The sequence below is a fragment of the Rhinopithecus roxellana genome, chromosome 5, assembly GCF_007565055.1.
Source record: "Rhinopithecus roxellana isolate Shanxi Qingling chromosome 5, ASM756505v1, whole genome shotgun sequence".
NCBI lineage: Eukaryota > Metazoa > Chordata > Mammalia > Primates > Cercopithecidae > Rhinopithecus > Rhinopithecus roxellana.
Window position 1 is genome coordinate 79,861,773 of NC_044553.1, and position 71,318 is coordinate 79,933,090.

At 47.4% G+C, this 71,318-nt stretch overlaps 1 protein-coding gene across 2 annotated transcripts; it reads right to left on the bottom strand.

Annotated features, from left to right (window-relative positions):
- Positions 1-2,601: 2,601 nt before the first annotated feature.
- TBC1D21 (TBC1 domain family member 21) lies at positions 2,602-17,840 on the bottom strand. 2 transcript variants are annotated; one of them, XM_010383267.2, is made up of 11 exons: positions 17,615-17,840; positions 10,143-10,250; positions 9,902-10,005; positions 7,446-7,540; positions 6,800-6,910; positions 6,588-6,688; positions 5,512-5,608; positions 5,071-5,171; positions 3,939-4,055; positions 3,158-3,241; positions 2,605-2,747 (listed from the first exon to the last, which is right to left on the bottom strand). In XM_010383267.2, exons 1-11 carry the CDS (start codon positions 17,672-17,674, stop codon positions 2,715-2,717), a joined length of 1,011 nt encoding a protein of 336 aa, XP_010381569.1. In that variant the 5' UTR covers positions 17,675-17,840; the 3' UTR covers positions 2,605-2,714. The 2 variants fall into 2 exon arrangements, with proteins under 2 accessions (XP_010381570.1, XP_010381569.1); XM_010383268.2 differs by lacking the exon at positions 10,143-10,250 and having other exon boundaries at positions 2,602-2,747.
- Between the last annotated feature and the right edge of the window lie 53,478 nt (positions 17,841-71,318).

Sequence of the window (71,318 nt, forward strand, 5' to 3'; positions counted from 1 at the left end):
TGTTGGTGCCCAAAGTCCAGAGGGGATGCCAAGAAGGCATGGGGCTGGCATGTCAGTGCTGCCCAGGTGTGCACATACCTGGGCAGGTTGTGACAGCACCTGGGCTCGGCCACAACTTTGCTCCGAAATCAGAGTGGGCACCAGGAGTGGGGAGAGGCCAGGCAGTGGGAGCAGGCAGTTCCAAGTCTGTGGGGGTATGGGGGTTTCCAGGACCCCCAAGAGTGCAGAAATGCCTGGGTCCACAGCCATGGCAGGGTGGCTGCAGCTGTGCCTGGGAAGGTGGGGCTCCCACCCCTCCAACTAGGAAGGGGGCGGGGCTCCTGCCTGTTTCCGGCCCCCACTGGCTCCATGGAGCGTGCAGCCCTCACTGCGCCTCCCCCACTGCAGCTGGCATCATGGCAGTGGCTACTCCAGATGGGCCACCACTGCCATCATTAGAGCAGTCCAAATGGTCTAAGACAGTACTCAATAAATGCATGCTGAAATAAACTGGACTATCACAACACAAACTTAGGCTCTAGGATTTCAATGCTTCCTATGGTTCTGTCTCTGGAATGGACCCTTCTAGAGAAAAACAACACTGGGCTGTATAAATTATAAACTAAGTAAGTTCACTAAGTGAGCCAGAGAAGGGGAATAAATGAGTGAACTATACAGCCCAGTATTATTTTTTAGGACCTGCATAGCAGCACGGTGGGAAGATCCTAATCTACAGTCCACTAGGCTGGGAGTGCTGCAGATGAGTTGAGAGAAGCTCCACTCTTCCAAGATTGTTACTTTCATCACTCTATCAGCTGGAATTTATCTGAATCCAGATCACTTAGGTGTCAAGACTGAATCCACCTCATCCTTAAGACCTAACAGGTTTTCAAATATGTGCTCTAGTAGACAAGAGGCTCCTTGCAGATAACACAGGAAATGATGTGAGGTTCAAGGAGGGGGGCTTCAGAGGGGTTGTGCGGGGAGATGGATCTGGGATCTGCACCCAAACTTCATCCACTGGGCTTCTGGGAAGGACTATGTAATAATAGCGCTCAAGTGATTTTAAAAACAGGTTTGGCAGCAAGTGGTCTAGAAGGTGAGTTCTTAAATTTTTGTTTTAAAATAGATGTTTGGCATTGCGTGTAGGTCCCAACAAAAAATAATCGGCCATCTAAAGTCACCAGTCTAAAAGAAGCATTAGAAAATGTTCATTTGATGTTTCTATTGATTCTTCTCTTCCCAAGGCCAAAACTAGCTCAGCAAGATGTCTTTCACTCTGGTTCTCTGCCTCTCTGGCAAAATGCAAACACAGCTTCATCCTTGGAGAACTGTCTTTCATGCAGGAACCCTTATTTAAATAAACTGCCTTAGGAACATAAAAGCAAAGGAGAAGTGTAGTATATGAATTTACCCATGTGCCTTCCTGCCCAGCAAACACAAGCTCTTTAGCCATACAGAGAAGATGTTGCTGGGGGGACAGTCCCTCATTCTTCAGCATTCCTCCCTGACCTTCCAGCAAAGATATAGCCGCTAACAGACTCAGAGCCGGTCCTGGGTGGGAGACTGTCACCTGAGGGGAAGGAGACCAAGCACTCACTGGGGACATAATGGCTTTGGAGTGATGGTCACTAAGAGTGCCAGGATGGGAGCAGAGGGAGGGGCAGTTGGCTGAAGAGTGAGAGGGATGGTCATGCCTTACCTCTAAGGACCAGTTCACAGCAAAAACAAGGGATCCCTCCCGCCCGTGTGTAATGTCAGCCCTCCTGAAAACTTACAGTCACTGGGCAGGGCAGTGTGTATGTGTGTGCGTTTATGTGTGTGTGTGTGTGTGTTGCTGAGCAGCTCTGGGGGCACACAGTCAGCCCCAAACCTTCTGCAATTTCAGCCTCTCTGGCCCATCTACATGTCTTCCCTCAGAGGGGCCAGCCAGAGCATGGGGAAGGCTGGGCAGGGGCTCAGGGCTGTGGCATAGCCCAGGGGAGCAGGTGTGATGCACCTTTTCCTCACGGAGCAACTGACTGCCTGGCCAAGGACAGAGTGCATTCTCAAAAAAGATTGATCAAGGCTGGAAAATAAAATGTAGCTTGAGGACACATTTACAGGCTGATAAATGAAGGCACAACTATGAGGGAGGCTTTGAAACCAGGAAGGGAATTGCCTGCTGGTCAGATATTTCTCCCTTCCAGGCCAGCCCCTTCCACAGACTAGCAGGGAATCTCTGGAAAAAATGACTTCATTGTGCGACTGATATGGGGGGACTCAGGGGAGCAGTGGGGGTGGGGTCAGAGTCCCAGGACCAGCCTTCCTCTCAGGACCTGAGTCCAGATGAATTAATCTTTATTAAATGTGCTCAATTTTGTCTTCCACGGGGGTCTGGAAATCTCTCAGAGTTGGTTTTACTCTAACCATTTGTTTCCAGATGTGGATCCACCGCAGCCTTGGAAAACCCTCACCTAGGGAGGAGCGACTGACCCAGTCTGTTCCAGTAAGCACCCTCCCTAACCTCAGAACGTGTCTCTTAGCCAGCTAGCCTCTCTTCCTATCCTACGACCCTGTCTCAACCCTCACGTGCGTCCCAGCCCCTAAGGTCAAAGAAGACATAACACCCACCACAAACCATTGTTCCAGAGGACTGTTTATATTGCAGCTGTTTTATGTACTCCCTCACTCCGGTGCCCCTGATCTTCATCCTGCCCATCGAGGGCATCGGTCCACTGTGGGCTTTGGTGTCCTCAGAGGAAGAAATCCTTTAATGTCTGAGGAACCTAGGGAGGAGGCAGGTGGGAGGTACACAGACATTGGTCTGTCACTTTCATTCTTCAGTTCTTCTAAGCAGCGACATTCTCCTGAGCCCCTGGGTGCCCAGACCCACTGGGATGGACACAGGGAATGCGGGGGATGAAGGCCATGCTATCAAGTAGCACAGCCTGCTCAGGGAGGAAGGAGCTACATGTGCAAACAGAAAGAAGACCTTGAGGAGCAACATGCGTGGGTTGGTGGTACAGAACGCGGCACAGTCTGTGTCTCTGAAGTTGAATGTGCCTGCCATGGGCTGTGTTTGGGAGATCAGGGTAGGCTCCTTGGAGGAGAAGGAGAAGGAGGAGGAGGAGGAGGAGGAGAAGGAGGAGGAGGAGGAGAAGGAAGAGGAAGAGGACAAATCACTGGGGCAACTTACATCCTTCTGGATGAGCTCAGCATAAACCACGCAGGCAGCGGAAATCAGCTCATCAGCATCAAGGTCAATGAGGTTGTTGCAGGCCTGCACAGGAGTGTGGGAGCTGTTGCAGGTGGGGCTGGGGCAAATGTCTCCCTGCACTCTTGGGCACAGGCAGCTGCCTGCAGCACCCAGGGAAGAAGGATGCTGCTCACAGCAGTCGCTGGGGACCACCTGACCTCTCCCTAGCCTGCTTGGCTCAATGCCTAAAATTTGATATTTGGGGGCAATGGTAAATGTTAGCCTTCATGTTAGGCTCTAGGGAGTCCTGGGGTTCCACCAAGTGTCTTAGGGGCTTCGAAGGAGGACTTGGTTTATATTTGGGGTGCCACCTAAGATTTGTTTCTTCCAGCAAAGACTTTAGTAGCTTTTTTAAAATGGTGGAAAACCCTAGGTCCTTCTGCTTCAGGAATATCCCAGGGCCACGGGGTTGACTGCGAGATGGTAGAGCTTAATGGTTAGGGAGTGTTCAAGGCCTCCATTTCCTCATATGTTAACTAGGAGTGATGACGATGGTTATAGCCTCTCTGTGTCAGGCTTGTGGTGAGGCTTAAATGAGCTAGTCTATTAAAAGCCCTTAGTACAGTAATCCATACCTTAGCTCTCATTGCCCTTCCTGCCTGGGGGAAAAAGGTGGCACTGGTACCCAGCACCCCATGAGCCCCGGTCTTGCAGCTGGGGTGGGGTGGGGAGTCAGAACCTCCAGGAGCTGGGCTGGTGGCTTGCCCGAGGGTGCTCTCACCAGGAGGATGTCGTCCCCACCCATGCTTTCCTGCAGCACCTGCTCCCGCACCATCTGTAGCATGCTGTAGGCCACCAGCACCTGGAAGTTCCTGCAGGGCTTCCCCGTCAGCAGAACCTGTGGGTCAGGGCGTCTCAGTCTGGGCCCTGTGGCCTGAGACTGCAGATGCCCTGAGGATGGTGAGGTACCCACCAACCACATGCCCCGGGTCAGCCATTCCTGGGTCTTGCTGCTGACTTGCTCATTCATTCATTCCTTCCTTCATTCACTCACTCATCCATTCACTCAGGCATGTGCTCACAGGTACCCCTGGCTCTAGGCATTGTGCTGTCTCCTGGGGGATTCAGAGATCGAGGCTTCAGGGAATTCATTAGATAGAGGAAGGGGAGGGAGGCAATGAGGGGTGGGAGACACTAGGAAACTGTCGAATTTGAGTGGGGTTTTGGCAAGCGAGGGTTAATGGGAATTAAATGACCCAAGGGTGTCACCAAAGGCCTGGGTGTGGTCATGGACTTGGGCATGGAGACCAGCCAGCCAAGAGGGAGGGACAGGCAGGTGGGAATAGATCTGTGGGACCCTACATGTCAGGTGGATGATTGGGCTGGACTCTGCAGGCAGCAGCAGCCATGAGAGGGCAGTGATGGGTGGGCGTGGCATTCCTCAGGGGATTCATCTGCTGATGGCCCTGGGGATTGTGGTCACAGGACTACAGGTATCCTTGGGGACCCACCTTCTGTGAGAGAGTTTCACAGGAGCAGCACTCTGGGGAAGGGGAAGGCCGGGGCTGGGGGGACAGCTGGGGAAGTGGAAGTGTGGGGAGGCCACCTGGGCAGGGAAGCAGGGAAGTGGAGCTGCAGGCCCAGGCTCCCACCACACAGGCCAGAGGGCCCTCCTGTGTCAACTGCCCACAGAAGGCACAGCCAGTGAGGCCTTTGTGTTAAATGAACATATGGACAAAGTGATGCTCCAGCTTCCTCCAGCAAGATGGGATCAGGGTTGCTGACCCAACAAAACCCCAAAATACTGAACTCCATCCAAGCCAGAAGGAAAGGGGGACGCAAGGAAGACTTGCAGCTTCCACTCTGCCCGAGGGGTGGAGCCCAGCCTGATGATCCCCAGTTGGGCACCTCACCTCCCAGAGCCTCCAGACGTCATCAAAGGACTTGAAGGCACGCTGGAAGCAGAAGCAGAACCAGGGGAAGAGGGACTGCACAGCTCCTGCACCCTTCCCTTCTGTGGGGACAGAAGCCGAGGCTGTAGTCAGGGAAAACACACATGATGCAGCAAACACATGCAGATGAGGCCAAACTGTGGAGCCTGCAAAACACTTGGGAAATACAAAAAGCTTGCTGCCCCTTTTCCAGTTGCCCTGGGAGATGGTTTAGAGTCAACTTTCAACTGTCCAGACTCCAACCCCATCCAGATAACCCTCTTCCCAGGGCCTGGAGAGGCAATCAAATGACTCTGCTGCTCTCCAGCCCCCCATGATTAGGGACTGACAGTTGGGTCTCAGCCCCTCTCCCATGCCTACCCTGGGGGGTGGGTGAGGTGGCAGGAGGTGGGAACCACTCACTTAGGTGCTCAGCAAACATGGGGTCCAGGAAGGTGATCAGGGTGCTGAGCATGTCTAGGTTCTTGCCCACGCCAATGTTGATGACACAGCTGTGTTCCTGCACACAACGGTGGGAGACAGACCGAGTCCTCCTCGGCCTCAGGGCACTGTAAGAGTCAACTCTGCTTCCCCCAGCTTCACTTCTGGAGGCTCCGTGTGTCTATCTGTGTGCTGGGCCCCCATGTCTCTACGAGTCTGTGTGTGTGTGTGCACATATCTATGTCTGTGACTGTGATTTGTGTATGCAAGTTTGTCTGTATATGTTGTGCACCTCTGGGTGGCTGTGTAGAGTGTGTGTGTGTGTGTGTGTGTGTGTAGTAGAGATTCTCAACTGTGGCTCACAGTCTAGTGAGCCCAGTTGCCCAGTTCTTCTCTCACACAATAGTGTTGGGGCAGAGCCAACTGGGACAAGGGAAAGGCAGCAAGCACATTTGCAGGGATGGTGGGGTGGAGGGAGGGATGAGGGAGGGTTCTGGGCAGCCTCTCACAGATCATGAGGAAAGGCTTTCCAGGGAGGTGTTCCAGGGAGCTGCACCTTCAGAACCCCTCAACTTGGACTGTGAGGGAGTTCCTGGGGACTACTGAGTCTCCTGGTGTGCCTGGAATTCAGGTTATGTGAAGGGAACAGCCTTGAATAACTGGCTAAGGTTATTGGATTTTATTCTGGAGGCCACGGGGAGCCATTGAGGTAGGAGAGGTGAGGAGGGAGGAGAGCCGTGCTTGGGGAAGAAAATGCCAGGAGAGGGCACCATCCTTGGGCCTGGCAGATTCATGCTCTTTCAAGGTTTGTTGAGAGGTGGACCCAGAGCTTTGCTCCATTCCCCTTCTCCACTTCAATGCCTCCCCACCACCACTACTTTGAACCACTGGGTTTAGCATCACCCTCCCAGGCTCCTCTGAGACCCAGAAGACTGGAGGGAATGGTTGGGGTTGGAGGGAATGGCTGGGGCTGCCAATGCCTGCCCAGCCTCAAGAAGTTGTTTGGGGAGTAGTGGCGGGTGGAGAGGGGCGTCCCTGAGCTCAGGCCTTGCCCTCACCGTTTTCTGCAGGAAGAACTGGAAAAGCCAGAAGGTTTCGTGGTCGTGCTCCACCATCAGCTGGAAGAGCATCACCATCTCATGGAAGCCCTGCTGGTACTCTGTGGCAAAGAGGGGGTTGGGGAGGAGGGGCTGGGTGGGAGGGCCTGCACCCTTGGCTTAGGCTGGGCCAGGTCCCGGGAGGGCATTGACAAGGGGAGGCTGAGTCTCACCTGCCTGCGTGTTGCAGACGTAACTCAGGAGCAGGATCTTCTCTAGCCTCTTCTTGTCGATGAGGACGTTGCCCAGGGGGTCTTTGTCATAGAGTTTCTGAATGTCACGTGCTAGGTTGGAAGCAAGGGGCAAGTGGGTGGCACCAGATCACATCCAGCAGGTCTATGGGTGAGTTTCTTCCCCTACCCCAATGGGCAGGCCCTAGGACATTCTAGAGGGAGAGGGAGCTGTGAAAGGTACATCAGCCCCTGCCAGGCTCAGTTCTTCACCACACCCTGAGCTGTCTGTGTTTCTTCCCACCTCTAACCCTTTGATGAGGCCATACCCTCGGCCAGGAATGTCCTCCCCCACCCTTCCTCTCTGTCCAGTTCAAATCCAACCTCATTCAAAGCCAAAGAAAGGAGAGAGGAAGACCAGGCAGCAGGAACATCATGCACCCAGGGAAACATGGTATGGGGCATCTAGGGCCACACAGGAGAGACTGGTGGGGTGGATTAACCAAGGTTCAGCTGGCAAAACTCCAGGCACAAGTCAAAGCAACTCCCAGGATCCTGGAGTCATGCCTTCCTGGAAGTGACTGAGAAGGGGGCAGAGTTGGCTTCAAGCCCTCCCTCTGCCCAGCCCTTTCCACCCCACTTTGCTCACCAATGTTATTGCGAGTCTCTATGAAGTTCCGGTGCAGGTTTTCCAGAAGGGGCTGAATCTTCTCATACATTTGGCATAAGGCCTTGTAGTTCTTCCTGTGAGAACAGAACTGAGGCTGAACAAGGTGGCTTTCCCCTTCTGATAAGTGGAGAACGAATAGCTGCAGCTACCTGTGATGCTCTCCCTCATCTCAACCTGTGCCACCCTAACTGTCCTCCAACGTGCACCTGGAGTGCAGAATGGAGACGGTTTAACCTCCTGGGCTCTGTACTCCAAACGCTGCACCTGAATCCTGGCTCTACACCTTAATAACTGGGTGTCTGCCACTGGGGGCAAGCCTTGGGGACATCGTTTTCCATCTCTAAGCCTCAGTTTCCCCATCTGTAGAATGGGCATAATACTGGCACCTGTGCCTAAGAATTGGAAGTGCTGAGTGAGGTGGTGTTTTGTCCTCATTATTAGAATATGATTAGTTGGTATCGCTGGCTGCTTGGTGGCCTCCAAAAAAACATATCCATGTCCTGACCCCTAGGACCTGTGAATGTAACCATATGGGGAAAAGAGTCTTTGCAGATGTGATTAAGCTGAGAATCTCCAGATGAGATCCTTAAATTAAGACTTTCCAGGTGGACCCCAAATCCAATGACATGTGTTCTTATAACACACAGAGAGGAGAAGGCCTCACGACCACCGGGACAGGGAATGGAGTGAGGCACACCCCCCGAGGAACACTGGGAGCCACCAGAGGCTGGGAGGTAAGGAAGGGTTCTACCCTAGAGCCTTTGGAAGGAGCCAACACCTTGATTTTGGGCTTCCAGCTCCAGAACTGTGAGAGGACAGGTTTCTGTTGTCGGAAGTCACCCAGTGTGTGGTACTTGCTAAGGCAGCCTCAGGAAATCAACACAGGTGGGCTCTTGTCAGAGCTCCCGAGCCTCTCTGAGCTCCCCAGCCCGGCCCTCACACCCCTGTCCCACCCTCGGTCACTCTGACTGGCCCCCGTGTGAATCTTTTCCACATCCTGTCTGGATGCTCCCTTGGGGCTGGGCCTAGCTCCTGCTTCAGGCTCCCAGACCAGTGAGTCCACTTCAGGCTACACCGTGATGCAGCCACAATCCAAAGGAGTCCGTTCCTCTGATGGGAAGATATTCAGCAGTGAAGTCAGTCTGACTCAGTCAGTGTGTACGGAGACCTCCCATGGACAGGCAAGGTCAGGAGAGGGCCCAAGACAAAGGCAAACTGGCGGCAGCCTCTGCCCTTGTTTGTATTCAACCTGGGAGGGAAGACACAGGCTCCAGTCTCACTACTGTGGAACCAAGTGCCCAGGGTCATGGAAGTGCAAGTCAAGGGCCTCTGGCTTTAGGGAGGGAGCATTCCTGTCAAAATCATAAAAGCTACTCATTCCTCCCCTGTGCAAGGTGCCTTACCTGTATTATCTGATTCAGCCCCTACAACCACTCTGTGAAATAAACTGTAACCCGAATTTTATGAAGGAGGAGACTGAGACTTCAGCACTGAAGTTCTTGGGCAAGTTCACCCAGCGTGTAAATCAGAGTGCTGAAATTTGAACCCAGTTTCCAAATCCAAGACAGTCCAAGTTCAAAGCTAGTATATTGTCCACTGAACCAAAGTGCCTCATCCCTGGCTCCCTTGGGAGATCTGGGAGGGTTGCTTGGAGGAGGTGCACTGTGGGATATGGGCCTTGAAGGAAGGGTGGGCTTTTGATAGGCAGATGATAGAAATCCATTGTGGAGGGAGGAGAAAGGGTGAACCAAGGACAGAGGGGAGTGCAAATGCGGTCTGTGCTGGGGCAGGGGTGGGGCAGGAGCGGGCAAATGAGGAGTCAGTGAGGCTGTCAGTGTGGTTGGAATGTCAGGCTCTGGGATAGTGTGCCATGTGGAGATAGGATCCGGAAGGTTTTGGAAGAGATGTGCTATTTGAAACGTTACCAATTATACCACTGGGAGTGTTTCATCTAAGGACACAGGCTGCCCATACTGGGTTTTGTACCTTCCCCCTGGGCACTGGGAGGAAACACTGGACACAGGCGGGGAGTGGGGAGACTAGACCCAGGAGGCAGCTCAGCCATAGGGGACAGGGAGGAGGTGGAGTTGGGGTGGCACCCAGGGAAGCTGGTGGCAGACTGTGTTCAAAGGCTGCTTCAGAGGGGGAATGCATAGACCCTAGGAAAGGATGGGACTTGGGGGCCCAGGGGTGGGAGGAGTGGCTGGGACCAAGCCCATGCCTGGCAGTTAGTAGGCTGGTAAATGGAGCTCAGGGAGAGAAGGCATTGGCATGAACTGGCCGCACCTCCTGTGTGCTGTGCCTGGGTCAGGAGGCATGGGGTTCCTCTCGGAATGAGAAGTTGCATGGGGGCAGAAGACAGTCTGCAGGCTGGGGAGGCAGCACCTGCCACCTGCAGGCCCCCTCCCATCCCAACAGGGTCTGGAGTGTTCTACCTCCTCATGCTGTCCACCGTGAGCCGCTCATCCTGGGAACTCTGCCATGAGAAGTAGCCCGTGAGGAACTTCCAGGCTTCAGTCCTCACGAAGGGGTGCAGACCCTGGGGTGGGGGGTGGGAGGTAGGGGTCATGGGCTCTTCGATGCCTACCGAAAGGGCTTCATCCAACACCACACCTGCCCCCTGCCCATCCATGCTCCCAGTTCCAGGGCAAGGCCAAGGGTAGCTTGGGGACCCACCCTTTCCAGGATGTTAACACAAATGAAGTCCCGTGACTTGGCCAAGTGGCCGTTCTCATCAAAGAAGCTGTCCCATTCTGTCTTGTCAATAGGTGGTTTTCTCTTTACCTGGCAAAAGCAGCAACCAGTTCCACCTTATGTTAGGAGCCTTCAGCTTTTAAGTGTGATTTTAAATAATATGTTCTGGACTTTGCGATATGAATCAAAGCGCACAGCCTGACTTACTTCTGGAAATCTATCTTGAGGACATTACTGAAAATATATAGAAAAAATCCTGTATGCACAATAATTTTCATTGCACATTACTTACCAACATGAAAAATGCAAGCACTCCAAATGTTCTGCAATAAGGGGGTAGTTAAGTAAACTGTGGTTTATGTGCTCAATGGAATATTTTGAGGCATATAAATGTTGTTTACAAGGAATGAATAATAATCTGAAAAAATACAAATGTTAACAGAAAAAAGCAGAATACAGAATTGTGTATCTAGCATTTTCTCTATGTGCTATACTCTGTAGTACAACTATGGCATTCATAGTAATACCTCTCTATGTATTGTGTCTGTTATGTATTATAATAATACCCCGCATAAACTCTAATATATAATGCACTGACTACTATAAAGTTGTTAGAAAAAGACTGAAAAAATACAAAAAAGTCCCCCCCACAACTAAAAACAGCAGTGATTATCTTTGAGTGATAGGAAATAAGTACTTTTTATCCTTTTTCTTTTCTTTTTTGTTTTTTTTGAGACAGTCTCACTCTGTTGCCAGGCTGGAGTGCAGCAGTGTGGTCTCAGGTCACTGCAACCTCCACCTCCCGGGTTCAAGCAATTCTCCTGCCTCAGCTTCCTGAGTAGCTGGGACTACACACATGCACCACCACACCCAACTAATTTTTGTATTTTTAGTAGAGAGGGTGTTTCACCATGTTGGCCAGGCTGGTCTTGATCTCTTGGCCTCAGGTAATCCACCTACCTCAGCCTCCCGAAGTGCTGGGATTACAGGCATTAGCCGCCGCACCCGGCCTTTCTTGTATTTTTAAAATTTTCTATAATAATGTATACTGCTTTGATCATAGGAAAATATAAAATAAGCATTAATTAGACACAGTTATGAGCTCCACTTTACCTTTCCTGGAAATGTAAAATGGTTCATTATGAGGGATGGTTTCTGCTTTTGATAAGAGGGTGTGTGTGTATGTGTGTGTGTGTTGTATATATCTGTGTGCTATGTGTATGTGGACGTGTGTGTGCGTGTGTGTGTATGTGTCGGAGAGAGGTGAGTGCACTGTATGCAAAGTAATTCAAAATGCTTATAAAATAATAACTAGGGTCAGGTGCAGTGGCTCATGCTTATAATCCCAGTACTTTGGGAGGCCAAGGCAGGTGGATCACTTGAGGTCAGTTCAAGACCAGCCTGGGCAACATGGTGAAACCCTGCCTCTACTAAAAATACAAAAACTAGCCAGGCATGGTGGTGCATGCCTGTAATCCTAGCTACTCAGGAGGCTGAGGCAGGAGAATTAAGTGAACCCGATAGGCAGAGGTTGCAGTGAACTGAGATCATACCACTGCACTCCAGACTGGGCAACAGAGCACATAATAATAATAATGTCTCTAATAATAATAATAATAACAACAACAACGACAACAAAACAACTAGGAGTGAGGGTTCCTATTGGAATAAGAGAAGATTTCTTTCTTCCTGGGATATTCCCTTCTACTGGAGAGAAGAATATCTTGAAATGCCACATTACAGACGTAAAGATGTGCTGATGGACAGAGCTGAGGAGACAGGTAAATATACACACTGCCAACTTCCCATTAGTATACATCTGAATATGTGACTCAAAATTAAATTTGCATACAAATCACTTAAGGATCTTCTGCAGGTTCAAGTTCTGATTCAGAGGGTTTGGGGTGGGGCCCAAGATGATGCATTTCTAACAAGCTCCTGAGTAACAGGTGATGCTGCTGGTCCACAAACCACATGAGTAGTAAAGTATTAGAAGGTAAAACAGACCAGGCATGGTGGCTCACGCCTGTAATCCCAGCACTTTGGAAGGCCCAAGCAGGCAGATCACTTGAGGTCAGGAGTTCGAGACCTGTCTGGCCAACATGATAAAACTCCGTATCTACTAAAAAAAATACAAAAATTAGCCAGGTGTGGTGGTGGGGTGCCTGTAATCCCAGCTCCTCGGGAGGCTGAAGCAGAAGAATCACTTGAACCTGGGAGGCAGAGGTTGCAGTGAACCAAGATCGTGGCACTGTACTCCAGCCTGGGTGACAGAGCAAGGCTCCTTCTCAAATAAATAAATACATAAATAAATGAAGGCAAAGCAGCATTGTTAACTAAAAATAAGAGCCCACAGGCCCCAAATTGGGATAATTTCCACTAACTGTATGTTTGATGGAAATAGATTGAGAAACACATTTTTTAATAACTCGTGCATGCCCTGCCATCTGGACCAAAATAGGACATATGGGCCAAGAAGTTACAAATCTCGGTGTGGGTCTAACCCTGGGAAGCAGAGTCTGCCCTGATGTGTTCCCCACCTGCATAGACACTGCCACTCATCAGAGTGAGCTTTCTGCCCCTCTGACTGTCATCATGTTCTCCCAACCTACACTCATTCAGAAACTGCAACACTCAGCATGCAATGTGGCAGGAAGCAGAAGGGAACAGGCAAAGCTGGGCTGTGTCCCGGGATCCTTAACTATAAAAGGAAATGCTTTAACTTTAGAAATGCATTTCCATAAGGATTTTAGTCAATTTGTCCATTTCTATAATAAAGGCAGCTGTGATTCTGGTGGAGACTGCATTGAGTCTGTAAGCCAGTTTGGGAGAACTGATGACACTATTGAGTCCTCTGACCCATGAACACAGTATATTTCTCCGTTTATGTAGGTCTGTTAAAATTTCTCTCGGCAGTGTCTTATAGTTTTCAGTGTCTACGTCATTCATATATTTTGTCAAATTTATCCGTAAGTATTTTATATTTCAGATGCTACTATAAAAAGCATCATTTTAAAATTAAAATTTCTAATGGAACTACAATGTACTTTTATATATCGATCTTGTATTCCTGCAACCTAGTAAAACTCACTTATTAGTCCTAATGGTTTTCTTGTGGATTCCATGGGATTTTTGACATAGACCAGGGGTCAGCAAACTGTGATCCATGGGATTTTTGACATAGACCAGGGGTCAGCAAACTGTGATCCATGGGTCAAATGTGGCCTCCAATCTGTTTTTCTAAATAAAGTTTTATTAGGACACAGCCACACCCACTCATTCATTTTTGTCTGTGGCTGCATTCATGCTATGATGGCAGAGTTGAGTAGCTGCAACAGAGATTGCATGGACACAAAGCCAAAAATTCCATTGTGACCTTAGCAGAAAAAATTTGTCAACTTTGACATAGATGAGCATGTTCATCTGTGAATAAAGGCAGTTTAACTTCTTCCTTTCAAGTATGGATGCCTTTTATTTATTTTTTCGTGTTTTACTGCACTGGCTAGAATACAAGTGCAACGTTGAATAAAAGTGGTGAGAGAAGACATTCTTGCTTTGTTCCTAATCTTAGAGGAGTGGCATTCAGGCTTTCACAATTCAGTATAATGTGAACTCTAGGCTTCCTACAGACGCCTTTTATCAGGTTGAAGACAGTCCCTTCCCGTTCTAGCATGCTGAGAGTTTTTAATTAGCAATGGATGTTGGATTTTGTCAAATAGTGTTCTGTGTCTATTGAAATGGTCATATGGCTTTTCGTTTTTGAGTTTGTTAGGATGGCAAATTACACTGAATAATTTTGAATGGTAAATAAGCCTTGCATTCCTGGGATGAGCCCCACTTGGTGATGATGTGCTATGCTTTTTATACATTGTTGGATTCTATTTGCTAAAATTTTATTTAGAATTTTTGCATCCATGTTCACAAGAATCATTTGCCTGTGAGTTTCTTTTCTTGTAATATCTCTAATTTTGGTATCAGGGTAATGTTGGCCTCATAGAATGAGTAGGGATGTGTTTTTTTTGTTTGTTTGTTTTTGTTTTTAGTTTTCTGGAAGTGTTTGTATAGAATTGGTATCATTTCTATTTGAAATATTTGGTAGAACCAGTGAAGTCATCTGGGCTAAAGTTTTCTTTGTGGGAAAGTTTTTAACTACAGATTTCATTTCTTTATTAGATATTAGGATGGAGTCAAAAGAAATTGCTTTATTTTTGACTTTAAACATTAGGAATTTAAGGGAACAGGACATCTTCCTTCTAACTCACTTTAAAAAATAAAAGCAAGCAATACGGGAAACAATAAGGAATTAATAAAAGTATAAAGCATAAAAATGATAGAAATCCAAAGTAATTATGAAAATAAATGCATTACATTCTCTTATTAGCTGTAAACATTAAAAAGCAATTGATGATGTGCCAGACACTGTTCTAAGCACTTTATATATATCAACCCATTTAATCTTCACAAGTATCTATGAGGTGGTATAGTTCTTGCACTGTTTTACAGATCAGGGAACTGAAGCCAATGAGGGTTAATTAGCATATCTGAGATCGCACAGAAAGTATCAGAGCTGAAGTTTGAACCCAAAGCTGTTTGATGCAAAAGTCAGAGGCTTAACCCTAATGCCATGCTGGGGGTGGGAGGGGCAGTGGAAAGGAATTAAAAGGCAAGGATTTTCCACTCGAATTAAAAATATGTACCTTACGTAAGCTGTGAACAAAAGAAATACCTTAAAATCAAATATCCTACAATGATTAAAAAATAAACGATGAACAAAGGTATGAAAAAATGTCAAACACAATGGAGAGGTAATATTGAAATTAAAGTAATATGCACAGTGCACCATAACAAAACATACAGCATCAACACAACAAGGCAGAAATAATTAGAAACATCATAAGAAGACACCTGTTGAGTATTCAGAGACTTTGCATTTCTAAACCTCTACCTGCAACAATTGGCCATCTGTCTACTTTGCCATGGTTGAATTTGTTTATAAAAAGTCACTGCTTCTTCCTTCTAGGAAACTTCATTTGTCTACACCCACCAGTTCCCTGTATCTCTCCAAACCTCAGCAAACTATAGGCCACCCAAAAGACTATCTAAGACACTTGCTAGTAAGCCAAGGACCAGAACAAGAAGGCTGTTGACCTGTAGAAGGCCAAGGGGGAAATGTCACTTAGAAGCCCCCTGTCTACATGCACACCACTTACCTGCCTATGCTAGAAATCAGAGAATGTGTATCTAGGCTACTTTAACGTGATGGAGATTGTCAACACAGTGGCTTCTCAAATCAAGCCTTCATCTTCCCATATTCCTCTGTTCTTTGCTCAACCAACCTATTAACACCCTTTCCCATACACTGGATATAATGAGCTGGTAATCCAGGAGGGGAAGTATGCAGTTTGCGAGGGGCTGGCTACCTCCAGCTCTGCAGTGGTGCCTTTCCTAGTCTCCTGGGAAGCATAGTGCTAGATAGAGCAGCTGTGGAAATCTCTCACCTTCAGGGTGTGTCTAGGCAGGTTAAAGCTCTAGAGCAGCAAATCTGAGGAAGCCTTGGCCATTCTTCCCCTGGGGAAGGGACCAGAAGTGGGAGCCCCTAAGTGGCTCAGCCCCTCTAAAAGTTTCCTGCTGCTAGAGGCCTTGGCTTCAGGCATAAATCTCTCCCCACTGCATCATTGGGTTAGGGCTTTTCTCCCTTATTTTCAGTAAAATAAGAAAGCCTTTGGAGGACAAGAAAAACTTTTTATGAGGGTTTTGATGCCAAGTTTCTCTGAATACTCATAGCCACAGAGCCTCCAATAAAGCCCAGGGAAGGTCATTGACTTTGCTTAAGGTTCCTTCCCTTCCTTCCTTCCTTCCTTCCTTCCTTCCTCCCTCCCTCCCTTCCTTCCTTCCTTCCTTCCTTCCTTCCTTCCTTCCTTCCTTCCTTCCTTCCTTCCTTCCTTCTTCTTTCTTCATTATTCTTTCTTTCTTCTTTTTTTCTTTTGGTGGCATCTCGCTCTGTCACCCAGGCTGGAGTGCAGTGGCACAATCTCGGCTCACCGCAACCTCCACCTCCTTGGTTCAAGAGATTCTCCTGCCTCAGTCTCTTAAGTAACTGGGATTACAGGGCTCACCACCACGCCTGGCTAATTTTTTGTGTTTTTTAGTAGAGACAGGGTTTCACCATATTGGCCAGGCTGATCTTGCACTCATGACCTCAGGTGATCCGCCCGCTTTGGCCTCCCAAAGTGCTGGAATTACAGGCGTGAGCCACTGCGCCCGGAAAAGGTTCTCTTTTCTACTCCAGTTCACCTGAGGACAAGACACACTCCCAACCGTAACAGGGAGTCCCCACTTCAGCAATTATTACCAAACCAGGTGTGGAGGGTGTATCATCAGTACAGCACAGTGATGAAGAAAATGGTTTTAAACAGTGGTTCACAAAGCTAATTGTGCATCAGAGTCCCCTGGAGGGATGAGTTACAAAAAACACAGATCTTTGGGCTTCATCTCAAGTTTCTTGTTCAGAAGATCTGGGGCCCAAGAGTCTGCATTCTTTCCCAGTTGGTGCTAATGCGGCAGGTTTGGGTGCCACACTTTGAGAATACTGATTTTTGCACCCCACCTGTCTGGGTCTAAATACAAGTTAAGCCACTTACAAGCTGTGTGACTGTGGGCAAGTGACAAAGTCTCTGTGGCTCCATTTTCTCATTTATAAAAGGAAGACAACAGCATTATTCACCTCATAGAGTTGTGATGAGAATGAATGACTATAAATAAAGCATTTAGAACAGTCATCGTATATAATAAATGCTATGTGACAGTTTACTTTATTAGCCTTCTCTAAGCTCAGAGAAATGAGAAGGATATAAAGAAAATCTAAAGCAAGGCCTGGTGATAATTTGCAATAAAGCAATAACATTTAAAATTCAGGGACAGGGGTGTCCATTTTGCATTTTTATGTATCACTCTCTTAATCACTCTGATTAATGAGATTTGAGATTGGTTAAAGTTATTGTAATTAGTTATGATTTTGAAAAAATACTGTGTGGAAAATTTTTATGACTGAAGCCGACTTCTAATAAATAGCTGTATCTTGTAAACTGGGTTTAGAACCTACTAACAAAAGCATTACTGCCACCTGGTGGCCGTATACCAAAATTGTTGGCAAAAAGCGCTGATGAATATCGATCAGCATCTTCAGGGACGCACTTGCAAACCTACACAACTCAATAAAGGTAGAATAGTACATATGGGGAGAACGTTTTCCTGGCTTAGAAAGAAGGTGAAAGGGTGCTTGGATGTCTCAGTCCTGTTCTTGGGCTGATGGTAAGAGTAAGGTACAACCGCCCTTACTTCACCTTCTATGTTAGCTCAGGGTTCTAGCTTTTCCCACCCAGCAGGGGAAAATGGTCCCAGTGTCAACCAGAGGCTGGGGAGGGAGGCACTCAGAACTGATGAAGAACACGTACCAGGATGAAGGAGGCTGACTGTCTGGCAGAGAGGCTGTTTTCAGGAGAGAGAGTGGTCATGGCCTCTGCTGTCTTCCAAACAGCCACTGATCAGAACTCACTTGGAGCCCTAGTGATGCTTAATTAGCAGAGGAATGTGATCTTCCTTTTTGGAGATGGGTTGCATTCCCAGGAGGAATTGGCTGCTCCTGACCTCCCACACTGGAACAGAGCTGGCCAGCGGTGTGTCACAAGGCCCCCGGAACCCTCATCACAATGACCTGGAAGACAGGAGCACCCACCTTTAGAGATGAGACACAAGCAGGAGAGGAGAGATTAAAGCTGCTAGTTACGAAAAAAAAAAAGCAAAACTGCAGTACACGCAGTGGAGGTGGGATTCAGAGGACATGGGGATCAGTGTGGGCTATGCTGGTCAAGGAGGGCTTCCAGGGAGAGGTGGGCCATGAAGCCTTGCTCTCTATCTCTGACTCTTCCTCTGGACTCTCTTAGCTGGACTCCCTCCCTATTCCACCAGACCAGTGCCCAAAGTTGGAGAATAACTAGAAACCAGGCTTCAGATGTCTTGGGTACCCGTTACAAAGATTCAGAATCATTATGTTAGGGCTGGGGCCTGGGTAGCTTCTGGGGTGGAGATCAGTTTTACTGAGCTTTTTATCCAGAGCACTTAGGATCATGCCTGAGTAGCTGAGTTAATGATTTAATTGAATGGGAGAATAAATGAAGCTGTTTTAGACCTCATCTCACTTCCCTCTCTGTATGTATGACAGAGATTTGTGCATGTCCCTTATCACCTCCTACCCTGAGTTCCTTTAGGTCAGGGTCAATATCAGATTCTTCTGTGGTTCCCTCTCCCGATGCCAGTTCTGCCATCAGTTGGCACTTGGTATGTGCTCAATATTTGTTGCATGGATCCAAGGAGTTGGCTCTGCTTGTCTCCAGCATCACTGTTCTCCACCTTAAGCATTGCTTGCTCTTCTACTCAGGTCCCATCTGGCTCTAAAGCATCCTTAGTCATTAGAAGACGACAGTAATTAGACCAACCAAATTGGAATCAGGAACTGGGAGTTGGAATTTGGACTCTGACCTCAAATTTGGATGCTCCCTGCTTCTGAGCTACAGATTCCCCAGACATGAAATCAGAATACAGTCAACCTCTGGCTTTCACCTCCTTATTAACATAATGAATCACCATCCATATGGAAGTCTTCCGCGGACACAATTCATTGTCTCATTTACTGTTTCTGTTCTGCTTGCCTGTGGCACTGCAGAAGCCCTTTTAAATCAAAATGCCTTCTTATCAGCCTCTCTCCACTACCCACTACCCTAGCCCAACCTAGGAGAGAGTTAAGAGCCTCTTCCCTTTTATCTACTGCCCCTAGGTCTTCATGGAGTGGGAGGTGGGCAATGTTGAGTAGGGAAGGTGTGGAGTAAGGATGGGGCCCCTTGCACATTAGGGTGGCTTCATTCTAAGATCTGTAAGAAGTTTCCAAAGCAAATGTTTAGAGCAAGGGACATAGACATCATTTAGAATTATATATGTCTCTGTTCTTCCACATTTACCACATAGGCAACTGAGAATTCACTGCAATTTTTCCTCGAGAAGATGAGGATCAGGTTGGGAATTGGAAATATCTGAGGGCTAAATTCAACCTGGCTTCTAAAACGAACATGGTGAACATAGATCAACTACTGAACTTCTTTTAACCTCTGGCATCCTATCTGTGAATTGCAGGTGATAACCCTTCCCCAAATGAGCAAATACAGTTTAGTCATATTACAAAAGCCCCATAGCAACCACATGGAAGCTTAATATTTAAACAGAATTGGAGGACTGTGTGACGGAAGCAAAAAGGGGTTTTACTCCATCCCTCTTTCTTCTTTTTTCAGAGTCTGAAAGGGAATTACATGTGTCCATTTTTTTCCAGGGCTGAATGATCCTTACCATGTCCATTTATTTACATAATTGCCCAAGTGCCTTAGATTCCCATATACTGCTTTTCTGTTATGCATTTTCTCATCTCTGATGGGAATTCAGCTTTCTGCTTTAAACTTCTGTACATGGGGATTCTTCAGGGAAAATATCATTTTAGGTGTTTGCATTAAAGAAGTCCAAGGACGGAGAAAACCACTCAGTCCATTTTTCTCTGCGGAATCTGCCTGTCCAGTAGCTGATGTGGCTGTGGTGTGAGGAGGGAGAGGAGACTTGGAGGGGCCTGGGGAAGACCTCTCATCCCTGAGAAAGCTCATAGGCTTTGGTGCCAGAAAGACCTGGTTCAAATCCTGGCTCTGCTGCACACCAATGATATGACCTTGGTTGAGAAAGGCAGTCTCATGCATGTGGTCTTTTAACCTCTGCTCAGCCCCATACAAATGGCCTTGAGCCAAAAACACTTGCTTACCAAGAGATAAAGAGCTCTCATAGCTTGTGTTGGGCTTGTCGCCTTGTGTGGGGATATGTTTTTCCTGTTCCAGACTCAGTGTGTACTCTTCTGTTCTGCTTAAGCTTGTGCGTCATGTGGCAGGCACCTGGCCAACCCCACTGTTATATCTGTTCCAGGTGGGGAGGAAACAGGGTCCACCCCCTGCTGCGCAAGAGGGGTGCATGCAGACCATCACCTTATGTCTGCTGTAGGAAGAGACCCTTGGCCATGCGGGACTGAACCTGTGATTGCAGCTGATCTTGCTCTGTCTCCTCTGTGTGAGTAAAGTGTTGTTCCATCTAGTGCCTGCGTGAGTCGTGTCTTTCATGGCGACACCTCTAAACCATGGAGTGGGCTGGCATCCTGGTTCTGCTGCTCCTGTTGGCGGGCATTGTTGTGCTGTTTGCCATCCTCCACACATTGTGACTTCTCTACCCTGCCCGAGTCTCGGCATCTTCACATGTGCCATGAGGATGGTAATGCTGTACAGAACTGAAGGCTAACTGAAGCAGTGTACGTAAAGAGCCCAGCATGGCCCTGGAGTGCAGGAGGCACCCAATGCATGGTAGTTATTATTATCCTCAACATCACCAGTATTATTACTAATGCCTAGGACTTGTCCACAAAAATCACTAGGAAAATTTCCTTCTGTGAACTAGACTCACATCAAGATGCTGCCTGCTTCCATGAGGCTTGTAGTGACATCCATGTACAAGTTCAAAGACCCTCTGAGCCAATTTCCACTTCTCTGCATGTCTCTGGGAACCTAGGGGACAAGGATTACTATAAAAGCAGGTAAGGCCAGTATTAAAAACCAGGTTCACTCCAGTCCCCTTCACATCAGTGCAACAAGACACAACTCTGTAAAATGCCATGCAACTCTGTCTCCATTAACAAGTATCAACCCTTTCAAAGGATACCTACCCGTGACTGTGTAAGTCTGCGGCACTTTAGATCTTGATATAAATCACATGCATTCTGATTTTATTTCATTGCAAAATGCCAAAGATCTTCCACGCTGAAGCTGTACTTTTCTCTTTACCCCTCTTTGTGGGGGACCAGGGTAAGTTTAGATTTTTGGCATCAGGCTTTCTGCCCTCAACTCCATGGAGCATGGCATTTCTGACATGCTGGAGATGGCTGCATGTCATGTGTCACTAGCGTGAGGATAGCAGGGACAGGCAGTGGTGGAGACTGCTCCTTTCTGAGCACCAAGGTAGTTGGATTCCCCAGAGCAATAGCCAGCCCAGCCACCCTAGAAGTCCCCTGACCTAGTTGGAGGGCTAAGGAATTACTGCACTTTGGGCCATCTCTAAGGTCTTGGGGAGCCCACCTCCTAGGTAGCTCTCTTGCATTCCAGAAATAACCCATAGGAGTAACTCTGGACAAAAGAGGGACACTCGGCCATGGGCAGCTGAGGCGGAGCTCCTGAGTGCTCTCTCCACTCAGTGGGGCTTGCTCCGTAAGGGGTCTTCCTCATGGTTGCACCTGTCACCTGTCCCCCAGCCCAGGCTCCTGGGTCACCACAAAAGCAGGTAGCTCTGATTCACCAAGCACAGGCTATGCCTTTCCTGCTACCCATGTCTCCTGTTCATTCTGTCCCCAAGTCTCCCTCTTGCCTATGGACCTCCCAACCACAGCTGCCTTTTGTTGGGCACTTGCTGTATACCTCCAGTGAAGTGCTTTACCTACGTGAGTGCCAGCCTTGAACACTGTGAGGCCAACAGAAGCTCAGAAAGGTTAAGTAACTTACTTGGGATTATCCAGCCAGAACGTGGGGAGCCAACAACCTTCCTAGCTCTGCCTAGCTTTGCCACTATCCAGGCCGTCACAGTGTCACGTGGAGCTGCCTCCCCCATCCTGTTGGCAGTGGTGGGCATCGTGGAGCTCCTAGCTGGCTCAGGGGACTGTAATCCTACAGCCCAGTGGGGGGGGGGGGGAGTTTGCTATAACTCCCTCTCCAGATTTTAAAATAGTTATTCAGTCTAAAAACAGACTAAGTGGTGCTGGTTGGAGGTGGGGGTGGGGAAGTATTGCAACCTAGATTATAAAGAGGATGGAAAGAGTGAAATGGAGAGGAAAAAGGACAAGAAACTCCAGCAAATGCCAAGGACTACTGATGGAGAGAAATAATGTAGCTAATTACATCTCTGAAGACTATCCATTCCAAAACAAATTTTTAATGAAAAAATAATGCATTTTCCCTGCAACTTAAATCGGGGAGTGAAGGGAATGAGCAGAGTCTCCCAGTGGGCACTAGAGTAGCTGTGCGTGTGGAGGGGTGCCTCTGACCATCTCACCTTGATGAGTTGCTTTACCAGCATCCTCATCCTGAGGGTGACCACACAGCAGTCTTCCCAGGGAAGCCACAGGAGCGAGCCAAGGCGTCTGGGCTCCAGGACACCAGGCGTAGACCAAGGTCTGTAAATCCAATTCCCTCCCCCACCAAAGCTCGCGATGTTTCTCTCCATCAGCTCCAGGAGGCCTTCTCTGGTTATTTTCCTCCGCCCACCTCTCCTTTCCATTCTCTCCATCAGGGAGTTCCAGATCTTAAATCTATGGGTATAAAGTTGAGGTCCTTCTGCGAAATGAAGGCTCACCTCTAACAAGCCAAACAGATCTGTTTGGTAAGTGTGGGTTTTGGAGAAGAGGAGCTCCTCCACTCTCCCCTCTTTCTAGCATAATCTGTAGACCAGAATAGGGAGAGAGAATCATGAGTTTTAGAGTCAAACAGACTTGGGTTCAGATTCTAGTCTTATAACTTACTTGTTTTTTGACCCAACTTAAGTCATTTAATTTCTCAGACTCAATATCCTTATCTGTAAAAGGAGGTGCTTCGTAAAATTATCGTGTGGTTTAAATAATGTCTGCAAAGTGCTTTGCACCGTATCTAGTATATTCACTCATACAGTAAACAGCGGTTGTTTGTGTTATCACTTGTTTCAGAGCACAATAAGGCTAACCTTGAACTCCTCAAGATGCTTGCTCCTGGGATTCTCCAGCTGCAATCATGCATCCCCCACCCCCACTTGCCTGCTGTTGCCACATGGGTCAGACAGCAAGGACCATGGGGCACTAAATTTGCTGCTGACCCTTGACCTCGGATGGACTATTTGGCCAAGGTTCAGTTCTTCCTCCAATGTAGAAGAGACAGGGAGGAAGGAGCCAGCAAGAAGTTCCTCCAGGCAAAGGGAAAGTGGCAGAGTTACTCAAGAGCTCACAGGTACCCAGCACGCATTGCCCATGGGCACACATATCACTCTGCAAGCTATACACGAAACTCCTGAAATTCAGGAGTACACAAACCCCCATAAAATGCAGGACCACATGCTTCAGTATTCACTTTCCAACATATTCAGATCCACAGAAATATGAATAGCCCCACGTAATGTGTGTACAAACACATATATATCATACTGCAACATGCCTACACCTACATGTTTCCCCCCAAACAGCATGAAATCAATCCGGGCACCTCACTTCTACGCAAAACTTGCACTCTGAAGTGTGAACGTTTGTACACACACACAAATACACCCACCCTGTAGGTCCAAATACCTGGGCAGAATGCCAGGAATGGCATCCCTCGGGCTTACCAGTCATGGCAGCAATTCACAGATGATTCACTTTCCTAGAGAGATCCCAAGCTGGGGGCCACTGAAGGGCCTGGGCAGTGGGCAAAGGGCTGACCCTGGGGACTTATTAGGGGTCAGGGTTCATGAGGGCAGAGCAGGAGACCCCAGGAGCCTGGAGTGATGGAAGGGACACACGAAACTGGGGCTGGGGGAGGAAAAGGAGGAGGACACTGACACCCTCAGTCCTGGAGGCAGAGAAAGGTTCAGATCTGACCTGGTGTGCTCCAGTGTCGGGCAGAAGCAGGGAGACTGGAATTACTTCTTTCTCACTTCATTTCTCATTTTTTCCCTTTTCTGGAACTATTCCATCCTCTATACCCTGGGAGACTCTGAGTGGGCCCTGGATCTGGCCTGATGGTAGACCTGTCAGTATCCTGGAGACCAGATACAGGAAGCTTATTACTGAGCTCTCCAAAGTCTGATCCCTGGAAGCAGCATCAGCTCACTGGGTTGACTTGGAGCACGACTCCTGTGGCCTTTGCCCTTTGTCTTTGGGACCTCCTATAGGGGCAGGGGGCCAGGTGGAGGATCTTACTTCCTCTGTGTCTGAAACTCTTTCACTCACCCAATGAAATGGGGAGGGGCTACACCTGCATGGGGTAAACCCCTGACCCTTACCCAAACTCACCAGCCTGATATGGTCATAAAGACATAACACCCAGAGGCAGGAGGTCCAGGACATTCCTCCCACGATCCCTTATTCCCACCTCGACTCCTCTATATCCTGCCCCATGTCCTATTCTCTTCTTCTCCCAGCCTTTCAAAGGCAGAGTGACCCTGCAAGCCCTCTCCTCTGCTGTCTTCAGTCCTCGAACAAGCTGGAGAAAGCACTGATGGGAATTGCTCCTGCCCTTCATGGGCAGAGCCTGCAGACTCAGGATGCTGCTCCACTAGCCAAGCAGCTCTTTCCACTAATAGATTGTGCAGAAAAACATTTGGCCAAGATAGGAAGGAGTCAGTGAGGTCAAGGTTATAGGGGCAATTCCTTTGTGAGAGGATCGGAGAAAGACAATTCTACAACCTGAAGGCACAATGAAGTCTGGCCCTGGTCACAGTCTGGTCTTGACTACAGAGTTTTAAATTGAGTCCTGAAAAACATTTGCAGCAACTCTGCTTGGTAGATGAGAAATTAAGCTCCAGAGAGGGGCAGCAACTTACTCAAGGTCACATAGCAAATCAAAGGCATACCGGTAACTAGAATCCAGTCTCCTGCCTCCTATCCCAGTTATCTTTAGATCGCAGCAGAAGGCAATGTTTTAAAAACCAGACTTTGAGGAAAAGAGGAGTACCCAGGTTAGCTAAAGTTTGATGAAGGAGCCCTGGAAGGTCTTACTTCCTGGTGCATAGGTATCCTTTTTTTTTTTTTTTTTTTTTTGAGACGGAGTCTCTCTCTGTCGCCCAGGCTGGAATGCAGTGGCGCGATCTCGGCTCACTGCAAGCTCTGCCTCCCGGGTTCACGCCATTCTCCTGCCTCAGCCTCCCGAGTAGCTGGGACTACAGGTGTCCACCACCATGCCCGGCTAAATTTTTTGTATTTCTAGTAGAGACGGGGTTCCACTGCGTTAGCCAGGATGGTCTCAATCTCCTGACCTCGTGATCCGCCCACCTTGGCCTCCCAAAATGCTGGGATTACAGGCGTGAGCCACCGCGCCCGGCCGGTATTTTGTTTTCCTTCCGAAGCTGGGCCAAATGAAGGCCAGAAAGTGGCAGATTCTGTTCATCCCTGGGATGGAGGGGTACAGGGAGACAGGGAGACTGGGAGACGGGGCGGGGGCGGGGAGGAGACAGGGCTGGGTCGGGCTTTGCCTCCTCTGTTCCGGTCTTCTCCGAGAGAGTAGCAACTTCAGTGGCTGCAGGAGCATGTGATGCCACTGTGCAAAGAGGCTGAGATAAGAAGAAGGATTGATCTTTTTTCTGCTTCAAAGAGAACAGAAACCCTCTCTGTCATGGCAGTAGATCAAAGTCACTGCAGAGGATATTTAATATGCCCTACCCTGCTTCCACTCTGGGTCCCTGGAGGTAGGAGTCCCACTTCTTGTCATGCTAAGACCTTCCTCCAAGCCTTACTGCAAACTATTGAGACACCTTCCCACCTACCTTCCAGCTAGGGTCCCACTGCAGCTACCGGAAGCCAGGAGTTCAAATTCCCTTCTAGCCTTTTTTCCAGGCGGCTTAGCCCAAGGCCAGGGCCCAGTCAGTGGGAACTAATATCATCCCCATCGTACAGACAAGAAACTGAGGCATAGAGAAATTAAGTAACTTCTCTAGAGCCATAAGCTAATTATCTCTTGGGAAACCCCCATTCTTGCAGGGTTATATGGCCTTTGTCTGAAAGCCCGTCTGATGGTAAAGACAGGCTCCTCCCTCTAGAGCTACCAGCTCATGTAACGTATGTACAACCCCCAAAGACTATGGAAATAACCTCTGTGAAAACGGAGGGATGGGTTCTGTTTCAAAAATGTCTTAATTTAAAAAATCTTGAAAAATCCAAATCTTTAATTTCACTTTGCCTCACTGGTGGGGCAGAATAGATTTGTCTTGCCCCTTCTCCTGCCCCTTCACAAACTATACCCAACTCCATCTATTTGCAAATAGTGCTTTGTCTTATATGTGAAAATCCTTAAGCACTCATCCATTGAATAAATGCAAATTTCAAAGTCCTTAGCCAGGCATTCAAGGCTCTGGACAACCTTGAGAGGCCATGTGGCCTACTGGTTAAGAGCATGGGCAAACTTCCCCAGCCAGCATCCCAGCTCCTCAACCTCACCATTCTTCAACCCATGAATTTTTTATGTGTTGCTTAATTTCCAGTATTTGAGAGATTGTCCAGATATCTCTCTTCTATTCATTTCGTTTGACTTCATTACAGAGAACATACTTTGTATGATTTCTATTCTATTAAGTTTGTTAAGGTTTGTTTTATGACCTAGAATATGGTCTATATTGGGGCAACTTGAAAAGAATGTGCATTCTGCTGTTGGTGGTGAAGTGTTCTACAAATATCAATTAGATCAAGTTCATTGGTAGTGTCGTTCAGGTCTTCTATGTCCTCACTGATTTTCTGTCTACTTTTCCATCAGTCAGTGAAAGATGAGTTTTGTTAAAGTCTCCAAGTATAACTGGGTTTGTTTATTTCTCCTTTTACTTCTCTCAATTTTTTGCTTCATGTATTTTGAAGCTCTATTGTTGGATACATATACATTGAGGATTGTGACAACTTCTAGATGAATTAATCCTTTTTTTATTGTGTAATATTCCTCTTAATCTCTGATAAATTTCCTTCTTCAGAAGTCTACTTTGCTTTAAATAAAAATAGCCATTCAAGCTTTCTAAAAAAAATGTTTCATAGTATTTTTAAAAATCATTTAATTTTAACCTATCTATATAATATTTAATGTGAGTTTCTTATATATAGCATAGAGATGATCTTATTTTTAAAAATCTAATCTGACAATCTCTGTCTTTTAATTGGTGTGTTTAAACCATTTACACTTAATACATTCTTTGATATGGTTGGATTTAGGTCTACCATTTTATTGTTTGGTTTTTGTTTGTCCCATCTATCTTTTATTTCTTTGTTTCCCCCTTTCTGTCTTCTTTTGGATTATTTGAATATTGTTTTAGTATTCCATTTTTCTTTCTCTGTTGCCTTTTTTACTATATCATTTTGTATTTTTAAGTGTATTTTTAAAGTATCTTTTGTACTTTTTAAATATTTCTAGGGATTATAATACAAATACCTAATTCTTCATGGTCTATCTAGAGTTAATATTTTACTGCTTCAAGTGAAATAGAGAAACGTTGCAGCCATATAGGTCCTTTTCCCTCCTCCATGCTGTAGTCGTTATATACATCTATAGACATTAAAAACCTCATTATACCATGTTATAACTTTTGCTTTCAGCGTCATACATATTTTAAAGTACTTAAGGAGAAAATAATTTATTATGTTTACCTAGCTTTATAATTTTGTCATCTTCGGGCCGGGCGCGGTGGCTCAAGCCTGTAATCCCAGCACTTTGGGAGGCCGAGACGGGCGGATCACGAGGTCAGGAGATCGAGACCATCCTGGCTAATACGGTGAAACCCTGTCTCTACTTAAAAATACAAAAAACTAGCCGGGCGACGAGGCGGGCGCCTGTAGTCCCAGCTACTCAGGAGGCTGAGGCAGGAGAATGGCGTAAACCCGGGAGGCGGAGCTTGCAGTGAGCTGAGATCTGGCCACTGCACTCCAGCCTGGGTGGCAGAGCAAGAAAGACTCCGTCTCAAAAAAAAAAAAAATAATAATAATAATAATAATAATTTTGTCATCTTCCTTTACTCCTAAAGTTCTAAGTTTTGAGTGGGAGTATGACCTTCTCTAAGAGAGTAGCAGCAGCAGTGGGCTACAGGAGCAACTCAAAATGAATAAGAGAAAGACATCTGGAAAAATCTCCCAAATACTGGAATCATTTCTCTTTCTCCTGAAGAATTTTCTGTAGCATTTCTTTTGCAGCTGGCATGTCAGCAATAAATTTTCTTAGTTTTTCTTCATATAAAAATATATTTACTTTGCCTTTAAAAAAGGTTTTGGGTTTTTTTTTTTTTTTCATTTGTTTGTTTGTTTTATTTTGTTTTTTAAGTCGGAATGGAATTCTGGGTTGACAGCTCTTTTCTTCCAGCATTTTAGAGAATTTTTTCCATTGTCTTCTGGCTTTGATGGTTTCTGATGACAAATCTGTAGTCAATTTAATTGTTTTTCCTCTATATATATTGTATTGCTTTCCTCTGGCTGCTTTTAATTTTTTTCTTTATCCTTGGTTTTCAGCTGTTTAAGACGTCTTTGGGTGAGGTTTTTTTTGAATTTATTGTTTTGGGGGTTTCTGAATATACTGAGATCGCTGAATCAATACATTTATGTCTTTTTACCAAATTTGGGATGTTTTCAGCCATGATTTCTTCAAGTTTTTTTTCTTCACCAAGCAAGCCTTTTCTTCTCTTTCTATGGAACCCTAATGACAAGAATATTAGACATTTTGATATTATCTCACAAGTCCCTGAAACTCTATTTTTTCTTTTCAATCTTTTTTTCTCTATTGTTCAGGTTAGATAATTTCTATTGATTTATTTTCAAGTTTATTGATTCTTTTCTCTGTCATCTTTGTTTTGCAGTTGAGACCATGGGGTGATTTTTAAAATTTCAGTTATTGTATTTTCTAGCAAGAAAATGTCCATTTTGTTCTTTTTAAAATGATTTTCAGGTTCTTTTTTGACAGCTTCTATCCTTCCATTCATTTCAAGATCATTTTTTCTTACTTTGTGAACTATGGTGGTAATATCTGCTTTAAAGTTTTTGTGTGATAATTCCATCATCTGGATTATTTCAGGGCCAGCATCAGTTAATTATCTTTTCTTTGAAAATAATTGAGATTTTCCTGGTTCTTTGTGTATGGAGTAATTTGGGGCATTTTGAATATTATATGATCAATCCTATCTGGTTCAGACCACAAGTCCTGACCTGCTTTCTGCTTTGGATCAGTTCTACACATGCCCTGCTCAAGGATGAGTCCAGGACTTCACCCACAGATTTAAGGAAGTCTTTTCTTTAGCACTCCATGATTTCCCTTGCACTCTCTGGCGCCCAGAGGCCCTTTTCCTGGTCTTTGTGCTGCAACGCTGGAGTTTTACCCTCCCCAAATTGTTGCATATTTCCCCTGCCTGGGGTCCACCTCCTGGGTGAAGCAAAAAGACGAAAGAAAGAAAAATCAACAGAGTTTTCCCCACACCTCCACAGGGGCTCCCTTCCCCAATTCTGGCCAGAGGGGATTTTCCTCATGGTTTTAGATCTTGCACTACCAACGTTACAGGAGTATAGTTTCATGATTGGGGATTTCCTTGGGACATACCTAGGACAGTAAAAGAGAGAACAACTGGGGCCACTCTCTGACCTGCAGGGTCCCTGTTCCCAGTCCTCTGGCTAGAAGGAAAAGTTTCTCTTGGAGCTTTTTTTTTTGTCAACTGTGCAGTGGTATTTTTGCCCTCTAGCATCCAAGCTAGGAGATATTGGAGGGAAAATACCAGAAAACTCACAGTCATATTGATCATTCTTTGAGCATTTATTTCCCACAAATCTGCCTGCTCTTAAACAGATTTTTTTCAGAGTGTTGTATGCATTCATTCCAGGGATTTTATTTGTAAGCAGTGGAAGAAAGAGGATGAAGTTTGCCTACTCCATCTTAGCTGTAATCAGAAGCCTGTAGACATGTAATTTTAAGTTGAAATGTATGGGAGAATGTAACAAATTTTGCAAACAGTATTGCAATATTTAAGAGAATGTAAAAAGTCATTCTATTTATAAATTTAATTAATAATTAATTAATTAATTAATTTTTTGAGATGGAGTCTCACTCTGTTGCCCAGGCGGGAGTGCAGTGGCATGTTCTCAGCTCACTGCAGCCTCTGCCTCCCGGGTTCAAGTGATTCTCCTGCCTCAGCCTCCCGAGTAGCTGGGATTACAGGCACATGCCACCACGCCTGGCTAATTTTTGTATTTTTAGTAGAGACGGGGTTTCCCCATGTTGGCCAGATTGTTCTCGAACTCCTGACCTCAAGTGATCCACCCACCTTGGCCTCCCAAAATGCTGGGATTACAGGCATGAGTCACCACACCCAGGCAGTATTTTTATAAATTTAATTTATTCTATTTACAGTGGATTTTCAAGTACATGATAAGAAGATTTTGCTTGTTCTATTAGATATTTAAGTTACGTAGGAAAATCAAATATATTAAATGTTTAAATGTAGCTGAAATTGTTTAAGCAAATTTAATTAAGTTGTAAATGGCACTGATTATTTAAAGGAGTAGTTTTTTCAATCTGAGTTAATCAAACTTTAATTGAAGAAAAAGTGAAGGTCTTGTTCTTATTTTATTGCATTTATACATAAAACAATAAGACGGATAAGTGGAGCTTAATCCTTCCTTCTAAAAAGCTATGTTTTTATATGCGTATCCTTAATCAATTGCATATTAAATTTTAAAAGGTAGCTATAAATAGTATTTCTGTGTGCACAAGCCCCCACACACTCACCAAAAAAGCCTCATCTACAGGGCGCTTCCTTCCAGCCCTCTCAGGCAACTCTCACTGTCAGAGAGATGATTTTCTCTCCACCTGAAATCCATGGGTAGTGTAGACTGTAGAAAACACAAGCATTTGGAGACAGACTGAAGAGGAACTTTACTCCTCTGTGCCTCAGTTTCCTTATGTATAAAATGCAATATAAAGGACCTGTCTCGAAGATTTGTTTTGAAGATTAAGTGAGGGAGTTTGCATGCAGTGTACGTGTATGCAAACGGCTTAACAGAGAAAGCTGTAGAAGTAGGCATCAGTTAGGCCGGGCGCGGTGGCTCAAGCCTGTAATCCCAGCACTTTGGGAGGCCGAGGCGCGTGGATCACGAGGTCAGGAGTTCAAGACCGCCCTGGCCAACATGGTGAAACCCTGCCTCTACTAAAAATGCAAAAATTAGCCAGGCGTTGTAGCTGGCACCTATAATCCCAGCTACTCCAGAGGCTGAGGCAGGAGAATCGCTTGACCTGGGAGGCAGAGGTTGCAGTGAGCTGAGATTGTGCCACTGTACTCCAGTCTGGGTGACAAGAGCAAGACTTCGTCTAAAAAAAAAAAAAAGAAGTAGGCACCAGTAAGAGAAGAAGTTATTATGACGCAGGTCGATAACTTGAGCCCAAGAGTTTGAGACCAGGCTGGGGAACATGGCGAAACTCTGTCTCTACAAAAAAATAAAAAAAATTAGCCAGGTGTGGAGGCACATGCCTGTAGTCTCAGCTACTGGGGAGGCTGAGGTGAGAAGGACTGCTTGAGCCTGGGAGGTCAAGAATGCAGTGAGCCATGATTGAGCCACTGCACCCCAGCCTGGGTGACAGAGCGAGACCCTGTCTCAAAAATAAAAAAAAGAAATTATTGCTGTTGCTTATGGTGCTATTCTCTGAGCCAATTCCCAGAGGTGCCAGGCCCTAGTCCTCACCCTGGAGGAGGCTGTGAGAAAGCGAAGCTGAAGCGAGGGCCCACAGTGGGACCCTCACTCCTGTCCTGCCTGCATGGCTCCTTCCTCCCTGCCCCAGCCATTCTTGACAATGTAGACAGTTCTCTGGTGTGGGCAGGTGGTGGCTGAAAGATGCAGAACTCAGGCCTCGGAGAGACTGGTGTTCAGACCCCAGTTCTGCCACTTCTTTTTGGGTGGTTTAGAAAAGTTGCCCAGGCTCTCCAAGCCTCTGTAGCTTGAAGATACCTCATTCTGGGGCTGGATTTGAGTACTGAATGAAACACTGTGCAAAGTCTCCAGCACCATGCCTAGCACATGGTGGGCTTGCATACACAGTGGTCATCTTGCATCTCCACAATTTTATTCCAAAATGGGTCCCTTGTCCCCATTTTACCTAGTTAACTTGTCTGCACTGACCTAGGTTATTCAGGTAGTGAGGCTACACTGACTCAACTGAAGAGCAGGAGGCCCAGCTTCTAGTCCTGGGCCTTGAACTGAGGTCAAGCTCCTTCTCTTTCCTGGGACTCAGTTTCCTCCTCCCTAGGTTGATGTGACAATTCCCATTCTGCCCCTCCAAGCCTCACATGGCTCAGACAACATGTGGATGTGGAGGGCTTAGTTCTGAGGGGAAGTAAGTAGTCACTGACAGACCCAGGAGATGTGTGGAGAGTAACTGACAGACCCAGGAGATGACAGCAAGTAACTGACAAACCCATAAGATGTGTGGACAGAGCCAGATTCTCTGGTGTCCTCTTTCCTGACAGGAAGTTGGATGCCTTGTCCGAATAATTGGCCTCCATTCTGGCAGAAGCAGACAGCAGCTCACGGGCTTGTGTTCTTAACCACCCATTCATCAATCTGGCATTTCTTCTTTCAGAGCAAAAGCTGCTATGACAGAAGCAGAAGGGGACACCTGGGCCATTAGTACCATCCCCATGTCTGCCTCAAAGTCCTCCGGCCCCCAGCTACTGCTGGCTTCCAGACTGTGGACTTCTATGCATGGGGTCTGCTCCTTAGAACTGGGGTGAGCAGGCAAGAACATGCCTTGGAACAAGGTTATCCTGCCTCTAGAGCTGTGTGACCTTAATGTGCCAAGCCCACGCTCACCGCACAGCGATAGCGTCCTTTATGGCCCAGCTCAAGCCCCTCCCTTCCTCCAGCCCACGCCACCCTCTCCCTTCTCTGAGCGTCTACACTCCACACACCAGCTTCTGCTCACACTCTGTCCCACTCCAGCCTCTCACTCTTCTCTGGGTGATTCTGTACCCAGGGAGAGAGCTGGAGGAAAGGTCCCTCTCTATGTCCCTGACAGCCCTGCCCCAGGATGGGCTCAGAACAGGTGCTGAACCTGTGCAGGGACCACTGGGGGTGCTGGCTGGGAAACATGAGGTGGGGAGAAGAGGCCAGGTCCTGGCTGTGTTTCCCAAAGCCTGGGCTGCAAAGAGGCTAGCAAAGAGGGGACAGTGAGGCCTCAAGCACACTGGGGACCACCTTTCTGGACTCAATAATGAAAACATCTGTGTAAAGAGCTTGATGGTTTCAGAAGGTCTTTTCCATGCTGCAGCCACTTGACAGTGGGAGTTATGACCTCTTACCTGCAGAAGAAATATCCAGGGTCCAACAGAAGAATTGGAACTTCCAAGGTCACAAAGATATCTTTTTTCTTTTTTTTTTTTTTTTTTTGAGACGGAGTCTCGCTCTGTCACCGGGCTGGAGTGCAGTGGCCGGATCTCAGCTCACTGCAAGCTCCGGCTCCCGGGTTTACACCATTCTCCTGCCTCAGCCTCCTGAGTAGCTGGGACTACAGGTGCCAGCCACCTCGTCCGGCTAGCTTTTTGTATTTTTTAGTAGAGACGGGGTTTCACCGTGTTAGCCAGGATGGTCTCGAACTCCTGACCTCGTGATCCACCCGTTTCGGCCTCCCAAAGTGCTGGGATTACAGGCTTGAGCCACCGCGCCCGGCCGGTCACAAAGATATCAAGGGAAAACACCCAGACTAGAACCCGAGACTCCAGACTTTCAGCCTTAGCCTTTGCCTCTAGCATTCACAGTGGTGGGGTGCGAGGAGATGGCGTGAGAACAGAGCAGTGAGTGAGCAGCTCCTCTGCATCCACAAACAGCCTCTCCCTGCTTCCTTCAAGCTTATCTGCTGGAAAGAGGGTCAGACAAGGGAGGAGGCAGATCCCGAGAGGCTACATCGCGTCAGCCCCTCACTGTCTGTGATGGGTGCAATCTGGAAGCCCCGGTGGCCCAGCCCTCTACCCTAGGGCTGCAATAGAGCCCTACCCTAGGGCCACAGAGACCCCATGAACTTCTGCCCCAGACTTCTTCTTGGTATGCCAGGGAGATGCATGAGGTGAGCATCTTTGGAGCTTTCCCACCTCCTTGAGTGAGGCTGGAGTGAGCAGCGGTAATACTGGCTGGAGGAGAAGCTCTAGTTCAGATCTAGCCTCCCTTCCTGCACTGTATCCCAGGAAACTTTGTTCCCTAGGCGTGAACCTGGCTGGATTCTGGCTTCTGAGATCTTTCATCCTGGTTTTCAGTGAGCTGGAGTGGAAAAGTCTTCTTCTGTGTGGTTAAGTTTGCACTGGCCCATTTTCCCTATCTCTCTCTTCTCCTTACTTGACTCTAGAGGATGCCAAGGGAGGAAGGCACAGCCAGTCAGCATTCCTTCCTAGGGGCCAAACAGAAGCTTCCAGGAGAGAGCCTTGGATGGTGTGTGTGTGTGTGTGTGTGTGTGTGTGTGTGAATTTCCCGAAGACTGGCCAGACCTCTCCAATCAGACAGGCAGGGACCCAGCGTTGACCAGTAGAGCTTTCAGAAGAGATGTCTCCCAACACCAAGGCCTCCTTATCCCACTGGCAGGTTCAGAAAGTGGAAGATGCTGGCAGTCAAAAGAACCCAGGCCAGCTCATTAGCCACTACTATCCAAAGGACTGGCCAGGCTGCTGGGAGGTGGGAAGCTTTGTCACACAACTCAGGCCAGTGAGGAACCAGGCCAGAGCTGGCAGCCAGAGGACCAGATCCCTGAGCACACTCCATAGATGCTCAGCCCTGACAGGGTCTGGGGAAATTAGTCAGCATGGCCCCTCATTATACAGATGGGAAACTGAGGCTCAGAAAGAGGCAAGCCCCTGGTAAATGTTGCAGGGCAAGGTAGGCATTGAAAACAGGTCTTTGAATTTCAGTATGGGCTTTTTACATAGTACCATGTCTCATTGTTCTGAAATCAGTAGATGGAAAGCTTGTTCATCTTTATTCATTGCCTTCTCCAAGGATACTTTTGGGTACCTGGGCTAGTGCTGAAGCTTGGGGAGACCCAGGATTACATGAGAGCCACTCACTTAGTGGGGCCTCCCTCCCTACTTAGTGGTCAGGAGCCATGGCATGGATTGGTAACTATGAAAGGGGATGTGCTGCAATAAAGCTACCGGCAGAGCACAGGGGGATACAGGAAGACAGGAGACAGAAGGGGAGATTTTACTCACTTATACCTTACTTCATTCCCAAAAGATTGATGGTGGCAGAGAGGCTGTGAACCTACAAAGTTTTCAGGGTATGAGCTGGTCTTAAAGGGTGAATAGGATTCAGAGGACAAGATGAGGATGGGTCTTCCAGGAGGAAAGAACAGGTTGTGCAAAGACACAGGACATGTGTGAGGTCTCATAGAGCCCAAGGTGGCTGAGGCAGAGGGGGCAGTGGCAATGCTGAAGGAGTGATGGTCCTGTTCAGATGGCCAGCCCATCGTGGGCACCATTGTGGATGAGCCTGCCCTTCAAGAGACTGATCACCTTGGCCTCAGTCACTGTTGTTGTATAACGAAGTCCCCAAAATTCAGTGGCTTAACATAGTAGATATTTAACTTATCATCCTGTGGGGCAGAAATTTAGTCTGGGTTCTGCTGGGTGATTCTTCAGTTCTCAGATGGGGTCACTCCCTCTGGAGGTCAGCTGGCTATTGGCTGACCTAAGCTAGCCACAAGCAGAGACACAAGAAGGCAGGCTCCAATGTGAAAGCCCATTTCAAACTTCAGTTTGCAGCATGTCTGTTAGTATCCCATTGGCCAAAGCAGGTCACATGGCTGGGTCAAATCAAGAGGTGAGGTAGTGACGTAACCACTGTCCATAGTGGGAGAGTAATACAAAGGCACGACGCAGAGGGCAAAGACAGAGGGAGCAGCAAGCACTAGGCTATCAGTGCAAAGCAGTGCACCAGTCATTGGCCACCCAGCCTTGGCTCGGGTGTCTACACTCACATCCGCAGAAGGTGCAGAGCATGCCTCTGGAACCCAGCTCACATCCTGCCTTCTCAAGGGAACCCTCCTTGCTGACTCTGCCCTCAATTTAACTTACACTACCCGGTCCTGTGACAGCTCAGTAGTTTTGTGCGTGTGTGTGTGTGTGTGTGTGTGCATGTGCATGTATGTCTGCCTCAACCAGACGGTGGGAACTGGTGCAGGGCTGCCTATTTATCACACTACATGCTGGGCTGTGGAGCCACATGGGTGACTTGGAAATGACCCCTGCCCTCCGTGAAGCCCAGTTTCCTGTAGAAGACACACCTGCCAGCAGTGACAGCGCAGCATGGCAAGTAGTGAGATCAGGCACATGGGGCACAGAGACAGCCCAAGGGAGGCACAGGCCCAGCCCAGCCTCCAGGAAAGGCTTGCTGAGAAAGCAAAGCTGGAATGGAGTCTAGAAGTTGAGTAGAAGGTTAGGATAGACCAGTGCCTGTAGGCAAGAGTGGGAGGATTCTGTCGTAGCTGGGGATAGCATGGCACAGGTACAATGACGAGAACAGGTGGACACGTCTGAGGAGCAGCCATGGTTGCCTGCAGCTGAGTTCAGGAGGGCACCTTGGACGCAGAGGTGGAGAGGAAGCTGGAGAGGTCGACAGGAGCCAAGTCATTGAGCCCTGGATGTCGGGTGAAGGATGAGTGGAAGCAAGAATGTGAGACTGCAGGGCCTGACCTGCATATCAGAAAGCCGGCTCTGGGTGGCTAAGGCAGAACAGAAGCCAGAAGATCGTGAGCAACAACAGTCCCGGGGGAGATGAGGAAGACCAGAACCCAGCAGAGGTGCTGGAACCAGAGAAGAGAGAGTGGATTAGAGAAGGGATTCCGACTCTTTAGGCCTTGGTGACCTGCAGGATGTGGCGCTGAAGGCCCGGGGCTGAGGGTTTGGGGGTCCCCTGGAGTCTAAGGGCTGGCTCTGGGAGTCTGCTGGTTAGAAGCCATGGAGACATGGGGCAGGCCAGCCCAGAGCCAGGGGTCTCTAGAGGTCAGGGTACCAACAGGCTTGGGGTCCTTGACTCCACATAGCAGCTCTGGGCCAGGGCAGCCTAGCACACCCAGGCTCCACCACCTGCTTCCTCTTAATCTGGCACACCCTGATGTGGTACTGCTGACAAAGAGCAGGGTGAGCTTGAAAAAGCCACCAAAGACAGGCAGTATCAAAGCACCTTCCCAACTGCACTCTCCCCAGCCCCAAAGCCAGCTTCAGATGCTGCTTGTGCCACAGGCCTGAGGGGCACGATTGTTCACCAGGCAGGCCCTGAGTGGCATGTCCGTCCCCTGAGGAGCTTCAGAGGTGGCCCTGCCAAGTCAGCCTCCTGTTTCCCACCTGGAGATGGGGTCTCAGTCCTGCCAGCCACCTGGCAGTTTTTGATGTTTTCACCTCTGAGCCTCTGGCTGACACCAGCTCAAAGAGGATTCCTTCCTCCCTAAGGCTTCCTTTCGCCGCTGGGCTCCCATTGACTGAGAACTTGTCACCAGCTATGCCCACCTGGCCCAGAGCCAGGGCTTCTCTGCTTTGCCGAGGTCCCAGCCAGGTTGAGTCTGGCTCAGTGTGCGGGTGCCTTGCACTGTCTCTCCTGAAGAGTTGGTTCTATCTCTCAAGCAGCTGCTAAGGGCATTGAAGCCCTGGGATCTCAGATGAAGAACTCTCTGAGGAAGAACTGTGCTGTGTAGAAGTGTTTTTCTCCCCTTCTTTTATTTACAGGCAAGAGCTGTGTTTTGGAGCAAGCCCTGACTAGGGAATCAGGGGACCTGGCTTTCTACCCTAGCCCTGGTGATTTGACTTTGGGTAACCTCTTTGGGCTTCTGTTCTTGCAAACTCTAAAATGAGATTAATAAGACTGGTCTATGAATTGAATAAGATAATACATCTGAAAATACTCACGTGTCTGGCTAAGTTTTTAAATTTATTAATTTAATAATACACATAAGAAGTTACCATGTACCCCTTATTTCCAGTACATGGGGAAGCCCAAGAAGGGAATCCACTGAGGGGAAGGACCTCCGGAGAGTTTGCAGGCAGGTCCTATTATTGTCCCTACTCCACACTCAGTGTCAAAGAGCACAGTCAGGTTAAATCCAGCCAGCAGGTACCATGATGGGAGAGCTCGGTGCCATGAGTACACGATAGCTTACCAGGGCTGCAGGGGCTGGGGCAGGAGACAGTGGAGGGGGCTCCTCTGGAATGAGGAGAAGACAGATAAGAGGCTTTGGTCTATGAATCCTGAATCTCTTGACTGACAAGGAGCACAGCCTGCTGGTCTGACCCAGTGTCATAAATTTGTTTTAAGGTAGTTGCTGTCTCAGCATCCATTCTAAGGCTTAATATAAATTATTTAAAACCCAAAAAACTTCCCTTCCCCATGTAGTTGTTTGCAATATAGCCTGCTTGTTCCTCATCCCACTGACCCAATACCACTGGTCCCACAGCTTCTGACCATGATGAAACCTAATGGTCAACACCAGAGTCATGTAAATGAGTCCCCCCTTCATGTGTCTTTTCTCTAAACCAGCCAATCCACAACCCCTGTGGGAAAGCCCAAATGATAACACTATAGGCTTTAATAAAGGCAAAGTCCCACAGGTCCCCTCTTTCTCTCTCTTCCCCCACCCCCAAGCTGAACTCCCTGTCACCTTTGGACTTCCTTTGGACACCATTGACACCCCTAACCTATCTGGGACCTGACAGTAATAAATTTCTTGTCCTTCTGCATTTTAATTTCACTTCCTCATTGTGTCTCACACACGCAAACCTAACTTTCCCCCCTTCACCGCTCTCCTAGAGAGTAGCTATCTTGGCTTATGGCCAATCTCAAGAGACAGACCTGGAGACCAAATTACAGTGAAAATCACCACACGAGGGAGACCAAATGGTTCTACGCTGCAGGCATGGGGCCAGGTCTCCTTGGGGCCAGGATGGTGGGGAAGACTGGCCGTAGGCCTCTTGGACATTTTAGAGCCTTTGCTGCCACAGATTCACCCTGGAAATGCCAGCCCTTCTTTTTCTGCTGTAACTGGAAGCCTGGAGGAGGACAGAAGTCCCCAGCCTCTAAAGCCAGGACTGGGAACCTGGGGCACAGAAACTGGAGGTACAGAAACTGCAAGTGGACCAGGAGATAGGACAACTGGAATGTGAATCCTCTCTTTGGCCTTTAGAAGCAATCCTTGGGTTCCTGGGCAGGGTGAGCAGGGTAGGTCAAGATGCAGAAATGGGCAGAGAGAAGCAGAGAAAGGCAGACCACACTTCAGGGCTCTTCAACGTCAGGGACCTGCAGATCGCTTCTTCTCCAGAGCCCAGCCAGGGCCTGGTACAGTGGAGTGGGGAATAAGTATTTGTCAAGTTGATTTGATAAGAGATATCTAGAGTGAGATCTAGCCACAGAGACGGGGGCAGCTGGAGAGACAGAGGAGCTGAGAGGTGAAAATAAATGCATACTCAGGTAGAAAATCCTAGAGAGATAATGGAAATGGAGAAGGGAGAGAGGAGAAAAATAAAACCGAGATGGAGGAGAGAGCAAGAGAGAAAATAGTGCCTTCACCAAGTCCCAAAATAGCAGCTGCTGGTGCCGACAGCCTGCCCTGAGATGGCCCTTTAATTGGGGCTGAATTCAGCACTCTCTGAGCCCAGTGCTTGTGTGTGGGTGTAGCTGTGTGCTGGTCCAAGGTTGTCAGAAAAGGCCCAGCTGGAGTAAAATGTGTGCCCAGGGTGTGGCTTCCCTCCCTGGGCTCCCCAAGCCCCCTCCAGCTCCCACCCTACACAGCCAGGCCACAGATGCCACAGTGAGGGAGGAGCACCTGTTCTGGGGAGGTCAGGTCTTCTCCAGCTTGCCTGGGGAGAGTGGAAGAAGGATTTGGGGGAAGTAAGTCTGAGAGAGCAGGAAGATGCTTGAGGGAGTGGATGATCATTGCATTTGGGGAAGAGATCATTGTCAGAGAGTTGGATACTTAGCGTTGTTATTTTAGGGACAACTTATACTTTCATAAAACTCTCTTAACAGGCTGATTGTCTTCTCACATCCTCTCTTCCAGATGCTAGCACCCAGTTGTGTGGCCAAAGCAGCCATAATTTAAGGTACCACCTCCTCTCCAATCCATTTACCTATTGCTTAGGAAGAAGGGCTGATTCTGCTGTCTTATGGGGACACATTCTCTGCTCCAGCCAGGTATAGAGGTGGCCTGGCTAGGTTCCATTTTCCTTTAGGATGCAAAGAAAACACCTGATAGTCTTTGCACTATGAGGAATCTTCTTTAGATGCCAAGAATTTTCCAATGATGTGAAGAAGAAGACTAGCATACAGGGAGAGTTCAGTTGAACGACCACCTTCCCACCTCCCTGATCCATCACATGAAAAATTTGCAACGTTTTCTATAGATTTATACTACACTTGTACTTGTGATGACCAATACTATTAAAATGTCATATTTCAATATTAAAAATATTAATTGGCAGTTTGTTACAAAATGCCCTCAGACTCAAAAGAAGGGAAGGGAATTTATATTTGTTGAGCACATATTTATATGTCAGGAACTGTGCTTTGTAAACATTTTTACTTGTGTTGTATGACTTAATCTTCATAATGGGCCTATGATGTCTTCATTACCATTTCTCTTCTAGATCTGGGAACAGTGGCTTAGGGAGATTGGGGAACTTGCCCAAGGGCACCTACCTAGTACCTGGAGGCACTGGAGGCAGGATCTGCCTGCCTTCAGAGTTTGTTTCACTATGCCAGAAGACCCAGAGGACCTCCGGGTGGCGGGGCTACTTCTGAGAGCAAGGCTGAAGACTGTCATAGAATGTGGCGTGAACAGAGTCTTTCTGAAGAGTTGTGGGAAATTACAGGGCAGCTCCCCTCCACCTTGTTGGGCCTCATCTGAGTAGCCAGCCTGGTGGCCATTAGAACCCTGATCCCACAGGGCTAAGACTTTAGAGATGTCACAGGTTGGGGTTCCCTGGAAGCACACTCCGAGAAAACTAGTATGCAGAAAGCATTAGGAAGTGGTCTCAGGACCAATGCCTGTAGGGGAGGGGAGGAAGCAGGATTGAGCAGAGGGAAAAGTTGGGCAGCAATGCAATTTCCATGAGAGCCTCCACTGATTCCATAGGAGCTCTGAGGTTGGGAGGACCTTCAGAGTCATCCAGTATTGGAGTGAGGGAGCTGGGCCCTAATACCCTGTCTTTGGATGTGGGCTGCCCTGGGAAGAGGGTGTTATCTTAGGCACGGATGCTTTCTTCAGCTGAGACAACTCCCAGAGGGGCTAAGAGATGAGAAGTGTCAAAAAATCATCGTCCTGACAGCTGGGAGAGTAAGCCCTTTAGTTCTTCATGGGGCATATGGGTGGTGCAGCACAGCACCCATGACAATGCTGCTGGTGGGGAGGTGGCTGGGGTTGGTGTTCTTCAGGCTTGGTGAGGCTAACTCCAGAATGCACAGATAATTCCAGGGAAAGTACCATGAATGAAGACTCCCAAGGGGCAAGGGTCTTACAGTTTATGGGAAAGGGGAAGGAAGCTTGGCTGAGAAGTTCTGGAAGGCAAACTGAGGTTTGAATATGCTCCCTCTGCTCCTTGTCCCAATAGTGCCAGAGAGAAAGGATGCCCAAGGTGGGATTCTGGAAGGAGAATCAAATAAGGATTGAGCCATCCCTTGGCTAACATGTCACCAAGAAAGACCCTGATTTCCTAACCCTTTGTGGAGCCACATTGGGTGGGAGGAAAAAAGGGAGAAAATGGAAGAGATAAGTGAAGTACAAGTTGGTCTCTCCTCCAGGCATTCACATTCTGGCTGGGGGTGCGGCTTCATATGTGGGAGCAGGCAGAGAAAAGCACATGGTGTGCTCTCGGCTGTCTTGGATGGTGCTGCCAGCTTTTGGGGTAAATTAATTCAGAGAAGGGAGCCAGCAAGGTGAGAAAGTCAAGGAGAGATCCCCAGAACAGAAGAGATCGAGGATAAGCTTTGAATAACGGGGAAAAGTCAGGCAAGCAGGGATCTCTCTCCTGAAATGCACCCCTCTTCCTTGCCCTGCGCCCTTGTTTGTTGGGGGAGGGGTGCAGTGGGTCACGTACTCAGAGTTTCTCTATCTCCAGACTACCAGGTGACCCAGAGAAGCACCCAGCCCTCTCTTGTCTTTATGAACCCTGTCTTCCCCAGTGCCCTGGATCTGTCCGTGGTGCTGAACCTCAGGGAGCTTGTTCAAGACTCACCTTGGGAGGACCAGGTTTTCAGGGTTTCAGTTTCTCCTTCCTTAGTAACGTGATAAGGTGAGCCTCTTCACACGGGGTTTGTGCAGGGGGCTTCAGGCAACCCCAGAAGATCTCTCTGTGGACATTCAGTCCCCAACTTGCTTTCCCTGGAAAGGCCTCTTTGTGCGGAGCAACATGGGATAGGTAGGCTTTCCTAGAGTGATGAGCAGGCACACATCCTTAGTGCCTGTGCAGGGCATAATGTGGGCAATTTAAATTTAATGTGGGGTGGTGGCTTACACCTGTAATTCCAGCACTTTGAGAGGCCAAGGCAGGTGGATTGCTTGAGCCCAGGAGTTCGAGACCAGTTTGGGAAATATGGCAAAACTCTGTCTCTACAAAAAATACTAACATCAACTGGGCATGGTGGTAGTCTCTAGTCCCAGCTGCTTGGGAGGCTGAGGTGGGAGGATCGCTTGAGCCCAGAAGGTTGAGGCTGCAGCAAGTTGTGACTGTGCTACTGCACTCCCGCCTGGGCAGCAGAACAAGACCCTGTTCCAAAAAACAAACAAACACACAAAAAGCGTGCCCTTGAGGGAACTCCTATGTGGTGATTGGTCATTCTATGCCTTGACTGTAGTGGTGGCAATACGGATTTATACATGTGATAAACTTCTAGAACTATACATAGACACATACGAAAAAGAGTGCCTGCAAAAAACTGGTAAAAGCAAAGTAAGATCTATAAATTAGTTAATCATATTATGCAAAGTCAATCTCCTGGTTTTAATATTGTGCTGCAGCTATCCCCACATTCCCACATTTCACTAGGGAAAGATTGGTAATGGGTACTTGGGGACTCTCTGTACTATTTGTGCAACTTCTTGAACTCTGCAGTTATTTCAAAACTAAAATAAAAAATAAAGACAGGGAACCCAGTGGCCTGCTTATGAGCCTCTTATCAGTAGCCTGCTCTTCATGCCTTCAGAACATGTGGAGGCCCAGCTCAAATTTGCCCTTTTCCAGGAAGCTTCCTGATAGTCCATGCCCACTTCGGGTCCCTATAGCACTTATACTGTGAGCACACAGCCAGGCTTCTCTCCTATGTTGTTTTTATTTGTCAATCTTGCCTCCTCTACCATGCTGAGAATTCCCACAAGGTAGGGATTGTATCTTCTGGGTCTTCCATCTCCTTCTCAGATCCGAGGATACACGGCTGATGTTCAATTATTACTTGGTGGCAGACTGATAAACATTCTGCCTCCCGCAGGACCCAGGCTTTCCCAAACTCTTAATTGCTTCCTTCCTTTCCCAACTCCTAAGTCCAGCTCTATAGCAGCCTATCTCCAAAAACCATGTGAGGAAGGAGAGACTAGAGGGCTTGGAGCCACAAGAGACTCTGCATCATGAACCACTTATTGAGTACCCATGTCATGCAGTGGTTAACATGCACTGTATCTAATCTTCATCAACACCTTGCAGAGAAGGAGCTGCACTCCCATTTTACAGATGAAGACAGACACACAGTAGGAAGGGATGGTAGTAACAGAATTGAAAACCAAGTTCTGCTTCTCACCTTTGCCACATAAAATGGTATAATTTTAGGTCAGTTACTTTACCTCTCTGGTCTTCCCTTTCTTCATCTGTAATGTGGGAGAAATAATACACTGCTCCCAGAGATTTTGAAAAAAAAAAAAAATGAAGTAAACTTCATAGCATTTGTTATCCTGTGGATTCCTCAAAGGCAGGTCCTCAAAGGACCAGGCCTAACATGTGGTGGATGTTCACTATGTATCTATAGAAGTAATCCGTGAATGAATTCGTAATTGAAAGAATGAACAAATGCTTGCAAAGTGCCCCCACAGTTCTGAGCACAGAGGAGGAGCTCTCTAAATGTTAATTCCTTCCTAGTTTCCTGCCCTTCTCATCTTCTTCCGTCTACCCCATCCCTTTCTGGCATGAATCCTCATCCAAACAGTGCCAGAATGGTAGAGAAGCTGCCAGTTCCTTCTGGTTCCAAAGGAAGAAAAATGTGCCACCTGCAGTTTGAGAGTTTTGGCATGGGGGAGGGGCATGCCCAGGCTGAGGCTTCTTCTGCACCTGAACTCATTCTCAGGCTGTGGTTGGGAAGGGCTGGGGAAGGCTGTGTAGACCAGCAACCTGGGTGGGGGCTGCTCACGGGTTCCTTTTCCAGAGGGCCTGGAGAGTAAGTTCCAGGGGCTGGGCCTGCAGCCTGGTGTTCTCCAACAATGTCACCTCATACAAAGGGGTCAGAGAGTCCAGGGGGGCCTGTGGGACACCCACTTTTGGGGAAAGGGGAATAGGGCTTTACAGTCCCTGCCTGTTTGTCCCTCACACAGAATCTTAGAATCTGAGCCTTTCAGAAATATAAGGGAGCCTGCATGTTGTCAATGCAAGCTCCAGAAGGCTATTCCTAGGCTTGAGCTCCCCAGGGGTGGGGAACTCACTACCTCACCGGCATGGGGGCATTCTCTGCTTACCCTGGTTGGAAGGCCATGATGGACCATTCCAGCATCCTGGAATCCAGAGGTGCTTGAGTCAAGCTGAAAGAGTAATTAAGGTGGTAGTTTCACAGTTAAGGTGGTAGTTTCAAGAGTCTTTTACTAGGAGACGGAATTTTGCATTTGCCTGGAGGGTTCCAGCTAGTAGGTAAGTCCTTGGGGAGGGACAAACCAGCCACAGAATTCACACCAAATTGTAAATGATTGACAGGCTAGGTTCTTTCCTGTCTGAACAATGCCTAGCCTGCTCTCAGGGGCCATTCCATGCAGTTCTTCCCTCCAGAGCTGTTTGGCCAGTTGGATAGATCACACATTTCTAATGTTCTCTCCTTTTGGCCACAACATTCCAGCCTCTTTAAGCCTCAGAACTTTACTTTAGTGTAGGATTATTTGGTTTAATTCACATTTCCCTTATTTGGCATAATTTCCCTCATTCTAGCCCAGAATGGATGGGAAATCCAACCAGGTGTGCAGGCTTGGCTCCCTCTGTGTATTCCTAATTTGAAAGCTGAATCAGAATTCCTAATATTTTTAAGGCCCTACCCCAAAAATCATCCCCCATGGTTGAACTTGTATGGATGAATATTCTTATTTTATAGGTGAGGAAAGTAAAGATCTGCAGGTGAGGTAAAAATACTCACCTAAGGTCGCACAGGGAGACAGAGTCAAGGCTGAGTCTACATCCCAGGGCTCCTAATTTCTGCTCCTGCACTTGACTCTGGGTTCCTGAGCCCCTAACTTGCTTTTATGGTTTACCAGCAAATGCCACCTGCAGCAGCATCCTCAGCCACTGTTCTTTACCTCCAGGTCTTCCATCTTCAACGTAAGTGCCTATTTTCAGGAAGAAACAGGGCTTTGTTCTCAGGATGCTCCTGTTAGGGTGGACAGAGAAGAGCATGGTCCAGGAAGCAGGAAGATGCAGCAAGGCAGAGCTGAAGGGGTCAGAGCATGCAGATCAAGGCAGGCTGGAAGTCAGGGAGGCCTTCCTGGGTAAAAGCACCTGGGGAGGGCTTGCAGCTCACTGTGGGATCAGGGCAGTTCTGTGAGAGGAGTGTCAATGAGGCGATGGGCTCCTTTTGGGAGATGGGGGACCTGGGAGGCCCAGGGAAGATTTCAAATCAGTCCCTCACACTGGTAGACATTTGCTTCTTCGACTGCACAACCCCTCACTCAGCAGTGTCCTCAGACCACCTCTTAGGTCCTCCAGACCTACAGAGTTCCTGGTCACAAATAAGGCTTCCATCCCAGAGGCCAAATGCCCTTTCTGGGCCTGCAAGCTGCCCCCACAGCCTGCCATTTCTGAAGATTTCCAAAAACTGAGGCCTCCAGTGGGAGCCTGGAGCCCATCCTCACCCTTTCCCCTCCTTCCCCCAGGACCCTCCTTCCCCACTTCCCCCCTTGCCTGGGAGCCTGTCCTGTCACCAGCAGCCTCTGTCTCTCTGCAAGGCCCCAGTGGCCTTGATAAGACCTGATAAGCTGGACTATGGGAGCAGGGCTAGTTTGTGCCACCCACACCCTAAGCTTCCCCCTGAGGGGTCAACATATTTTTCTAAAATGTTTAGTGGAGTGAAGGCTCAGGCTGGGCCCTAAATTAGGTTCAATCTTGGACAGAGTGAGGGTTTAGTTATAAGAGTTAAGGTGTGTATTGGTCCATTCTGATACTGCTGTAAGGACGTATCTGAGACTGGATAATTTATAAAAGAAAGAGGTTTAATCAACTCACAGTTCTGCAGGGCTGGGGAGGCCTCAGGAAACTTACAATCATGGCAGAAGGTGATTACAAACATGTCTTTTTTCACATGGCCGCAGGAGAGAGAAGTGCAGAACCAAGCGGGGAAAAGCTCCTTAGAAAACCATCAGATCTCGTGAGAATTCACTCACTATCATGAGAACAGCATAGGGAGACTGCCCCCATGATCTAATCACTTCCCACGAGGTCCCTCTCCCAACACGTGGGGATTACAATTTGGATTGCAATTCAAGATGAGATTTGGGTGGGGACACAGAGCCGGATCATATCAGGGTGCATCCCAAAGAGTGATACAAGCACATTCCTTCTCTTTGGTTTTGGGGAAAAGGACCTATGTCCCTATTCACATTGTGTGTCCTCTCTCTCCCATCCCTCGGGACCCAGCCCTGAGCCAGGTGCTATGGGGGAGGTGGAGGAGGCAAAGGCTCCCAGCCTAAGAGTCAGACCTGCCTCACACAGGGGACAGTTTCCTCACACAGGAGTTTTCTATAGCTGTCATAACAAATTACCACAAATTTGGTGGTTTAAGACAACACAAATTAATATTCTTATAGTTCTGACATCAGGAGTCTGGTGAGGGCTCACAGAACTGAAATCAAGGTGCTGGTGGAGCTGTGTTCCCTGCAGGAGGCTCCAGGGAAGAATCTGTTTCCTTGACACCTCTGGCTTCTAGAGGCTGCTGCATTCCTTGGCAAAGCCTCCAGTGGCCAACTGAGTCTTTCTAACATTGTGTCACACTGACATGGACAAGAACAAAGTGGGGAAAAGCCCCTTATAAAACCATCAGATCTCATGAGAACTCACTCACTATCATGAGAACAGCATGATAGTGCCTCCTTCTCCCACCTTTAAGGACCCTTGTGATTACATTGGGCCAACCTTTATAACCTCTCTATTTTAAAAGGCCGGCTGATTGGCAACCTAAATTTAGTCTGCAATCTCGTTTTCCCTGTGCCACATCATTTAACCTACTCACAGGATCCAGGGATTAGAATACGGACATTTGACCAGGGAATGGGGGGTATCACTCTACCTGTCACACCAAGTGAAAGAGACTGTAGTGCTCCCACATCTACACATGGGGCTCAGGCTCCCATTTGGGAGCTGGGGCTTGGTGTTCCCATTCTCATTTGCACCCTTGGGCTGGTCCTTTTCCTCTTGGGCCCCAGCATCCCCTCTGTATTTAAATGAATGGGCTAGATGACTGCTGTATTCATTAGTGTCAAGTTGCGCTCTGAACCATAGACACCCAACAAGAATTCAGTTGCTTTAAAAAAGACAGTCCGATATATCAATCCAAGATGCACATTCTGGGCATTCTGGGTGTACAGAGGCTGTGCTCCATGTGGTCATTCAGGGATGGAGGTGATTTTCATTTCATCCTTCTGTTGTAACTCAGGGACTTGCTACTCAAAGTGTGGTCCCTGGACCAACAGCATCAGCATCACCTTGGAGCACACTAGAAATGAAAATTCTTAGCCCTCACCCACAGAGATACTGAATCAGAGATTCTTGGGCTGGGGCCCAGCCATCTATGAGCTAACAATTTCTCCAGGTGATTCTGATGCACATTAAAGGTTAAGAACCACTACTGTAGGGCATTGCCCTTATCTGCTTGGTTGCAGCTGGGGCCCAAGCCTATCTGAGTTTGGACTTATGGGAAGTGAGCACAGTGGCACACATTTCCAAGGTTTTGTGAGCCAGGCCTGGAAATGGCATGTAATGTGTTCACTCTATTGTTGAGAACCTGGTCCCATGACCATGCTTAGTTGCAAGGCGGGCTGGGAAGCATAGTCCCTAGCTGAGCAGCCACATGACTAGCTACAACTCTATCATTATGGAAGAAGGGGAGGATGGATTTTGGTGTATAACCAGCAATCTCCACCATCATTTCCAAGGTCTCATCCATCTTAGAGGAACAATAATTTCTTGCATCTGTCCTGGTTCACAGGCCTCATTTGATCAGCTGAATGCACTCCAGAGGCATGCACTCATCTATCCCAACTTAGCTCTAGTCTCAGTGACATAGTTTCCTGAACATCCTGATGACAATCAGGAGTCCAAGGTCATTCTCCAGTTTGGAATGAGGGAGAGCCAAAGAGAGAGAGGAGGGATGGGCTTTACAATGTCTTGGCTTGCCTAAGTTTAAGCACACAGTGACTGGGGTTGAGTACCTTGTTTAGGATATTAGGCATATGTACTTCCACTTGTTCCTTGGAATCCATAGAACTCTAGAGGTTTTCAAGATATCCTAGGAACAGCAGGATGGGGAACATGTTGGTTACTGCCCCCTCCTTTCATGAGTGTTTACCGTGTTCCAATCCCTGAGCTGTATGCTTAATGAGAAAGTGGTCCCAACTGCTGAAGGTTCAGAAAATACTCAAAGCTTTAGGTGGGAAAATGGGGAAACAGCTATCTATCCTCCTTTCCTTCCTGCCACATTGTTCCAGAGGAGCTTCTTAAGGTAAGGTGAGAGGCCTCCTTCACACTGGGCATAATCAGGGACAGGGACCCCGTCTTCCCTTGAGTTCAGAAGCCATAGGTATGGGGTGTGCTTTCGTGTTCTCTCAGGCACATTGAGCATCCCCATGCAGATTTTCTGATGGTGTCACAAGAGGCCTGTACTTTCACTCTGAGGTAGCCCGAGTCTTCTCATGCCTCTGGCTCACATCGGCTGAGCTTCCTGCAGAATTTTGTCCTGAGCTGGGTTTGGGGACGGGCAATGGCTTCTGCAGAGAAACAGTGGCGACTGTGTCTATGTTTTCCGTGGGGCTGTCGAGGAAGATGCTGCCCATTGTGTAGCTCAGGGTATCTCACATAATGACCCCCATGATAAATGCTGCTTAGAATTTAATGCCAGGAAAACATTTATGTCTCCTGAAGAACTGGCCTTTTGTTCTGGCTGGCAGAAGAACACTATATCCTTTTGGTTCTACTTTGGTCTGAGCTGCCAGAAACCTCAGAGCTAAGTTTAATGATTAATTGCAACAACCTTAATATTTTCAGTGCAGGATGTAGTTTTAGCTTCCTTTCCCATTGACCAGGGCTCCTCAAACAGAGGACTGTAGATGCCTGGAACAGAATCAACTTGCTCCAATGCAGCTGACTGGTCTGATATCAGACCGACTGAGCTCAGAATCCTGTGGTGGGGCTGGGGGGTGTCTTATGCATCCCTAGTCAATTCTTATGCAAGCCGAAGTCTGAGATCCCCTGCAATGAGTCATACTGATCTTTAATCTTAGACATCCTCTAGTGAGGATATGCTCTCCTTAACCTCAAAATGTATTTGGATGCAGGAAAATTTTTTTTACATATAATATACATTTAATTATATGTTTAATTATATGTGTTAAAATGAATATAGAAGTGATAAAGTAAACCTCTACACATAGTACTTGAAAACCATTATAAGAATAAATGATTGATGATAGGATTAAATGTAGAAATAAATTATAAATTTAAAATACATCCTGAGCCTTAAATAAGAAAAAATTTTAAACCCCATCATTAAAAACTTACAAAGAGTTAAAAATTGTTACTTTAAATTTTTTTGTAATAAACCATAATGACTATTCTTAAAAAGTCAGATAAAAATGCATCACCTTGTTACCAGTGGCTTCCTCTGGACAATGGTACTTGAGTGAGTCTAACTTCCTATGCTATGCATTTCTGCAACAGGAGGTAGGAGGATTTTGAATTGTACGTTAATCCTGCAATGGAATACTATGCACCTGTGAACAATGAATGAGAGAGCTTATTAAGAAATAAACAAGTCTTCAGGATATTTCGTTAGGTGAAAAAAGAAAGGAGCAAAATAGTGTGTATAGGATACTAACTTTTGTGAAAAATAGGGGGAGGTATGAAGAAATACTTGGTTTTGCTTATACAGTTATACAGAAATTCTAGGCCAGGCATGGTGGCTCACACCTGTAATCCCAGCACATTGAGAGGTCGAGGCAGTAGGATTGCCTGAGCCTAGGAGCTCAAGACCAGCCTGGGCATTATAGCGAGACCACATCTCTCTCTCTCTCTCTTTTTATTTTTATTTTTTATTTTTTGAGACGGAGTCTCACTCTTGTTGCCCAGGCTGGAGTGCAATGGTGCAATCTCAGCTCACTGGAACCCCTCCCTCCCGGGTTCAAGCGATTCTCCTGCCTCAGCCTTCCGAGTAGCTGGGATTATGGGCATGCGCCACCACGCCCAGCTAATTTTGTATTTTTAGTCGAGATGGGGTTTCACCATGTTGGTCAGGCTGGTCTCAAACTCCTGACCTCAGGTGATCCACCTGCCTCGGCCTCCCAAAGTACTGGGATTATAGGCATGAGCCACTGCTCCCAACCCCATCTTTTTAAAAAAGTAAAAATTAGCCGGGCATGGTGGCACACACCTGTAGTCCCAGCTACTCAGGAGGCTGAGTTGGGGGGATCACTTGAGCCCAGGGAGGTCGAGGCTGCAGTGAGCCATGATGGTGTCACTGCACTCCAGCCTGGACAATGGAATGAGTCCCTATCTCAATAATAAATTAAAAAAAAAATATCTAGAAGGCTTCACAAGAAATTAATAGCAGTTTCTGTCAGGGGGTGGTGGGAACTGGGAGAATCTCAACCAGGAGTGAAAGAAAACTTTTCATTATATACCTTTTATACTTTTTACTTTTGAACCATGTGAATATATTTCAGATTTTTAAAAAATTCTAATATGTGTGTGTATATATAATACATGATATATATATACACTAGGCATATATATCTAATCAAAAGAGTCTCTACTTGGTCACAACCATGCAAAACTGTTTTATTAACACCAGTGTTTGGAGTCACACAATTTTTTCCTATGTCGAGCCACACCTCATACAATTTTATCACAGGACCACTGCCTGTGAAAGGGCCCCTGCAGCTCATGGCTTTGGACAGAACCAACTACAACCTCAGAATAGTGCCAAGCAGACTGACTGAGGAAATCGGAGTGAACGTGTCTCAGTTTCTGAAAACATTCAACGTTCAATGCTCCGGATCAAGAATGTTTCTCCATCATTGCTGTCTGCCCAAAGGGTTATCTTACTGAGACAGATTCCAGGGTCGTTCGGTGTCAATGGATGAGTTTGCCTGGGCTGCCATAACAAAGTACCACAGACTGGGGCCTCAGACGACAGAAGTGGAGGCTGGAACCTGAGATGGAAGTGTCGGCAGGAGTGGTTTCCTCTGAGGCCTCTCTCCTCGGCTCACAGATGGCCGCCCTCTTGCTGCCTCTTTTCAGGGCCTTTTCTCTGTGAGTGCTCAGCCCTGTTGTATCTCTGAGAGTCCAAATTTCCTCTCACAAGGACACCAGTCAGACTGGATTAAGGCTGACCCTAATAGCCTCAGTCCACCTTAATGACCTCTTCAAAGATCCTGTCTCCAAATACAGTCACGTTCAAGGTACCCAGGGTTAGGGCTTCACATGTAAATTTGAGGGGACACAAATTAGCCCACAACAGTCAGAGTTCAAAGACTGGGGCTTTTGATTCAAATCTTGGCTCAGGTTGGGGTCAACGCTGGCACTATTTCTGGTCTGGCAAGATGTGGTTTGAAGTAGGCAGTTGGTAAAGCAAGGCGGCAAAGTTCCAGGCAGACATAAGCCAGATGAGAAAGAAGAGAGAGGAAAGAGAGGAAGGAAGGGAAAGGAATGAAATAAGAGAACCGAGGAACAGGTGGGGGGTAAAGCCAGCAGTGGCATCCCAGCACCCCCTGCAAAGGAACAGCTCCCACTGGGATCCCTCCAGTGTGAGGGTGACTAGGAGCGTTCACTTCACAGCCCAGCCTCCGTAGTTGGCTCTGACTTCTCTCTGGAACAGTAGAATGCCTGCCCTTTGCCAGGCTTCGCTCTGAAGGAGCGAAGGCATCTAGGACATGTGGTTCCTCCATTTTAGAGTGGAGAGAAGTTGTAGAGGTCATCTGTGAGCCCCTTTGTTTATGGAGGAGAAGGTGAAAGACCCAAGTGAAGAAAGTGACTTCTCCATGGCTACACAGCTGGGACTTGGAATAGCTGTTTAATCCCCTACAGCCATCATGGGTGAGGGACTTGGGGCGCCTCTCGAACTCCCATATCCTCAGGGAATCCAGCAGCAAATCAGGATAGGGGCCTGTCTCCTCCGCATCACACAGTTTCTACTTCTGGAGATCCTTTTTCACAGGTTAGGGGCAAGGGCTTCCTCAGGGCAAGAGGCTGACCCATGGGATTGGGGGAGATAACAGAGAAAGCACCCCCAAAAGCAGGCTGCAGGTGGGCAGGCAGAAACACACACTTGGGTCATTAGGAATGGTGAGCCAGGAAGACAGAGATGTTTCAGAAAGACTGTCTTGAAAAGGGAAATAAAATGGCATAAATTATGACTTAATGCCCCCCATAAATCCTGATGTGCTTTTCCAGTGTCCTGGCTGCAGGCATAAATGCTGGGCCCATGACGGACGGATGGATAGCGTGCTTGAAGTGATGGAGCATCTCTCCAATCTCTCAGATAATGCTGGCCTGTTCTGTGCTCAGGATCCATAACAAGGACATGTCCTGTAATGAAAGATGGAGGCGGCAAGACCAACCTGTCTCTATTACATTTTCCCTGGCAAGGAAGGACTGCATGATCAGCCTCGGAACCAGAGGAGCCCATGGCCCAGCTCCTGCTGGAAGGACAGTACATGGGGCATAGGTCTCCTCTCCCATTGCACTCGTCTTGCCACTTCTTGGCCGTGGTGGGGAAGGGTGCAGTATGACATTGATCCCTCACCATCAGCATAGCAGAGGGGCATCCTTTATTCCAATCTGGTTTCATTTTCTGTGGCCTTGGGAGCTGGGGCTTGGGACAGCTGTTCCACAGACCCAAGAGTCAGGGGGAGGCCTGAGCCCTTGGCCATTCAGACCTGGGACTGACCTCTTGCTGATGGTTCTGTCCACTTGGGGACAGTAAGTCATCCCTGGGCACAAGCTCTTCTCACAGAGAAACGTTTGGTCCCAGAGTGGCCTTGGATCTGCTGGGATCACCCAAGGATCTATTTTCCACCCCGACCTTAGTTCTACCCTAAGGTTCAGAAAATTCTTATTGAATACTCTTTCTCACCTCTACATATTTACTTATGTATTAAACCCACCCAAGATATATGCTCCTCTTTAATCTTTTAAGCTACTCTTCTTCATCCTGCAAAGGCCTGCCTCCTCTAAGAATCCTGCACCAAATTCTTCCTTCTCCCAACTCCTATGCCCTTACCATGTGAACCACATGTCACCTTGAATGAATACCTAAGTATTTCCTTAATATCTGACTGCTTCATATATTTTAATTCACACCAAAACTGTGAACTTCTTAAAATATTGCTTTAAGCATCACAGTGAGCCTCTGCCCTGCCATTGCCTAGCATGGAGCAGGTGCTTAACAAATGTGACGTGAATGACCACCTTGAATGGGAGCCTGAGTCTCTTCCTTCCTGCCAATCTAGGAGCTCACTGAACATAAAGAAGCCACTTTCTTGGCCTGCCCATTGCCTCTCATGGGGAACTGGCACAGGTTATGAAAAGAATGGGGGCTGACAAAGCTGGCCAGTTCAATCCATCATGGTGAAGCTAAACCTGCTCTCTCCGTTGTAGTTGGCAAAGCAAGGCTGCCCCGGATGTCAGTGCTGAGCTCCCTAATTCTTGCATGAATCTTGCCACAGATCCCAGCCATCCTACCCGCTGTGAGGGTCTACACAGGCTCTTCTGTGGTCCTTTGGTTTCCCTCCATCAGAGCCTTGCAGAACCCGGGGTCAGGCTGCCTGGCTGCTGCTTCTGTGGGTGCAGGGAGTGGCCACCATGCCCTCTCACTCCTGATCCAACTCTTCATGAGGAGGTCTCCGAGGGACCCTCTCTTCTCCTTCAGTGCTGCTGCCTCTGCATGGAACCTGCATGGCGCCTGGCTAACTCCTACTCTCCCAGCTCTGACCAGCAGGAAGCTGTCTGGGGCTTGCTACACATTCAGCCCACTTCCCTTTGTTCTCTTCCCAAATGCCACCCACCTCCACCTGTGCAGTCTTCTCATTTGGTAATGGAGCTATTTCACATTCCCACAGATCTTGGCAAGGTCAGGTTGCCCAGGTTCCTGTGTCCAAGTCTGCGCAGGAGGGATACATATGTCCTTGGGAAAAGGAGAAGTTGTCTCACTTATGCCAGTGTTTAACTGCCCTCCTCTTCAGGAAGTTCATCCTGTGTCTGACCTAACTCTTTCAGTGCGGCAAAATCCCAGTTTGCTCACTGTCCTCCACAGAGCTTGGCTCCTGTCCTCAAGCTCATTCCCTCGCCTCCTCTTTGCCAGATGTGTGGCCAGGACAGGGTCGTCCTGTGACCTCACTTTAAATCTCAGAGCCTGGGGAATAGCTTTTATCATCCCCGCCAGTTAGTTCCATCTGTCTTAATTACATTTTCAATTTTGTCACTTACCGTCACTTCATATTTCCTTCAGCAGCAGAGCATGCCCACGAGGACCTGGGGGGGGTGGTCCCTGCCCTTCCAGACCACTCAGCGGTTCCCAGCTCCATCACTCAGGACTGGAAAATTGCTGGCACCTGCCCTGGGGCTGTCTGTAGAGCAGGCTGAATAAATCACCACCCCCATCCTCTGTCCCAACAAAACATCCTTGGCTGTGGCCCAAGGCTCTGATCCGGGACATCCCTGCTGCCAACTCCTCCAGCCGGCTGTCAGCCCGCCTGCCCACTGCCTGCCTATGGGTTTCAGGGTGACCTGGGGCTTGTCTCCAAAACACTGCAGGAAGCTGTGAGTCCACCAGGCTGCTCTATGCTGGGCACCTGCTCAACTGGCTTCTCGCCTGGCTCTAGCCCTTTGTGAAGTTGCATGAGAATTCAGGCAGCTCGTTTTCCTCCTCTGTGTCTGTATATCCTCTTCTACCAAAGCATCAGAAGGTCTAAACCATAAGTTTTGGGGAAGAGTAAAGAGGGCCCCCAGAAGTGAAATGAAGGTTAACTATGATATAAGGGAATAAATCACACTTATTATAGCCTTTCATTTTAGTTTATTACCAGGGGAACTAATGAAATTGAACTCATCCACTGTGTTAGTTAAACACTCTTTCCCCATGAAAAGTGAATCCTTCAGCCTGGGCCACACAGTGAGATCCATCACTACAAACAATTTTTTAAAATTAGCTGAGCATGGTGGCACATGCCTGTGATCCCAGCTACTCAGGAGGCTGAGGAGGGAGGATTGCTTGGACCTTGGGAAGTGGAGGCTGCAGTGAGTCATGATCATGCTACTGCACTCCAGCCTGGGTGACAAATTGAAACCCTGTCTCCAAAAAAAAAAAAAAAAAAACACCCCAGACTCCAGTACTAGATTGAGCGATGGTTCTGGCACAGATGAAGCTGGGCACACATTGGTCCTTGTGGCTGTCTAATCTCTGATCCGTCCCTGGACCATTCTCTCATCTGGAACAGTCTAAACCTTGGTCATAAACTGAAACTCGGCCCTGACCCTGGCCAGTTTGGGTCTATCCCCATATCCTAATCACATACTTCTCACAGAAATGGGTGAAGAGAGAATAGCTGGTTGGGTGCATCCCAAGCCCTGTGCCTGTCATGGGTTCATAGGACGGCACTTGTTCCCCAGGTCACAGGCCTACTTGAAGCTCCCTGTGTGAAGGGCGAATAGTGTTTCTTCCCGGGGAGGAGCTGCAAGGCAGAGAAGAGAGGGAGCAAGGCAGAATCAGGCACCACTTCATGACCTTGAGGCCATTCCTTGAATGTGTCTGTCCCCATCTTTGTCCTCAGAGTCTTGTAGATACAGCTGAGAACTGTCTCAGAGTCACGGGCCTCTCCCTCTGGAGCAATGCTGAGCCCCTCCTTTCCTCCCATCTCCCAGGCCATCCTTCTGGTCTCTATTGTGCCCTAGCTTATGAGTCTGCTCCCCAGGTTAACTGCAGGCACCCTGCCTCCTTCCTCCTGGCCTTTCACAGCCTTGACCAGCAGAGGCCAAGGTTGGAGGCAGGGTGGGGCAGCTCCCTGGCTGATACGACTCTGGAGAGGGAAGAGAAAAATGGCCTCCACTGGAGAGCTTTTCTCCTCTCCATCTCCAGCGATGTCTCCTCCAGGAAGGCTTCCAACACACCTATATCCTCTGAGCTCTCTCCAGCTTCCCCAGCATAGACTCAATGGCTCTCATATGGCAACAGCTACACACAGCCCTGAATATTGCTTTGTCTGTCAAAGAGTTTTTATTGCTGCACTCCTGACAGGCAGGTTCAATTGAAACTACAGTAATATCAACATGACGCATGCTGGAGTAGTGACACTTCTCCGATCTCATTTTACTCTTAATAGCGGTGTGTCAGGACATGGGCTCAGCTGCTTGGTGACTTCAACTAGGTAGAAGTTTATTTTTTGTCTGTGCAAAGGTCCAGCCTGGGTGGCATTTCTGTGACTGCTACCATGATTCTCTGCCATCCTAGGAAGTTGTCCTTGCCACCGCATCCTACCCCAGCTGGCAGGAAGGAGCAATAGTGAATATCACCAGGCAGCATTCAGCCTGCTCACCCTCCCCGCCTGCTATGCTTTCACTGTATTACAGAGCCTGGAACCCTCAGTACTGTGTTTGTCAGACTCTTGCCACCAGGATTCTGGATGTCACTAGTTCCAGTCAATGAGCTTTACTCACATGCTATTTGCAAGGGAGAAAGAAGGCTGAAGCTGTTCTGCCTTAGGCGGCAGAAGCACCTGGCCTACAGCCTCTGATCCCTGGGATCCTCCAGTCCACTGTCTGGCCTCATTGCAGCTGGGGGTGGCTATGACATTGGCAGCAATTTCCTGGAGCTTCCTGACCTCTTGTTTGTAGCTCTTGTGATATGACTGGAAACCCTAACAACATCCCACAACCTTCATGCTTCCAGCCCTGCCCAGGAATTTGTAAACAACCAGATCCCTCTATTAAATCCCTTTCTGTTTGGAATACCTAGAATAGTATTTGCCTCCTGTGCTACACCCAGACTGATTCTCAAGTGACATCTACTACACCCCACTGGCCAGAACCTGGTACTATGACCACACCAAGGGAAGCTAGGAAATGCAGATTTTGTTCTGAGATGCCATGCACCCAGCTATAATGCAGGTGATCTATTTAGCCAAGGAAGAGGGAGAGAACGGACACAGAAGAACACTAGCAATCTGTCCTGGGTGCTGTGATAAACCCTAAGAAGATGAGGACAAGCCTTGTGAGAGCAACTACCCCAACTCTGCTAACTCTGAAGTACTCCAAGATCACTTAACTAGTACAGATTCCAGAACCCAGCCGTGAATCCAAGTCTGCCAGTGTGACAAGTTCCTCTGCCACTGATGTTCTGACCATGGTGTGGAGAGATAAAGCAAAATGAACGAGGGCTTGGAGTAGAGGCTCTGGGCTACCTTGCCAGCTGGTCTGGCCTCCTGCCCCACACTGACGAGGCCCCATGCTGAGTACCGGGAATCCAGAGAAGGACTCAGACATGGTTGCTGTCCTCAAGGAAGCCACTCTTCCCAAACACAGCAAGCTTTTTGCATCTCCATTTTGGCCCCTCTTGTGAGACATTCACCTCTCTCCCTCTCTGCCCTTGAGAAAAAAAAGTCCCTTTCACCTCCAAGACCCTGTCTCCAAATACCCTGTTGTGCAGGAGGACACCTTCTCCAACTCCCAGGCAGAGTACATGGCTTCCTCCCTGGGATCCCCCACTCCAGTGATTGGTTCCAATTCATCCCTGGCCACACTGGATGGTGCTGGTCTGTCCATGACCCTGGCTCTGCCATTTGATGGGCTTGATGTGGTTTGTGATGACAAGGACCCCATCTGTCTGATGAATTTCTGATACCCAGACTCCAGCACTCCTTGCAACCCCAAATCTAGCCTCCATCCACACTCACCCCCACCCTTCCCAGATTTGCAGTAGTTTCTCATACTTCTGAGACTCCAAAAATCATGCTCCCTCCTCTTGGGACACCTTCTCCATCTCCCTCCCCAAGTGCTTACCAGCCAAGACCCACCAGTTACCTACCACCTTCTCCAAGAAGCTTTTCCCTGACCCCCAAAGGTGGGCTGAGTACTTCATCTAAGACCCCTCAGCCTCTTTGCTCCTCCCTACACCCTCCCTATTCAGAGTGTGGTCAGGGACTAGCATCGTCAACCCCACCTGGGTGCTTCTAGGAAATGCAGACTCTCAGGCCCCACCCCAGACCTGCAGAATCAGAGTGTGCGGTTTCACAAGATCCCCAGGTGCCCCCTATGCACATCACATTGAGAAACGCTGCTACCAGACCACTGACTATGTGGGTTGGAATCATCTGAACTCTGTGATGTCCAACCAGTCTGTGAGATTGTTCTGAGGGCAAGAAACATTTCATGTTCTTTTTATCCCTCCCACCTTCCCCAGTAGGGTACCACACACTTAGCAAATAAAAACATAGCACACCCACTTAAATGTGAGTTTCAGATGAACAACAAATAATTTTAGTTTAAGTATGTCCCATGCAATATTTGTGACATAGTTATACCACAAACCGATTTGTTGTTTCTCTGAAATTCAGATTTCATTTTAATTTATATTTTAATCAGCATTAAGTTTATTTATTTTTTAAATTTCTTTGTGTGAAGCAGAACTAAGTGCCAGAAAAAAATAAAAATTAATGAAAATAAAATTTATCTTCATAGAGATGGGGGTCTTGCTATGTTGCCCAGGCTGATCTTGAACTCAAACCCTCCTCCAACCTCGGCCTCCCAAAATGCTGGGATTATAGGTGTGAGTGACTGCACCCAGCCTTGAATTTATATTTAATTTGCATTTTATCTACAACCCTATCCCAGCCCCTGTCCTGTACCTAACCTGCACACAACACATGTTTGTTGAATGAGGCCTGAAAGGAGGAGCAAATGGGAGCCTCATCTATCAACCGAAGAAGCTTTCCCACCTTGCTTACTTTCCAGAGTTGCTGCTAAAATAAAACTGGTAAAAAGTGCTTTAGAAACGCTAAAGCTGTGTACAAATGTGGTTTGTTATTACAGTCATCATCATCATTGCCATCACCTAAATAGCCCCAAATATGTCTAAGCTAGACTTTCTGAGCATTTGTGTATGTCAGTAATTCTTTTATATGGCTCAGACCAATCTGGATTTAGCACATTAGGGCAGATGACATTATATTATAATCATGTTATTACTATTATTACCAATACTGATGTTGTTACAGTATGTTTCTTTATGAATCACTATGATTATTTTCCCTGCAGAGAATTTTGTGTTCTTGTCAGTGAATTTATTGTAATAATGAAACCCAAGACCTTCCCCAGGGCTCTGGGTGGCAGGTGCCTGGAAGCCCTACCTTCCTATCAAGAACCACATCCACCCAGGTGCGGTGGTTCATGCCTGTAATCCCAGCACTTTGGGAGGCCAAGGCAGGCAGATCACTTGAGGTCAGGAGTTTGAGACCAGACTGGCCAACATGGAGAAACCTGTCTCTACTAAAAATATAAAAATTAGGTGGGCATGGTGGCACACAGTCTGTGGTTCCAGCTACATGGCGGACTGAGATGAGAGGATAGCTTGAGCCCAGGAGGCAGGCGTTGCAGTGAGCCAAGATTGTACCACTGCACTCCAGGTTGGGCGACAAAGCAAGACTCTGCCAAAAAAAAAAAAAAAAAGAGCCACAACAACCATCAGTGGGTACCAAACCAAGAGAGTAAGTGTGCCGGCATTGGACCCTTTGTTTCAGCGGAAACAGAGATACAAGGTTAATTTCTGAGCCCAAATCCAGGTCAGCAGTTCCTAGAATGTGGTCCTTGGACCAGCAGCATTGACATTACCTGATAGCTTGTTAGAAATACACATTCTTGGACTCCACTCTAGGCCTCTTGAATCAGAAATTCTGAGTGTGGGGTCCAGCAATTTATGTTTTAACAAACTATCCAGCTGATTCGATTTCTCCCAAAGTTTGAGAGAGAATCACTGATCTAGGTGGGGGTGAGAGAACATGGAGCTCTCATGTCCCTTCCAGCCTGACAACTATAATTCGATTGTGTTCATGGGATCCAGGAAGATGAAGCCAAAGGAGTTGCAGAGGGCATGAGGGCACAGCGAGAGAGGAGAGAGAAAAGTAGAGGAGAGCATTGGCAGATGTGGTGTCAGATGCCCCGTGGCCATGGTCCTCCTTGAATCCCAGGTCCCCCAGGGAAAGAGTGAGTTTCTACAGGTGGAGATGGGGAAGTGTGGAGTGCTCCACACAGAACAAATGTTGTGCAAAGGTCCTGAGAATCGGCAGCAAGGGGCAAGTATGGGAAAGAGTGGGTTTCTAGGTGTGGCTGTAATCTGTGATAGGAGTAAAGATGGCTTACAGCCAGAGTATGGCAGCCCTTTGATGCCAAGAGGCCCATTCAGATTTCACCCAGCAGATGTTTGAAGGCCTCTAAAGGCTTTTGACCAGGAGAGGGGCATAGTCATAGCTGTGCTTGGGTAAGATGAAGAGTGGAGGTAAGCTGAAAGCACAGCAAGGAAGCTTCCATCAGGGCTGACTCTTCCAGTCACACAGGCAGGCCCTGGGGTTGCACAAGGCCACTTTGTGGCACAATGCCCTGGCTCCAAGAGTAAAATTGGTCTCCTTCCCTGCAAAGGTGTCTGTTTTTATTTTTCATTAGAAAAATAAAAAACCAGTCCTGGCTGGCTGGACTTTACAGCTCCTACCAGCTGTGGATTGGGACCTATGACAGCCACAGCTACACCTCCAGCTCCCCAACAAGGGCCTCAGCGGAGCTGTCCAGCAGAGGTTTTGATCTGACAGCAGCTGTGCTGTGGACACTTCTGAGGATTGGGATTTGGGGGCAGGTGAGGTGGGTGAGACTCACAGAGGGGACGAAGGCAGATGGAATGCGGCCCTGCACTTCCCTGCCTCCCTGGTTTGTGGGAGGAAGCTGCCCCTGGACATGGCCTCCCTAAAGTTTGAAGAAAGAGGAAGTCAGGATAGGGGAGAAGAAAAGAAGCAATATTTACACCACTCCTGTTCACCCTCCCTCACTGCCTTCCCCTTGGCCTAGCCCTGCTTCAGGGGACTGAGGGGTTCTCCTTTTCCTTTGAGGAGCAATGAAGGTCAAAGAAACCATCACACTTCATGGCACTTGTGGACTGGCAGCTTTGGAAGCAGAGGGAATGTGGCTTTCTCATAAAAGGCTTCAGCAGCAGGGTCCCCTCCTATGACTCCGCAGACAGTGAGCATTACTGTGAGGGTCTCAGAAAAGGAGAGCAAGGACACAGCACACCCCCTATTTAATGACAGAAAACATGTATCCCTGAGGACAATGGAGATATCCATGGAAAGTCCAAAAATGGAATGTATGGAAGTGGGGTGTCTTTACATGGGATTGGTCCTTCAATGGTAAGTAGGGAAAGGGTCAATGAATTGATGGCAATTGCTGTGATTGTGCCTCATTGTGCCCTAGCTTGGGGAGACATGAATTACACGTGCAGAGTCCCTGGCATGAGGTAGGCACCCTATAAGTGCTTGTTGATGAATAAATGTTCCATATATGGTCATTGAGCAGTCACTGTGACCTACGTTCTTCTGTGGCCCTGTGGATCCCCTCCTCAATCCCTTGGGAACAGAGCCATTGATGCCCACAGGTCATGGAAAGTAGCTCCTTTGCCTTCCATGGACATCTGTTCTCATCCTCTAATGGGGGATCCCCTGGGAAGGACCACATCATAAAGTGTCTCCACTTCATAAAGCCAAAACATTATAGTTGGGGCTCTTCAAGACTTTGTCACTAACTCATTCACATAGTAGAGCTGGAGAAGCAAGGGCCCACTGGTGGAAAATGACTCATCCCAAGTCACAAAGAGTCAGAGACACAGTGAGCACTAGAATTTGGATGTCTGACTTTCACTCCCCGGCACTTGTCCTGTTGCACGATGCTATTGATCTTCAGGCCCATCCCCAGAGAGGAAAGTTTGCCTAAAAGAGTGTTCTAGGCCGGGTGCAGTGGCTCACGCCTGTAATCCTAGCACTGTGGGAGGCTGAGGCAGGTGGATCACCTGAAGTCAGGAGTTTGAGACCAGCCTGGCCAACATGGCAAAACCCCATCTCTACTAAAAACCCCACAAAAATTAGCTGGCCATGGTGGCAGGTGCCTATAATCCCAACTACTCAGAAGGCTGAGGCAGGAGAATCTCTTGAACCCTGGAGGTGGAGGTTGCAGTGAGCTGAGATCGCACCACTTCATTCCAGCCTGGGTGACAGAGTGAGACTCTGTCTCAAAAAGAGAGTGCTCTGTCATCATGGGGCCAGAGCTCCAGGGTTCCAGACCCCCCTGTTCCTCAATCCTTCTGAAAAAGGACCTGGAGAAAAGCTCTCCCTCACACTTTAGTGGCTCAGCCTCTTGAATTACATCAGCCATGCCTTTAGGGAAGTTGCTGGAGGTCAGTGGTTCCATCTTGGGCAGCATAATGGTTAAGGGCACAGAGTCTGGAACTTGAGTCCTCGGGTTCAAGTTCCTGTTCTGCACTTACAGTCTATGCTTCCCCTGGGAAAGTCCTTTAATCTCCTATTGTCTATTTTCTTATTTCAAAATAGGGACACTAACAATACTTACCTTGTAGGGTTGCTATGAGGATGACATGGATTTCTTTGAGTAAAGGACTCAGAACAGCATCTGGTACACTGTAAGAGGAGGACAAGAGTTTAATATATAAACTATTGTCGTCATTTGGGTTCCCCAGAAGCTGAGCCCAAGACAGAGATTCAGGTGCATGGGATTTACTGAGGGAGTCCTGGCAGAAGAAAGGGAAGGAAGGACTTAAGAAAAATGTGGCCTCAGCTGGATCTGGCTGCACCACTCTGGAATACCAGCTGCACCACAGTGGCAGACTCACCTTGAGGCAAAAGGGAGGGTGATTGAGGAGAAGGGATGCAGCCTTCTATCTATACAATTCAGTGCTTGTGCACAGAATGTCCCAAGCTACGGGTAATGTAACTTCCCAGAAGAGGTGAATCACATTTGCCAAAGGCAACTCTAGAGAAGGGGTAGGCTGTGAGCTGATAGCAGCTGACACCTGCAGCAGCTGGGCAATGCGGGCATTGGCCCAGCAAAGGGGATCTGGACCAAGACCTCTTAAATGCCTCTGCTTGATGAAAGGGAGGGCACTGTCCTTGGTCCTGACCCCTTCCCTGATTCTTCCAGGAGAGCTGGGCTTCCTCTCCTGCCCCATCCACTGTGACTCAAAACTCTCAAGAGCTAGAAAAACTCAGGGTGCCTTCAACCCCTGCACCACCTTATCAGCTCTTGCCAGCCCCCTCTTAGGAGAAGAGTCTCTCATGGACGTCTGAACTCCCCAAGGACCTCCTGAACCCAGGAGATTCTGATTCCTGACACTCAGGCAGGAGTCTGGTTTTCTGGTGGCACCCTGACCCCAGTTCCTTCCTTCCCCACCCACTCCAGGTCCCTGTGGTGGGGACTTCACCATACAGGAATTTTCTATCACACCATGAGCACCTCGGAGGAAAATCGGCAAAATTAATTGGAAATTAAAGTCACCAAATGAGCACTGAATTAAGAAACCATTAACTTCAAATGACTGCTGGAAGGGAGCGGAAGTTAATTACAAAGGCTGCCTGGTTATTCTGTGTATTTTCGGCGTCGCAGTTATTGTCTGAGATCCTGATGTCTGAGTCTGATTGGCATTCTGTGGCTCTCAGTGTTGCTTTGGTGAGTGGTGCAGCCCTCCCCAGCAGTCCAAAGGACCAACGCAGGCACTGAGGAAGTGCCCCTTTCTGCCTGAGACTGGGCCTGCCTGCACACTCCCCACCTGATCCTCAAAAGCATCTTCCGACAGCTGCCTCAGTGCCCTCTAAGGGAAGTATTGTCAGTGGTATCCCAGGGAGTCCTTGCCCACTCATTATCATTGCATAATGGGCACCAACACCTACCTCATTAATCTCTGCTGGGGATCGGGATTAAATGGGATAAAATGGAAGAAACACATGGCTTATTAGCCATGGGCGCTGTAGGTGGGGGGATGTGTGGACTGACTGCTAAGACTATCTCCCAGTTGTGCCATCCTGAAAGGCAACTTTGTTGCTTTCCTTTCTCCCTGGGAGCCACCTGCAGCCATAGAGATGACTATTAGAATGGAAGTTCTGTGAAGACAGGCAGTGTTGTTTTGTTCACAGTTCTATTCTCAGTGTCTAGCTCCATTCCTGCCTAGTGCAATAAATACTTGTTGAATGAACTGGAACCCCCAAGAAACCTTAACTTGGCCACGAGCCAAGGGAAAGAAACTGTTTGGAATGACCTTCTTATTACTGGAAGCCAAGTTATCGCAATTGAAGGACGAGGCTGAAGTTGTCATAATCTTTCACTAGTTCTATGACAAAGCCCCCAAGTTGTTCCCCTATAGCCTATCTTGCATTCCCCATCTTCCTCCCCTATTATCTATATTATGCTCAAAGTATTTTTTCTAAAATCCATATTTGATCACACCCCTCCCCAGCTCACTACTCTTATATGACTCTTTGCTGCCTATGGAGTAAACTATAAAAGTATAAAAAGGCCAGGTGCAGTGGCTCATGCCTGTAATCCCAGCACTTTGGGAGGCTGAGGTGGGTGGATCATGAGATCAAGAGATCGAGACCATCCTGGCAAACATGGTGAAACCCCGTCTCTGCTAAAAATACAAAAATTAGCTGGGCATGGTGGTGCACACTTGTAGTCTCAACTACTTGGGAGGCTGAGGCAGGAGAATAGCTTGAACCTGGGAGACAGAGGTTGCAGTGAGCGGAGATCATGCCAGTGCACTCCAGCCTGGCAACAGAGTGAGGCTCCGTCTCAGAAAAAAAAAAAAAAGGCATAAAAGGTACCCAGTCCGGCACTGAAGACTGTCAGAAATCTGTAGCCCCAGAGCCTACTTTTCAGAATGCCTCTCCTGCAGGAAGCCTTCCCTGACCACTTAGGCCCACCAGGAACCTGAGCTCTCCCTTCTGTGACTTTCTGTGTCATGATTTAGCATGGAACCACTGTCCAATATTTTGACTCTTCACTTAATGTTCCGTGAGTGGTCCTCCCCCTTGTTGATTAAGATTTCCTTGACCAAATGAATTGGTATCTTCTTGGGGCTCCCACAGAAAAACCAGGAAAGGGCAGAGAACATAGAGATGTCATTACAGAGGACACTGACTGATCAATCAACTATTTCATTGGTTTCTCTTCCATGCATTCCCCCACCATGCTCTCTTATCACAGTTCTCAGCATATCTCTGCTCAGTAATTCTCACACAGTCTTGTAAGCATTGATTTTTTCAGTTCCCTGGGCCATAGGATCCTCGAGAACAGGGGACAAGGGCCCCTTCTCTCTGAATCCCCAACAACCAGTATGTGCCTCAGTAAACGAGAGATGATGAAAGGATATTCTCAGCACTCTTTTCTTACCCCATACTCTGACACAGCCTTACGTGTACCCTCCATAGCACTTGTTCCCTCACTTACTCATTTATTCATTTATTTGTTCAGTGACTGCTTATTAAACATAGCCTACGTGTCAGATACTAGGTTAGGTATTGGCCAGAGAAAGGGAAATACAAGTAGCTTAGATAACTTCACTTCTCTATTCCATAGTGAATTTCTTGAGATTGGGAATATGCCCAAATCACTTCTGTGGCCCCATCACTTAGCACAGCGCTTGGCACTGAAAATGTTTGCTAGATGTCTACTGAATTAATTAGCAATGCATCTACTTGGCTTTATCCCCCTTTTTAGCCTACATTCTCCCACTAATCTTATGGGATTTTAGAGGATCTAGCATTGTTCTAATGCTGGAGTTGGAGAAGCCACACAAAGGCCAACTCCCTGGGAAGATGTTTTCATTCAACAAACATTGCCTGAAAACATCCCTGCCATTGAGGAGTTCATTGTCTAAAAGAGAAGACAAAGATAAGCAGAAAGAGACAGAGAGATAGACCCCATGGAACTCTAGTACAGAGCAGTGATAGCACAGATGAGGGGGTGCTTTCTTCTGTCCTAGAGGTGAGGATGCGACTTCCCAGAGGAGAGGACTCTTGATATGGGCAGTAAATCAGAAGTGTGCCATGCAGACAAAGTGGGAAAGGCAAAAGAAATGGAAAGTGCTAAGCTAGACTGTAGACCTGGGACCACTGGGGCACAGCTGGTGGAAGCTCAACATTGCCAGAGCTTGTGAGATAGAGGAGATGGTGGGACGCAAGGCTGATAGACAGACAAGAGGGAGGGTGTATTTTAGCCTAAGAAGCAGCACAGACTTTATCATGTAGGCTGGGAGAAACTTGAACACTGTTATAGCCCCTTGAGAAGACCTCAGAGAAGAAGAAAATGACAATCTGTGAGTGAGAAGTCACACAAACCAGGCAGGTGAGGTGAGATGTTCACCTATTGTCCTTGCCTGGCCAGCCTGCATTGGCCCTTCACCTGGTAGGCAGAAGCATTCTCCATTCTGGATCACCCCTCTGCCACGCTGTCTGTCCAGTGGGGTTACCTCCCCAATATTTGCATTGCCATGTGGTCCAAGCCTGGCCAATCCTAACATTCCATCCCCCAGGCCATAGTGATTGGCTCAGAGGTGATCATGTGATCCACCTGAGCTGTGAGACTCAGCTCTGGGCTCTTTTGTTAGAACGAAGGGGATCTCTCTGCTGAGGACATGAGCCAAAGCTATTTGGAGGCCTGTCTAAACAAAGCCAATACTGAGGAATGCAGAGTCAAGATGGAACATGGGGCTGAGTTCTGACGGCATCACCTGTGTGCTGGGAGGAGTAAGATCTACTTCTGGAATTTTGTGCAGAATTGTTTTTTCTTTATTAAGCTAATTTGGATGAGGTTTCTGTTATTTTCAACTGAAAAAGTCCTGGCGCACTGAGAAAGATTATAAAGAAGTATGTCTCATAGGGGTGACTCCTGTATTAACTGCTGGCCTTGTCTAGACTAGAGGCTTGGCTCGGGGAAGCTAAGTAGGCTGTGTGCTCAGCCTTAGATGGATGGGTTTGGGAAACATCTGTGGGAAGAGGCCAGAGAGGACCACTGAGTTTGTATTTGAGAGCAATTTGAATTTAAAGAGATGGGATGGACCTAGGACCCATATAGGTCAGAAAGTCAGTTTACCCAGAAACTGAGAAAGCTGGGAAAAGACCCCTTCCTAAATCATCTGGGCCGTAGTCCTGAAAGACACATCCCAAACGCCATAATCCTGGATGTCAAAATCCTAAAATATCAAAATCCCTAAAGTCTTAAATCCCCACATTCACATTCTTGAAAGATGAAAATCCTGAAAATATAACTCTGAAAAAAATGTAATTATTTAAAAAATATTTACTTTCATTTTTAAAAGGGATTATTTGAGAAACATATAAAAACATGACAGAACACTTCATTGATCCCTTTACACAACAATACAGGCAATGATGGTGTATTTTTGTAATCATAAACATTCAGTGTCCTAACAACAGTCACATGGGTGTAACAGTTACGAGCAGAGGAGTCACAGTCATAAAGAAATAGATCAAAAAGTGAAAGCTATACATGAGTATCACTATGTTTGGTAATTGTGTGTACCCAGCTTTATAACTGAGGTCATCTGAAGTACCATGATGGACATGCTAAGTCTTTAGATGAGATTGAACCGAAACTACAATGGGTGCAGCCACCCAAAGAGTTGAAATCTTGAGAAATTTTATCTTTCACAAATGCAGATGTACAAACAGGACATCTCTTCATTTCTTGAGGAAGTTTAGACATTTTTACATACATACACAATACTTACACACAAAGCCAACATTGTGATAATGCACTTCCATGGAGTCAAACTTGAAAAAAAAATGCATAAAACAAATTAGAATTCTCTAAAGGTCTACACGATTTGTACCTCCAATATTGAAGATGATGCAAAGATGAAATACATAGCATAGCAAATAGCTATGCATGAAGGGGCAGAAGTCACACATGATTGACTAATTTGGCAAGGGAGATTTCTTGTATTTTTCACCTGCATTTTCAGTTCGTGTATGTTCTTCAAAACACTCCCTGCACTTGTATTTGGAGAGTGATTGTGGTCTACAAATTTTGTAAAGATGTGTTGTCCATTAGAAAGTCTGGTTATTGTTTGGCCATTGCCATTAAGCAATTTTCTGCTTTTGCAGCACCAATAATAACTAGCTTTTAAACTTTTATCTTTCACCATTAAGTAGACTTGTCACTTAACTTATCATAGCCTTTTTCTGAGGGAACAATTTTACAGATCTCTTCTGTTGTGTTGTAAGGAATACCGTAAGAAGAAATAATATTCAGCTTCTCCAAGACTAAATTTATATTAATGAGGTTTCTCCAGAGAGACAGAACCAATAAGATATGTATATAGACATGAGAGGTGATTTATTAGGGGAATTGGCTTACAAAACTATGGTGGCTGATAAGTCCCTTGACAGTCTGTCTACAAGCTTAAGACCCTGGGATGTCAGTAGCATGGCTCAGCCTATGTCCAAAGACCTCAGAACCAGGGAAGCAGATGGGGTAACTCTCAGTCCAAGACAGAAAGCCTCAGGACTTGGGAGGCCCCTGGTGTCAATTGTGGTGGGCCTGGAGTCAAACGCTGGTGGGCCTGGAGTTCTGATGTCCAAAACAGCAGAAGAAAAGCCTTTCCCAGCTCTCGGAGAGTGCAGTCCACTCTCTGTATGTGTTCTCTCTGGGCCCCTGGCTAAGAGGATGGTGCCTGCTAACACTGAGGGCAGATTTTTTCCACCTAGTCCACTGAACTCACTCACTAATCTCCTCTGGAAACACCCCACAGACACACCCAAAACAATGCTTTACCAGGTTTCTAGGTTTTCCTTAATCTGGTCAAATTGACATTTAAAATTAACTCCCCAAGTCTACCCCTTGTCAACCTGGCCCCTACATACATCTCCTTAAACCAACAAATACAATAACAAGACAATAGTTCCACTTAACAGGATGCAATTAATATGACGTAGCTATGCTGCTGTAACCCAAACTGCACTAATCCCTTTCCCAGAATTCAGCTTTCAGAATGTAAACATTTGAGATTGTGTCTTTCAGGATTTCATGGATCCTAAGCTAGGAGGTTGGGGGTCGATAGGGATAAAGGGAATTATTGGTAACACAGGCTTGTGCTCAGAACAAAAACCTGCCCAAAAGAGAATAAACGAGAGCAGGAGTTGGCAATTTCTTTCTGTAAAGGACCAGTTAGTAAATATTTAGCTTTGTAAGCCATACAGTCTCTGCCACCACTGCCCAACTCTGCTATGGTAGAACAAAAGCAGCCACAGACAATAAGTAAACAAATACACATGGCTGAGTTCCAATAAAACTTTATTTACAAAAACAGGTGGCAGGCCAGATTTGACTGTGAGCCATAGTTTGGCAGCCCTGGAATTAGTGCTGTAGACATGTGCTAAGCCAACAGGAGAGCCCGGGAGCTTGTGTCTTGAACTTGCAAATCCATTCCTTCCTTGCCTACCTGATACGATTTGGATATCTGTCCAACCCAAATCTCATGTTGGAATGTAATCCCCAATGTTGGAGGTGGGGCCTGGTAGGAGGTGTTTGGGTCGTGGGGGTGGATCCCTCATGGCTTGGTGCTGTCCTCGCAATAGTGAGTTCTCACGAGATCTGGTTGTTTAAAAGTGTGTGGTACCCCCACCCCTTGCTCCCACTCTTGCCATGTAAGCTGCTTACTCCCACTTTGCCTTCCACCATAAGTGAAAGTTTCCTGGGGCCCTCACCAGAAGCAGATGCCAGCACCATGCTTCCTGTAAAGCCTGCATAACCATGAGTTAATTAAACTTCTTTTCTTATAAATTACTTAGCCTCAGGTATTTCTTTATACCAACTCAAAAAACAAAAAACAAAAAAACAAAAAAACAAAAAAACAGCCTAACACACTACCATAGAAGAATTCCTCAGTGGGGTAACAACGTGTGATGTTAGGTTTAACCATAGTTCCTGTAATCCCTCTAGATCTTGGTTTAAGAATTCAGCCTTGAAGCTGAAAAGGAAAGGCAATTGAGGATGGCCAATGACAGGAAGTAGTGCCCAGTACCAAGGACAGTACTGCTCCCTGTACAGCAAGGTTGATTTAGGAAGCAACCTGTTTCCAAAATAATAGAAAAGGCCTGTGCTCTGCATCAGGAAGGAGGTCTTTGTATCTCTTCCGTGAGTTGGAAGAGAAAAAAGGTCATGGATATTCTGGAAGCTCCTTGAATCCCTGGACACTTGACTCCTCAGGCAGACCTCTGGTGAGACTGGTGAGAATGAAACTTTTTCCTAAAAGATCTAAAAATAAGTCACATGACATGCCAGTATATCTAGGTGGCATGACTAAAAGATGCCTGGAAGGGGTCTGGGAAGTCACTTTAGCTCCTTGTGTTTCCTTTTTCTCACCAGTCAAGGGGAGACGATAGTCATTTCCCTGCCTTACTCACAGGGTCATTATGATTATTGAACCAGACATTGGACAGAAAAGTGCTGTGAACAGCAGAAAGTACAGATGGGAAGAACTCTGAGTCCAAATGTCCAGTTTAGCCCCTGATCTGCCACAACTCTCATCTCTTTCTTTCTTACTATTAGAAAGATTGCCTTTTCTTTCTAAATAATGCGGAGAAAGAGTCCAGACTGGTGTCCATCTCACCCTGCTGGCCTTGGTTACCCATCCAGTATCCATGCCCCCACCAACCATTTCTCCCATTCCACGGATCCTGGATTGGGCTCAGGGACAACCTGCCTCCTCTGAAAGGTGAAGGGCTTCCCCGGGGTGGTCCCAACAGTCCCATGTCCCTTGCTAATTGTTTTAGAAATGGATCTTTGAATAAT

Coding starts and splice junctions, on each gene's coding strand:
- TBC1D21 (XM_010383267.2), bottom strand. CDS start 17,674: ATGACCACTCTCTCTCCTGAAAACAGCCTCTCTGCCAGACAGTCAGCC. Junction 7,541..9,901: donor ACGGTGGACAGCATGAGGAG/GTAGAACACTCC, acceptor CTGTTCTCACAG/GAAGAACTACAAGGCCTTAT. Junction 2,748..3,157: donor CTGAGCTCATCCAGAAGGAT/GTAAGTTGCCCC, acceptor CCTCCTCCCTAG/GTTCCTCAGACATTAAAGGA.